Source organism: Podarcis filfolensis, assembly GCF_964270895.1.
Source record: "Podarcis filfolensis genome assembly, chromosome: 7".
Classification (NCBI taxonomy): domain Eukaryota; kingdom Metazoa; phylum Chordata; class Lepidosauria; order Squamata; family Lacertidae; genus Podarcis; species Podarcis filfolensis.
In genome coordinates this window covers 19,597,321-19,669,409 of record NC_139603.1, presented here as the reverse complement: position 1 = coordinate 19,669,409, position 72,089 = coordinate 19,597,321, and positions in this window count along the sequence as shown.

The window sequence follows — 72,089 nt, the reverse complement described above, 5'->3', positions numbered from 1 at the left end:
TGACTGGATTGTCTCTATGTTTATAGATATACTCAGAGAACTCTGAAAGGTAGAGAAGTTGCCCTTTTACATTTGCACTTCTTCAAATTCTATGATGCAGTTTTCCAACCAAAATATTACATTAGGAAAAGGAGAGAGAGAGTGTGTGTTTTGGGAGAAGTCATACTGTTGTGCTTCAGGAGATCTTCTTTGTCTATGTGCTTGGTAACTGTGTCTTTAACAATGCTTTCCACTAGCTTTCCCAGAAGAGATGTTATGCTAATCATCCTGTAATTTTGAAAATTCCCCTCAAATGTTATTTCAAAAAATGGTTCTACATTGGCCACATTCCAATCCTCAGGTATAGAGGCTTATTTTAGGAACAAGCTACGTATTTTTGTTAGAAGATTCTAAATTTCACATGCTGAGTTCTCTCCAGTTCTTGACCTCCTGATTTGGTGATTTGTTAGGGCTTTTTATTATTATTTAGACAATTAGGCATAGAATTTCATCTCATTTGCCTTAGTTCCTCAGTTTCCCTTTTGTTGAAAGTTAGTTCAAATGCAAAGAATTCATTCAGATTTTCAGCTGTCTTATTTTCCCCCTTTACCTCAGTTCTGATCATCTAAAGATCCAACTGCTTCCCAAACTGATTTCCTGCTACTAATGTACCAAAATATATTTTTGTTGCTGGTCTTTTAGCCATGCATTTCTCGAAATCTCTTTTTTGCATCCCTTATTGACTGCTTGTCATATCTTTTGCCAAAGTTTGTTTTCCTTTAGTTCTCCTTTGCGCAAGACCTCAATTTTCTGAAGGAAGTCTTCGTGCCTCTTCATTACTTCTGCTTCTTAACCACATTAACAGCCTCCAAGTTTATGCAAGAATGTACAGATTGTCTTTCTGGATCAAATTAGAAAGACATCTAGACCAGCATGCAATTTCCAATGCTGAACAGTCAGGATGCTTCTAGAAATTCTCATGCAGAGCATCTCAGTGATCACCGTCCTTGCTCTCCCCATTCCACCCCCAGCATCCAACAATTAAAGGTGTACTGTTCCTGAATAAAGAGATCCAGGTACTTATCTTGGTACTGAAACCCACAAAAAGCCACACTTCTTTATCATTTTCTTATGGGGTATAAGCACCCTCACCTGGTCAGATTTATAACACACCATTTCCCACATCCTTCAGCAGGAAGTGATCAGATGCATAGCTGCTCAAGTGGGAAAACACTAGAGATTTTTTTTAAGTGAATGAAAGAGGAAATATGCCATGCAATCACTTTCTCCCTGTAATAAGAACTGAATCCTGCTACATGTTTAAATAAACATTGCTTCGTTATGTGACATGCTGGGGGTGGCAAAAGGTGACATTGCAAGAACATGGTGTATATTTGTGTTGATGCTCAAGAAGCAAAGGAGAAGTGAAAAATCCAGAGGATCCAGATTCTAAGTACAATTACTTCGCAATAGGTTTAGCTGAAATTGATGTTTTTGCTCTTGCAGTGACTTTCATTCTTAAAATGTGTTCCCCCCTTGTATTCCCATCAATCCCTCCCTCCTTCCAGCACCAGCCTCTCATGTCCCAGCCCATAATATTCTGTAAGGCCCCCTAATCCTCAATACTGGATTTTTAGAGAAGAAGAAGAAGAAGAGTTTGGATTTGATATCCCGCCTTTCACTCCCCTTCAGGAGTCTCAAAGCGGCTAAAAATCTCCTGTCCCTTCCTCCCCCACAACAAACACTCTGTGAGGTGAGTGGGGCTGAGAGACTTCAAAGAAGTGTGACTGGCCCAAGGTCACCCAGCAGCTGCATGTGGAGGAGCGGAGACGCCAACCCGGTTCCCCAGATTACGTGACTACCACTCTTAACCACTACACCACACTGGCTCTCCAGAGGGTGCAGAAGGCTGCAATGGGGGACGGGACTGGGGGAAAAAACAAAACCCTGTTGTAAGAATGAAGTTCTACCTATGCATCTTAGGATTCAACCCAGTGTTGTTTCTTTCTATTTTTTTTTCCAAAATGATTTTTATTTGGTTTTACAAATTTAAAATTATAATCATACCACATCAAATCCACAGTTAAGAGATTCCTCTGAATCTCTGGACTTCCCACTTTCCCTTCTATGGGTTCTGTTGTTACTTCTTTTCTGCTGCATCTTTTTCTCATAAACTGAGTTTTTTATAACTCCATTATATCCACAGTTCTTGTTACTTTGCAAGTGTTATTGCAGTCCTGCTAGTGTTTTCAGCTGCTTACAGTGGTTTTCTAGGTAAATTATATTTTTTCCCCATTTCTTATTAAAGTTTTGGTCTTCCTGGTTTCTGAGCTTCCCGTTCAATCTTGCCATTTTGGCATAGTCCAACAACTAAATTTGCCATTCTTCTCTGCTAGGGACTTTATCTTATTTCCATCTCTGGGCTAACAGCATCAATGTTGTTTGTTTCTAAAGCAATGTTTAGGATCTGGCTGTCAGGCAAAAGACATCATGTAGCAGGATACCAGACGCCATCAATGCATATTTCAACTGCAGAAATATGCCAGAAGTATTCAAGTACTCAAAGCCCTTCTCTGCATCACTTACCAGAAGACATTTTTAAGTTTTACTGCCCTCAGCAAATGGATAATGCCTGGCGTGTAACTGATTTATCAGATACTGCCTTTCTTTGATCGATACCGTCTAGCCAGGTCTTTAACAAAATTATGAAAATGAAAATAGTCTCTTCAATCAGGTGAAGAATGAATCCTTTCACAATTTCCGGTAACCTCTTTGTAACAGTGGTCACATGCCGCACCTTCTCTTCAAGACTGGACTTCAGTTTAAAGTATGCAGGATAATTATGGGATATCAGGTGCATATCCCCCCCAACCCACCTTTTGCTTCTGTCCAGAGCTGCAGAAGTGAAATAATTCTTTCTTGCAAAATGTACTTAAGCCCTTGTTTGGTTTGGAGAGGTCAATTATGGCACGGTGCCAAAGTATTCATGTGGAAAATGACACGTGACAGAAGGGAAGAAAGGAACCATGCTAGGGGAATGTGCCACAAGTATTGTTTCTTTGAGATGTTTTAGATCAGCCTTCACCCAAAAAAATCCCCAGAGCAGTTGATGTAAGAAAATATAAAGAGGCCGAGCAAATCATAAACATAGCAAGAACTAAAGGGCTGCAGGAACTTAAAATCCAGATAAAATTAGTCAACAGAACTGAAATTATGTCTAAAAGGCTTGGGGGAAATAGATGGGTCTTTGCTGGCTGACAAAGATGGCGCTAGGGAGATCACTGTGGGGAAAGCATTCCATAAGCAGGCCACCACCAATGAGAAAGCCCTCTTCTCCTAGCTTTGCCTCTGACAGTGGGTGTCATGCCCAGAAGGTGGTCTACTGGAAATCAAGACACATGGATAGGAAAAAACAACTGAACAGGAATCACAACTGAACAGGTGTCTACCCTTACCAATTGTCAGTATGCTACTAGTAAGCTTGAAGAGCAATTGTTGTTGTTGTTTATTTAAACCCCACCCATCTGACTGGGTTTCCCCAGCCACTCTGGGCAGCTCCCAACAGAATAATAATAATAAAGCATCAAAACATCAATCATTAAAAACTTCCCTAAACAGGGCTGCCTTCAGATGTCTTCTAAAAGTCAGGTAGTTGTTTATTTCTTTGACATTTGATGGGAGGGCGTTCCACAGGGTGGGCGCCACTACCGAGAAGGCCCTCTGCCTGGTTCCCTGCAACCTCACTTCTCACAGTTAGGGAACTGCCAGAAGGTCCTTGGAGCTGGGCCTCATTGTCCGGGCTGAACGATGGGGTTGGAGACGCTCCTTCAGGTATACTGGGCCAAGGTTGTTTAGGACTTTAAAGGCCAGCATCAACACTTTGAATTGTGCTTGAAAGCAATCCTATGCTGACATAAGCCCCAACTAGGTATAAGGAATCCCAATTCCGGAAGAATGCAGAGCAACAGTGGACACAACATCTCTTCCTATTTTTTGTGTTCCTATTTCTCTCTCTCCATGAATGGTGAGGTGGATTTCCTATCACTTTTGCAGGGAGAGGTGAATTTGACATTTTTCGGGAGGAAGTGAGGGCTTACCTGTATGGGGATTGCAAATGATTTGCTGAGGCCTGAAGTGGCAGAGAAACTCCATGTGTTAACTTGTTGCCTCTTTTTAATTGATGGAATCTGAATAGGAATGGCCACTACCCCATGAGACGGCTTGTTTCTGTAGGAAATGTCAGTTCTCCTGCGCCTACCACCCCTCAAATGATAAAAAAAATGATAAATGAATGATTCATCCCATCTCTAATAGGGTGAATGATTCATTCCATCTCTAAAACACAGGGGTGCAGCTCTGTCATTCCTCTGACCACGTTCAGACATGTGTGGTCCCCTGAATAGGGGTAATATCACACTCACTGAATTCCCTCCCTTTAACCCCTTTAACCCCAGAATAGATAGATATTTTGCTGCCGGGGAGTTACTTTACTGCTGCCAGGAATCTCTTACTTCTTTGTTTCTTTAACCCACTTGAAGCATGACTTCTCAGATGTAGTCAGATGGGAGCAAAGTGGAAGCGGAACAAAGAGCTAGGAAGAAACAAGGCAATGTCAGCAACGAAGGCTGACTCAACAGGAGTGAGAAAGGGGTGGGAAGCTACATTGGGCCACTGTATTTGCCAAGACCTTGTCTTGTACTCATAATGTCAGAGGAAGGGCGCCAGCACTTTTTCTGTTGGAACTCACTGGCTTTTTATGGGCTTCTCAAGGCATCCATTTTCTTCCAGCACCCATGACATTTATATCATTTATATGACATTTATATCAAGATATGATGCGGGTGGTGCTGTGGTCTAAACCACAGACCCTAGGGCTTGCCAATCAGAAGGTCGGCGGTTTGAATCCCTTCAATGGGGTGAGCTCCCATTGCTCGGTCCCTGCTCCTGCCAACGTAGCAGTTTGAAAGCACTTCAAAGTGCAAGTAGATAAATAGGTAACACTCAGGTGGGAAGGTAAACGGCGTTTCTGTGCGCTGCTCTGGTTTGCCAGAAGCGACTTAGTCATGCTGGCCACATGACCCAGAAGCTGTACGCTGGCTCCCTTGGCCAGTAAAGTGAATGAGCGCCGCAACCCCAGAGTCATCCATGACTGGACCTAACGGTCAGGCGTCCCTTTACCTTTATGAGTATTGACACCTCATTGTTTTTAAAAACAAACAAACAAAAAAGGCCCTGAGAGACACACCTTCAGTTACAAGCTCTTCTTTCACCCTCCATAAAAGTAAATGGTACAAGAGGATTCTCAGCCAGGAGAACCATCAACAGGATGTTAGGAGAATTACAGCTTGTCCACAAGACCCTGCTCAAGTTTACTTGAAAGTAAATCCCACTCAGCTCAGAGGGATTTAATCCTATGTAAGTGTGCCTAGGTGACCAATCTAAAGTAAGCAGTCCAGAAACAGAATAGAGATGACTTATGAACCGTGGTTTTTTCTGGGGTACGCAGGGGTACGCATACCCCTAAACATTTTGTGAATCTAAGTTTGGCTTCATTGAGGGGCACTATTTCAATATGAGTAGGAAAATGAGAGTACCCCTAAACATTCTTTTTATATATAGAAAAAAACACTGCTTATGAATAAACATGCATAAAACCAGATTATAAACATTTGAAATGACTCATCTGAAAAGCATGGCATTTGAAATACTGAGAGGTGATTTAAAAAGTTATCACTATGTTGTCTGATTCTTGGTGGATCATTCTGCATATTCAAGGCAGTCCTTTATGTTCCAACCATTGGAAGCTGGCCACATATCTGTGGATCGGTTTCCACTTATCTGCATGCTTCTCTTTATAGAACAGAACAAATGTTTTGTGGCTTGCAATCCTTAGAAATGAAAATTAAAAAGTTTCTTCGATCTAGGGTGAAATGACTTCTGGACATCATATGCATCCCCACCAACTTGGACTAAAGGAGCAATTTGCTGTTTTGTGCCATTACGTTTATTTATACTTCTCTTAAACAATTTTTTACAGTTATTTTAAACCACAGCATATACTTTCTACGATCTACACTAGGAAACAAATCCCAATATTGCGAGCCTTTCTGGCATTTCCCTTCCACCTAAAGACCAAGCTTTGACAGAGCATAAGATGGAATGCTAAGCATTAGACGACGGCATGCTATTCCGTCAATTCATAATGGTAGCTTTTTATCCAATGACCCAAGGTCAATTGCATTGTCTTTGGTGAAATATATAGAATTTTTTCCCCAAGCCACATTTTACTGGGCAGCAACTTGAGATCCATTTCCTCTGATAAATGTCAATACCTTTTTGGGCTTCGACATATATCTTTTTTTAAAAATAAAAAAATAAAAAAGGGAATGTAGTTGAAATTGCTTTTAAAGAAAAAGCCACTTAAGACATCCCTACAAATCATCTACCTGTATTACAAGTCTTCCAGAGCGGGGGGGAAATGTCATGCAAATTACTATAGGAGAGATAATGTCCTGTGTTCATGATTCCCACCTAATCCAGTGAATCAAGAGCAGGGCAAAATCATCAGGAATCTACAATTATTATTATTATTATTATTATTATTATTATTATTATTATTATGTTTCCCATTCATAGAACCATGCCTCTCAAAATGTATGCATGATGAAACAGGGAGTGGGGCAGGGATGGGACAGAATGAAAGGAAACAATATATATAGAAACCTTTTTCTTTTTTTTTTTAAGGCATTTTTCTTTCCTTTCTATTATATGGATGGAATCACAGGCATATGACTTTTTTTCCAGAAATGATTCTGGATTGTTTTATTGATGTTTTAATATGCTGTTTACCGCTTTGAGATTTTTCTTAAAAATATAAAATGGTATAGAAATGAAAATGAAAATGAAAATGAAAATAATAATAATAATAATAATAATAATAATAATAATAATAATAATAATATATGAAGCCAGGGCCAGTTTGGATCATCTCTTGGAGCACTTAGAATGGTTGCAAAGAGGGACATGAGGTATCAAATGAAAGTGAGGACTAAATTTTCAGTGGTTTAGTCAATTTGCCCCCCGTCTCAAGTCAAATAAATTCACCAAAGTAAGGCACACACATGTTACTTTTGCATACCAGTTGAAACTTTCATTGCTATTCCTTGTAGGAGCTCAAACTTCAGCATTGTTGTTGTTGTTTAGTCGTTTAGTCGTGTCCGACTCTTCGTGACCCCATGGACCAGAGCACACCAGGCACTTCTGTCTTCCACTGCCTCCCGCAGTTTGTTCAGACTCATGTTTGTAGCTTCAAAGACACTATCCAACCATCTCATCCTCTGTCGTCCCCTTCTCCTTGTGCCCTCCATCTTTCCCAGCATCAGGGTCTTTTCCAGGGAGTCTTCTCTTCCCATGAGGTGGCCAAAGTATTGGAGCCTCAGCTTCATGATCTGTCCTTCCAGTGAGCACTCAGGGCTGATTTCCTTAAGAATGGAGAGGTTTGATCTTCTTGCAGTCCATGGGACACTCAAGAGTCTCCTCCAGCACCATAATTCAAAAGCATCAATTCTTCGGCGATCAGCCTTCTTTATGGTCCAGCTCTCACTTCCATAAATCACTACTGGGAAAACCATAGCTTTAACTATACGGACCTTTGTTGGCAAGGTGATGTCTCTACTTTACTTTTTAAGATGCTGAAAACTTCAGCATACTGAAATGTAATTTCCCTAGTGCTTACATTACAGCTGTTAAAAAATTCCACTCACCTTTTCCGGTGGGCGGCATTGTGGCCAAGCATTAGAGCCCTGCAGTGATCCGGCAGGGGGTGGAAATTGACGCCCCCTTTGTGCCGACCCGGCCACATCACCAGTGGGTGGGTTAGGAGATCTGCTGAAGAGCAAGAGAGGAAGGCCCCCCCGGCCGCGCCATGGTTTACATATCCTGTGGCCAAGCCCCCTAATGGCACTAATTGGACAGGGGGCCACCTCTAGGCATGGCCCCACCCAGCACTGGTGACGTGGCTGGGTCAGCACAAGGGGGGTATCAATCTCTACCCCCCGCTGGATCACTGCAGGGGCCAGAATGCCTGGCCGCAATGCTGCCCACTAGAAAAGGAGAACAGACTTAAGTGCCAAGGCCCCATGACCTGCAGTTTCCTAGTGGATAATAAACACACAGACATGAGTATTTAGGCTTATGGGTTCAAATAAGCCACAACTTTATTGGTTACAGATGTGAACGGTTTGGCTTAGGCACTGGGGTGAAGCCAGGCTATATCTCGACTCCTGCCTGTCTCCAGGGAGTCCATCTAAAGGTTAAACCACCAGTAGGGGGAGCCCTGTGACTTAAATCAAATAGGGGCATCCTGAGCGGTCCCCATTGGGGTCATGGCAAGGCCATAGCCCACATCTGAGCATTGGAAAGGATCCACACACCCGGATCCCTTTAACAAGATATCTTTAATGAGGAAGGGCAGGCGGAGGCTACAACCTCCCTCTCCATTCCAACTAGAAATAGTAAACCTAATAGCACATTAGCATTAGGAACGAAATGGAGCAGTTGGCTGCAAAGGTGTTAGTTAAAAGGAATGTTAAGAGATTAGGATTTGCTGGATAATCATTTTGAACTAGAAAACAAGAAGGGGAGGTATGAGGAAGTCAAAGAAATATGTTATTGAAAAATTGATATTGAAATTGATTTGTTTTTAATATTTTTCTTTTTCTTTTTCTTTTTTTTGTTTGTATAAAATTGAAAAATTGAATAAATATTTATATATAAAAAAACAAAGCGTACAGACAGTGAAGGGAGCAGCACTGTCACAATAGCAACCAACTGTGTTAAATGTGTGTGTGGAAAAAGTGTGGGGGGGAGCCTGAGGCAGTGTGTGAATGGTTTGTAAGTGTGAATTGTGTTGTTTGTGTAAGTTCATACCGTGAAACAGACTCAGAAGGTAATATAAACACACAAAAATGCGTGTGAGAATTTTGTCAGCTCCGTCAGTATGTAGCACTATGCTTCCTTGTAATGAAAAAGATTGCTTAAGGGAAGACCAAGTTGTGATGGAAATGCCAAATAATTTGATAATGCATTGTCATGGATCTCATTGAGTTCCCTCAGTATTGTCAAAACCACATTGTCATTTCAAGGAACTGAAGGAATATATTTTACCAAGGTAGTTGTTCTTCCTATTGCTACAGACAGGAAGGTAAATGGCATTTCCGTGCACTCTGGTTTCCGTCAAGGTGTTCTGTTGTGCCAGAAGCAGTTTAGTCATGCTGGCCACATGACCCAGAAAGCTGTCTGTGGACAAACACCGGGCTCCCTCGGCCTAAAAGCAAAATGAGCACCACAACCCATAGTCGCCTTTGACTGGACTTAATCATCCAGGGGTCCTTGACTTTTTTTTTTTTTTTTACCTTTACAGACATGAGGCAGAATTTGCCAAAATATAAGACTTAATTTCTGACCGGCTGAAAAATAAAAAAAAATACACAATAACAGGAAAGTTAAAGGTTTGCTTTGGAACTTTGTCTTTTAAGTATTAACTTCAACTTTAAATTTGGCGAATGGATTTTAAGGCAATGGTATTAGGTATGAAAATGTACTGGTCCATGTACTGGACTCCAGTGACAATTTGCAATCCAGAAGTACCTCCAGACTATGAACAGGTTTCCTTGAGGGACTGCAACCCATCCTAGAACACATCATATACCTAATTCCCTGACATAGGAATCACTTACCCACAGCAGTTCTAGCCGAGGCTTATCAGTCCCATCCAGTCCATCACTGCCTCCAAACACCTGCCCAACATTCACACACACAAGTTATCACTTGATGCTGCAGTTGTTGCTGGAGATAGATACACAACCCATAATTTTGTGGAGGGAGTGGATGTAGTTTTGAGATTTTTATTGCAAATTTGAGTTCGATTTGTAATTTTACCTGCAATATTCCCTTTAGATGTTCAGAAGTATGACAACAAAAATACCCATACAATTTTCATTGAGACTGTCAGTTGCTGATCTCCCCCCCCGCCTTCTCCTTTCCTCTGATAATTTGTCTAAAGCATCTTGCAGTCTATGATATTCTTCTTTGATGTTACCTCAAGTGAGGAAAAGATTAAAGGCAAGCTAGAATTTATTACAGGTGACACTTCCGTGACTCTGGGCCATCCATCCTTTATGAAGACTCGATGTCAGAACAAAGTCATCACAAATTATATAATGCCATTCCATCCAAAGAAGGAATGCCAAATGAGGTGATGAAATGTACTGCTGTACAGTCTATATCCTTCTATATAGGGTAAGGTAAGAGGAACTGGTTATTTAATCTAGGAGGTAGATCCGATTAAGAAAGCACAAACCTATTTGTTGTCTAACCATTTATCCACACTATAGGGGATATGTGATGAGGAAGTGCTCAGATTCCATAACTCCACCAGATCCTTATGGACCATTTGGTTCAGTTTAATCATAGAATCATGGAGTTGGAAGGGACCCAGAGGGTCATTGAGCCCAACCCTCCGTAATGTAGGGATCTCAACACATAGTTCCCCATCCAATTTGAAATCACACCGGACCCTGCTTAGCTTTGCAAATATGCTAGCAGTTCATTGCTGTGCACTATCAAGTTGTAGCTTGCAGCAGAGAGACACCAAGATTGGTCCAACCATGAACAAAGGAACTTTACTCTCAAACAAACCTCTATTGAGAGACCAGGTGCTGCATATTTTAACATGAATATCCAACAAAGCTAATATAAGCTGATGAGATGAGATTCAGAGGAAAAGGAAGCAATATGTTTGGCACCAGCTTGGCTGAACGTGTTGCTAGAAGGAGGTGTAGCAGATGCTATCGAACCATCTTAGGTATCCCACTCTGGATTTGTGTAGGGTTTACTCCTTAGTCTTCTCTTCTCTTGAAGATATCCCTCAAGGCAGCGGAGGTTTAGGATCAGAGTTTTTCCTAGATGAACTACCTTCCCAAGTTGGTGAGATCCATCTGCCACTCACTTTCCTCTACAGCACATGCAGAAACCACCTCCTTGACCATTGGACCCACTCTTGGTCTGGTCTGCTTAGTCTGCTGAATCCTGTCTCCACATGCAAGGAAGTCCCTAACTCACCGAGGGTACCCTCACCTGGTTTAGCCAACCAGTTGATGCCATTCCCTGGGAGTGGCCACTGTCACATGCTGACAGCTTCTAGGAGCCACAGGTGAGAGCTGAGCACAGGGTGGGGACCGAAGGTAGACAAACTACAACAGAAGGAGCACAGCATGTTCCCTGCCAGAGGTACTGCCCCTCCCCTAACACCCCATTCACACACACACACACATATATATTGACACCCTTTCCCAGGAAAAAAATATTTCCCGTTCCACTTTTGTTCGTTTGCCATCTGTGCTGAGCAATGCCACATTGTGCTGTATGATTGCCAGTGCTTTTTTAAAATCCAGAAATCAAGTGTCGCTTCCCCAGTGCTGTTCATGGAGAATCACATCTTTGTCACTGTTAGGAAGCAGAGGGAAGTGGGTTGATAAAGGAATCCTCCATGCTGTTGAAACGCACCTGCTTTGTTTGCATTTTAGTTATACGGATTCAACAAGTGCCACATTATTTTAACGGCAAGTACAAAAGTGAACAGCTGATTTAAAACTGGCAGATTGATAAAGAAAACAGGACATGGGCCCTACCTTACAGACAACAGTCCTCTGTCTGAAGTGTTGTATGGTCCAAGTCCAGCTTGATGCCAAAGACCCATAAAAGGGAGATCAGAAGGGACTTTGAAGTTGTCCATCAACAGTTTGACTGGTCACATGTTGACAGACTCCCCCCTGGGGTGAGATTGTATTGTATTTACAGTAAAATTATAGCAAGGATTTCTAAATTTGCATCTCCACATCATGCAAACGTTATACAAATCTCCATCCTGAGATATCTGCCCCAAATGCCTGCTTTGTGGTAGTCACAAAATAATCCACAAGGTTCATTGCTGTTAGGCACAAATGCAAATAATCAGGGTGCTTACAAATGATTGTTTTATTCAGCGACCAGGACTTTTCATGCATAGGAAGGTGTGTTTTTTTTCTTCCTGTGACCACACAACATTGTTGGGATCATAGTGCCAACTTGCATCCTCCCTCTACCATTTAATTCAGACATACCCTTTCCACAGAAAATCCAAGAAGCTTTTGTAAAAAAAATCTTTTTTTAAAAAAAACACCCCTCGCCCATGACCCATCTGCGATATCTCAACCACCCATTTAAAACATCAATTCCCATGTAGAAGCTCCTGAAGAGAATCAAAGACCTTGAGATTTCATGTACAGTGGTACCTCAGGTTACAGATGCTTCATTTTACAGACGTTTCAGGTTACAGACTCCGCTAACCCAGAAATAGACCACAGGTTAAGAACTTTGCTTCAGGATGAGAACAGAAATTGTGCAGCGGCAGCGTGACAGCAGTGGGAGGCCCCATTAGATAAGTGGTACCTCAGGTTAAGAACAGTTTCAGGTTAAGAACGGACCTCCAGAATGAATTAAGTCCTTAACCCGAGGTACCACTGTAATTTATTCCACTGGTCCTCACGATGAATCAAACAAGGCTGATGTAAAGAGGTGCTGGGAGTATGGTGAATGGGAAGAGTCCAGGAAGCCTGAAACAGAAATATTTAGGAGCACTTCATGTTCTTCCTGCCACATGAAGAATAGAGCAGGCATTAGAAGGAAGCAGCAACATAAAATAAAGTCTCTTAGCTACAGCTTGCTTGACTGCTATGAATCCTCTCTTAACAGGAAGACACCCACAGCCATAACTCCAGACCTAGAGGAGAGACTTAACAGTGCAAACCATGAAAGCCTGCCCATAAATAAATCCAACTGAGTTCAATGAGGCTCACCCTCAGGCAAGCATGCATAGGATTATAGCCTTAGGCTGCAGTTCCAAACATACATACTTAGGAACAAGCCACATTGATTAAAGGGAGAATTATTTCTAAGAGGCATAGGGTGGTTAGGCTTGGTTGTAGCATCAGCGGAGAATTGAGGAACAACAAAAAAAGAGTACAGCTGCAGCGCAACAGCTATTATAAAATTCTCTTCTAAATGTGTGTCGTGGGGACATACATACTTTTGTAATTCAGCTCTCAGGAACTCTCGCCTGAAACCAGAAAAATCATCTAAAATAGGGTTGCCGTATTTCAAAAAGAAGAACCAGGACACCAGCTGCTGAGCTTTTGTTTTAGAAGGATCCCAAAATTTTGGAAGAGCTTGAAGCAACCTTGATGACTTCTGGGGACTCAGATGAACTAATAACAAACTGAAATATTGTTTCCTTCACAGTTTTTCAGCCTTCCTCTAGCAGGGTTGCCATATTTCAAGAAGTAAAAACCCACTCCGAAAATTGTTGAACTTTTTCCTTTGACTTGCCACCTTTTGGGACCCTCCCCCCCCCCCAGGTAATCCAGTAATGTATGGGGAAATGCACAAGAGAGATGGGTCCTGGGACATGGATTCTGCCACAAAGTTACAGCTCTTTCCCTGACCAAGTATCTATGTAAGGGATGGTCGGAAGTGATGATAGTGGTCTTCTGCATAGGCCCTACTAAATTTGACCTGAAACCAAAAATATAAATACCTTTAGAAACATGTTCAAGGGAGTTTCAATGTTTCAGTCATGCTAGCAGCTATGTTATGCTGCTGTAGATTGCCACTAAATTGTTACTCAAAGTGGGATTCGGGGAAGAGGTTTGTTTTGAGCTTCCTACTAAGGCAAAGCTTTTGAGTACAGTGGTACCTTGACTCTCAAACGCCTTGGTTCTCAAACGCAGAAAACTTGGAAGTAAGTGTTCCAGTTTATGAACAATTTTCGGAAGCCGAACATCCGATGCGGCTGTTGGCTATTGTTTCTGGGCCACCTGCACCAATCAGAAGCCACACCTTTGTTTTCGAACATTTCACAAGTCAAACAGACTTCTGGAATGGATTAAGTTTGGTGCTTTTGTTTTTGATATTTATTTTGCGTTTTTTGTTTTTGAGGCTTTTCTGGTTTTTGTGACTGTGTGGAACCCAGTTCAGCTACTGATTGATTGATTGTGTGCCTGCAGAAGTGGATAAAAGCCCCATATCCAAACAATGACTATCATCAGTGCAGGTAGGAAAAAGAATTAATTTTAATTTTTATCATCTACAATACCGTCTTATTGATTTTATAGTACAGTACATTGATTACTGCTTTCATTTTATGGATCAGTGGTCTCGTTAGATAGTAAAATTCATGTTAAATTGCTGTTTTAGGGGTTGTTTTTAAAAGTCTGGAATGGATTAATCCGTTGTGCATTACTTTCTATGGCAAAGTGCACCTTGGTTTTGGAACACTTTGGTTTTGGAATGGACTTCTGGAACGGATTAAGTTTGAGAACCAAGGTACCACTGTAGTTTCAAGGGAAGTTAGAGGAGTTTGGGTAAGGCCAACAACATTTCTTGGGGTGTTTCACATTTTTGGCTTATGCAGCTTCTTGAGACTACATCTGAGAGCCCAACCACCCCCAGTCCGAGGCCTGAAATTAACTCAGGTGAAGCACACTGAGCTCCTTCTTCCTTGCTTTCTGAGTGTCCTGCAGGTATGCAGGTTTGGGCTTCTAATTCTCTGGATGACTATAGGGGAGACTGGAAACATGGCAAGCCTGACAAGGAGGCTTCTGTGAGTCATTATTCATTTCCTTCCTGTGAAACCAACTACCTATCAAAGCTGCCACAGAAAAGAAAAACCTTCCAGGGACAGAGGGAGAAATTCTATTTCAAAATGAGCAATCAAATTATCAGAGTCTCTCCACTGGAAATCTGCAGCGGATGACTAACGGCTGCCTGCTGCTCGTTACTTCTATCAAAAGATGAATGGAGGCTCTTTGTGTTCTGCAATAACTGTTGAAGTTTCCATTTTGCCTTTTTCTATTTTTAAGAAGTAGTTACAGATCAAGAGAAAATGTTCTACATTAATAGAGCCGCATCAGGATATATCCTCCCTCAGCTGCCTTTCGGAAGCAAATGAAAAAGCCACGCATTAGCATTGCTGCTTCTCCCGTAACATTTCTAAGTGACTCTGCTTCCCATTCCAAGTTCTTCATTATTCTGAATTGCATTACATTCCGTCAATGCTGAGCTGAGCATGAAGCACCCAGCCCCCCTAAACAATTTGCTGCAGAAATAAGATAATGCGGCTTGATGGTGTGCATCCATTAGTTAATACCTGAATAATAATAAAAAAGCCTTATAAACATATTTCACTTTGGCTACTACTTAATGATTCAGATGTTGCAACTCCAATTGGATCCAGCCAAGTAGAAGAGAGAAGGAAACTTTATTATTTTGATTACTAGAGCAAATATGATGGGAACTGAGAAATTTATCAAACAAGGAGTTGTGCGGGTAACAGGCATTCAGTGATATTCTGCCTTGCTACCTAAAGCAAAGCTTCAACATGAGTTCACTTTGGATAACAGAATGTATTACTTATAATTTTGGTAGACACTCATCGGTTACGGCAGTTTTAAGCTTTTTCTCTTTGGGGCAGAGAAGAGCATTCATGTCCAAAGTCTGCTGGGCATTTAAAATTGGCATTGCACCATTGCTAAGACTAAATTGTTTAGTCAAAGCACTGATAGTAAAATAAGACAAAATATCCAGCCCAGTGCCAGTACAGTTCACATGGATTACATTTTCTTTGCTTCATTTAAACTATCTTTATGCTACGGTTGACCCATCTACAACAGAAGCCTCATATACTGCATATAAAATTTAAAGATTCCGACCTCTGATGAACCAGGGTATCGTGTTTTTGATGGCAGGATTCCAGAAAACCTTGCTTGCAGGTTTGTCTGTTCCAGGTATTTTACAGGCAGGGCAAGCCCTTTGTCCTCTCAGCTGATGCTTCATAAAAGTGTCAAGTAAAAGGAGAGGTGCTCCATTCTGCCCTGCCTGGCCTGCAAGAAAGCAGAGAGATTAAAACAATTCGCTCCACTTTTCCAGGTAAAAGATTCAAGCCTCTGGGTTATATCCAAGGTTAATCATACTTGGAGTAAGCCCATTGATATTAATGGGCATGTTTAACTTAGGTTCATCAGTTTTCAGCATACAGAACTGAAAAGACCATGCAGAAGACAGGAAGGAAAAATCTCCAATAGCACAGACCAGAAACAGGTTTACTGCTATGTGACAAGCTATTTCAGTGTTACTTTCAGGTTTTGAATGAAATGTACAGAATGCATTGGTCACTGGAAGCTGCCCACAGAGTGACTGGGGAAACCCAGCCAGATAGGAGGAGTATAAATAATAAAATTATTATTAAAATAATAATTATTATCACTAAGCAAACCAAGGACAAGCAAATTATTTTATGGTATCTTTAAAAGAGCGCTCATATAAAGTTGCATGTTGTGTAAAATCTAAATTCTTAGCCAGTATTTAACTTTCTTAAAAGATGAGCTTTTGCGAAAAAGCAAAACTTGGGTATACTTGGAAGCCATGCCTCAAAAATGTATCCTGGACCATCAGGAACACATCAGCTCAGTGCCCACAAATCTGTGCTATGTACCAATTGGACAAGTACTCCAAACGGTTGGAGAGCTAAACAGGTGCTTAAATTTCTGGCAGTGAAAAGCAAAATGGCTTGAAGGCGCTTAACATTGGCTGGATCACGTGCAGAGTTGGCATCAGTCTGGAAAGAAAAATACACTGCCAGGAACAACTGGTGCCCAATATTGTTGCCATGAATTAACACTTGTAAAAATAATAAATAAATAAATTTTAATTTAAATCCCGCCCATCTGGCTGGGTTTCCCCAGACACTCTGGGCAGCTTGCAACATATACATTGGTACCTCGGTTTTCGAACGACTCCGTTGATGAACATTTTGGCTTTCAAATGCTGTAAATCTGGAAGTAAATGCTTTGGTTTTCAAACATGACTTGAAAGTTGAACAGGAAACGCAGCTTCCATATTGAGTTTTCCATATTGAGTTTTTGGTTTTTGAACGTTTCGGAACTCGAACTGTCTTCCAGAACGGATTACGTTTGAAAACTGAGGTACCATTGTTTAATAAAACCAAACATCAAACATTAAAAACAAAAGATTCTATACAAGCAACAAACCAATAAATCAATAGAAACCAATAACAACAACAACAATAACAGTAACAACAACAACAACAACAACAACAAGCAGTTTACAGTTGCAGTGGTACTTCAGGTTACAAACGCTTCAGATTATGCATTTTTGGGTTGCGCACCGCGCCGAACTCAGAAGTACTGAAACGGGTTACTTCTGGGTTCTGGCACTCGCACATGTGCAGAAACACTAAATCACACTTTGAGCATGCGCAGAAGCGCAGAATCGCAACCTGCGCGTGCACAGACGCAGCGTTGCGGGTTGCAAACGTGCCTCCTGCACAGATCACGTTCGCAACCCAAGGTTCCACTGTATACCCCAATTAAAGTAACCGCCAACCCCAAATAAACATTTAACCAACACTAGCCTGACAAAAAGGAAATAGAGGAACCCAAATTAGAACCATTTAAAACATTTTAAAACATTTGTAACATAATTGTAACTTAAAAGCAGAAGAAGAGCGTGCTGGATCAAGCCATTGTCCCAGCTATTCCAGCATATTTACTATATTTCATAAAACCCAGCTACTGAAGCACAGCTTCTTTATGACTACAGTTTATGAATTCAATGCTTGATATGTGCAATTCAACCCGTCTTCAACTACCACAATATACAATTATATCTAGAAGCCCTAGGGGAAGTGCTGATTAATTAAGAGCCTAAACCTGCATATTGTTGAGAGTTATTTCCAATGTCCCATGAATCCTTAATGCCCAACAAAAATCAATGAAGATTTTGCCCACATACTCTTCATGGGTGGATCTCAGCATGACAAAACATCTTTCCAATACAAGTGCCTACCGAGCCACACCACCAGGTAGACAATCCAAAAGCGATTAACGTACTAATTTCAAGCCACTTCTGGACATTTTATTTTGTGGAGGAGCAACTGGCAATTTGGAGAACATGGAACGAGACATTTTTAAATCTACCTCCTTTGAGATGGCTTTAATTAGACGCCAACACTGTGCACAGATATCTACATATTGCACAACGCTGGTACTACCGTAAATTCTGGAAAGCAAATGGGTGAATCGATTAGAATACAAGCAGAATGCAAAAACTGAACCACACTGGCTATTTACAGTTTGACAATGCTGTTAATGAGGGGGGAAATTCGCCGCCAAAATTGTGGGGCTGAGGAAAAATTGGCAGGTTCTGTGATTGGGCACAGAGACAACCAACTGGCTCTGTTATGTTTTTAGCTTGTAGATATTGAGTATGTTTCTTCTCTAGGGCAACTTGTGCACCAAAGTATGTTGAAATAGAGTATGTAGCTATCTTCATTACAAACGTCCTAGCATGAACATCTGTACAGTTTTTATAACTCACGCATTGAGACTGACCTGTACATGAAGCTGTCTGATTCTGAATGCACCTGGATCTAGGATGCATACTCTGACCAGCAACAGTTCTTCACTGCCTCAGATAGTTGACTCTCTCAGCCTTGTTATATGCACCAAAGGAGCCAAGAAATGAACCTTTGATTTTCTTCCTGCAAAACCTGGCATCTACCACTCTGTCACAGCCCTTCCTAAAGATGACAGGATTAGAAAAAAAAACCCTCTCTGGGACATAGCATCCTATTTTTAATCACAAAACCACATTTTCCTTGCTTCGATGTACATATTAAGTGAGGGGGAAATAGATAAGTGAGCTTAGAATGGGATTTCTGCTGCCCTTAAATCAGACAGAGATAAATGCCATACAGTGCAATCCTGGACGCGAGTACTCAGAAATAAAACTCATTGAGTTCAATTGGGCTTACTCTGAAGTATATGATTGCAGGCTCAAAGGCTGAATCTGAGGCACCACTTCTCAGCTGCAAACCCTCCTTCCGAGAAAATTATGATGAATTGAGCAGATAGAAAAGTAGGAAAGGGTTCTGAACACCCCAGTAATTCAGTAATTAAAACTGAATACAATCTAACTTTCCCCCAATCTTTCTCCTTCCTCCCCTTTTTTCTGAGCTTCACTTTTCAGTTCAGATTTTTTCCCCTTCTCAGCCACAAAACTGTTATTATCACCTCTCCATGCTAATCCTTTCTCTAGCTGACTAAGATTATCACTTCTTTCTTCAAGGTTTGGCTTTTCACCCTTGGATTCTCTAATTGGCTTTCCAGCCCTCTGATCCTACATTATTTCTTCTCCATAAAACCTCACCCTGTTAATGAATATCTTGGCCGTACATCTCCCTTTTCAATAAAAGCTTCGTTTTGCCAGGCCATTTCCACTTTTTTTTAGAAGTTCTCAGATTTCACTTTGGTGAGTAATACCTTGAATTTATAGCTCACAAAGTAATTTTAAAATTCTATCCTCCCCCTGAAATATAGATGAACATAGTGGCTAGATCACAGTTGGCTTACAATGTCAACTTTTCATCCGGACCTCAGGATGCCCATGGCATTAGTTAATTCCACTATTTACAAGAGGCCATGACATTTCTGATTGGAAACAACCCAGCTGAACAGAGTTACAAAAATCAAATGAAATTACATGATTTGTCAGGGAAGGATCCGGTTCTGGCAGAGCAAATGCACATTTCTCCATCCAGTCTTTGACGTTTCCAATTAAAATGATCTTCGGTAGAAAGGCTAGAACTGTTCTCTGCTGTCAGTCAGTACAGCTAGCAATGGACTAAATGAACCAATGTTCCAACTCATACAATGTTCCAACTCATGTTCATACAGAGCTGCACTCAGGCATTTACCCTATGCAAATAGAAGGTGTGAGCAAGAATGCACACTCATTAGTTCCTCCTCCCTATGTGTCAGAGACCAGGTTGAGAAGAGCTACTCTGATGAGGAATAGTGGGGGCCTACCCCTCCCCCTGCTCCTGACCAGGATCCTGAAGCTGCCCAGGAGAAGTGGAGCTGTATAGATTTGGAACAGTGGTTTGCAGGGGGGCATAGTTCAGAAGACAACAGTTGGGCAGAACTGAGTGGGGAACAGCTAGGAGAAGAACAGGGAGAGAGAGAATTAACAGGCTCCCTTTTGCTGGAAAGTGTCCAGACGCTCAGTCCAAGGTCAAGGAAAGCAGATATGGTAGCTACACAGAAGGCAAAATGGATGAGAGATCAGGTTGCCAGACGAGGAAGTGATGGGGGTGGCTCAGAGGGAAGTGGGTGGAAACCTTAATCGGAAGCACCTTTCTTCCAGTAATTGATTCTTTGTTCTTTCACTGTGAACATTAAATTCTCTTTAACTGGTAGGAGACTATTTTTGCTTTGTTCTGCTTATCCACGGCCAAAGGAAATGAGGAAGCTGCTTCCCCGATGCCTTACATGATGTCACGTTCCCATTGATCTCCTCCTCAGGTCACCTTCCATATCTTGGAGGAGCAATGTCTACAGCAGGCAGCCTGCTCATGGAGACTCCCCACACAATTCAGAAGCCCACACCATCTATACCATGGAGGAAATGTATGCAAGTGGAACAACCTACCTGCAGAAGATGTTACCCCTCTGACACCCGACAGAGGTGGTTGAGCCAAATGACAGGAATGTGATGGACGGGTTAAGGACAATGATCATATACCACTCTCATCTTCATACAACTGTAACCATGTGAAAGGTGATCACCTGAACAGACTCAGAACCTGATTATTTGTGAGCTGCTTGCTGTGTTACATTTGCGTACCAAGGCCCCGTGACCTGTGATCCCCTAGTGGATAAATAAAACACACGAACAAGCAGATTTTGGTTTATGGGTTCCAATGGGCCACAACTTTATTGGTTACAGATGTGAGCGGTTTGGCTTAGACATTGGGTGAAGCCTGGCTATATCACAACTCGTGCCCGCCTGCTGGGAGTCCAACTAAGGGTAAACCACCAATAGGAGCTGCCCAAAATCCTTACATCAAATAGGGACATGCTGAGGGGTCCCAATTAGGGTTGTGCCATGGCCCTAGCCCAAGTCCGGGCATCGGACAGGATCCAGAACCCCAGATCCCTTTAACATGATACCTTTAATGAGGAGGAGCAGGCGGAGACTACAAACTCCCCTCCATCCAAACAAAGGCTTACACAATGCCTAACCTCACAAGGTTGTGGCGATTGCTACGAGGTAGGCGAAAACCAAATGGTGGAGCCAAGTTGCCAAGGGGAAAAAATTCCTGCCCAGTCCCAGCAATATGGCAACAGACAATTAGTCCATAGAAAGGTTGTAACGCATCAAAGCAGAAAAAAGGGCAAGGAGTGTGGGACTTCTGATGAACAGTGTGAGAGGATGGCCTCCCTGCTGCACTGGAGGTTAAATTCCCTGCAGACACCCCCTCCCATTGGCGCTGATTGGTTGGCAAGGGCCCCACCCAGCACCGACGGTGCAGGGAGGCGACAGTGGGGAGCAGTGGCGTAGCGTGGGTTGTCAGCACCCGGGGCAAGGCAAGTAATTTGCGCCCCCTAACCCGTGGATTTGCGCCCCCTAACCCATGGATTTGCCCTAACCCCAGATGTTGCGCCCGGTGCGGCCCGCCCCCCCTGCACCCCCCACGCTACGCCACTGGTGGGGAGCGCGCCAGTCTCCAGCCCTCGGCTGGGTTATACAGGGCCTGGGGCCCAGTCGCAATGCCACCCACCAAATAATGTAAGCAGACTTAACACATCAGTAGAGACAGAACATAGCTTCCAGATTATAGGTCATTGGTTTCTCTCACACTTGTTTTTGTGAACACGAACACCCACTTGACATACACAAACCATGAAAATGTATGAAAAGGAGACGTGTGGATTTTATTTGCTACTCACCTTTTCATAGGTTCAGGGTCACCAACTTTAGTTTGCTGTATAACCATGACAATGGAGGTATGAGAAAGACAGGACAATAGGCAGAAAATGGCAGAGTAGGTGACGACTGTCTCAAGTTGCCATGCAAATGCTTCTGCCTCTTTAATGGGACATGCAAACATTTGCATGACAGGACTAGGAAGTGGAGCACAAACAGTGAAAGATAACAGAATATGGTCTTGCGGGCTAAGTTACCTCTTTGTGTAATTTTCGGTAGTAGATCCTGTGAAAGCCGCCAAAGGTATCAGTTTACTTTATTTCTTCTCAAGCTAACACCTGTTTTGGCACCACATTCAAGATTCTTATATTAAACTGCGTTCCACAACTGCCTATTACAAGTTGCCAATGAAATTTTGCAGACTTTACAGGTTCTTCATCAGGTGAAACATCTGAGTAATTTCAAGGGAGACTAGAAGAGTTTGGATAAAGCTTTATTGTTATGGCTAGTCATAGATATGTAAAAAAGAGGATTTAAAACACACACACGGGGGGGGGGGGACCCACCAAAAAAACTTGTGGTCCAAAATGTGCAACTCTGTTACTATAGTTCACAAATCCTTCTAATATTTCTTCACGAAATCAATTGACGTTATGTTAACATTCACCATTAAATTAATTCTTCAGTCCTTCAAGGATGGTAAACAATTACATATTGATCTCTGGATGTCTTGTGTTTTCATGACTTATACATTTGAAGGATGCCCCTGGTATTAAGCGAAATAAGTTAGAGGCATTTCTTAATGTCAAGCTGCCTACCTCAATCTAAGCTATTTAAATGGCTTTTGTTCATTTTGTAAAATCAATGAGCACTTACTTTCCCAGTCATGTTGCACCATTGAAGTGAAGGAGAAGTTGCCTTTGTATTGTTGGTTTGAGGCCTGCTTTTCAGACATACAGTATTTCCTTACATTATACAAAACCAAATCTTATATCGAAAATGTTGACTGTAATATCAGTGTACACAGGGCTCAGATGAAGCTTTAACAGGGGCCAAAAAGAAAGGAAGGAAATCAGTAGTAAATGCAACTTTGATGCCAAGTGAAATTAACATGGAAGGGGCGGTTTCAATTTCCAGCATCCACAAGTCCTGTCTTCAGCATCCTGTTGCCTGACCGTGGGCTGGTGCAGCAAACACACACACACACACACACACACACACACACATCCTAGGAGTGTAGGAATTTAAGTATTGAGTTAAAAGATAAAATAGATATGGTAAAATAAGAGAAGAATTCCCTGGATGCCTAGATCCAGTTTCGGGGGCAAGTACTCTTTGGTCAGGGAACCCCAACAGAGATTCAAAATTGCAAAATATGCAGCAAAGCAAAGCATGAAAATATAGGCTGTTAGAAGGGGACATTTTAAAAGTCTTCCAAAGTTCCCCAGTCCCCTATAAATAGTTACCTGTTTGGTAAGTTAAAATTGTTTACTTACAACCTCTTCAGAGGTCAGATTCATGTCTTTTTAGATTCATGCCCTTTTCCATACAGCAAGAAAAGATAGGCACTATAACTTAGGTTCCAAAACACATTTCTCGATTATTTGCATGGAAACACAAATATGGCTTGCTTAAACCATATGGAGCATCCAGCTTACACCTCCTCAATGGTAGAATTCACATGGTGGAAGGGAGGAGACCATGTGCTTGGTAACCCTTCTTCCCAAGCTGAGGAGAAGTGATCTAGCTAAGCCTTGGCAGGACAGCTTGCTCTATGGTCTTAACTCCTCCAGAGTGAAGTATGTTGGTTATTGGAGGCTGATTTATCTCACAAGGAACGCACAGGTGGAGAACCTGATGTGGAATGTAATCCATTGGAGCAGTCAAATACAACATTCCTTGTTTCCCTAGAGTGGGCACAGGCAGGGGCATGTTACTCCAGTCAGTATAGCTTCCTGTTCCACTGGTCTGGAGTGTCCTCCCCCTGCATGTGAACAAGGGGATGGCTGTGACCCTGGCTGAAACCATAAAAGAGTGGAGTCACACAGCCATCTTTCTCTCTTGATGCCATGCTGCTCTCCTGCGGCCATTTTGTTCTCTTGATGCTGTTCTCTTCATGTATTTTGCTTTCTGCTGGCTCTCAGCCAGCAGCACATGGGCTCAATCCCCATAAGGGATGAACTTACACTATGTTGTGTAACTACAAGCTAAAGTCTGCCTTCAGGGGTCATACTGTGAACTGAATGTGAGTAAACTTCTTGTTACTTTTAAGGAAAGACTCCTCTGTCTTTATTCTTTTAAGAGGGATCAAAGGGGACACCAGGAATAATCCAGTCTCATCAAGCCAGACTGGATTGCTTAACTAAAGAGATTCGAATGAATCTGCAAACTAGCTTCCTGCTGTATTGAGGGAAATCTGCTCTGCTACATGACTCACTAGCGTGAGTGAAGGAAGGATAATATTTAATCAATCTATCCTACTATCCTTCCCACATAACCACACCTGAGTCTCTCTAGCTGTTGCTGGGCTCCACCGTCCACCATCCTTGACCATTTCCCTAACTAGCTGGAACTGATCGAAGTTGGCATTCAACACCAATCTAGAGGGCCATATCTCCCTGTAGGAGTGGATACATGATTGCAGACTCCAGCTTCCAGGTTGTCTGGGATTTGGTAGCAGTCAGCTACCATGATGCTGATGGGTAAGGTTATGTCAGCACAGTGCACAAGTGAAAGTCAAATCTCATTATAAGGGTATCAGGGGGTTGCTCGAGAGCAATCAGGCAAATGCCTCCCTGGTCTGTTGTAAAGCCTTGTTATTGGTGCCAAAAAAACCTTCACCATGCAGAGTGCCACTATTCTGTGGCTCGCTCATTCACTTGCAGAATCTGAGAGTGGGCGGTCCTTAAACCTTCCCCAGCAGAGTAGTTTCTTGATGCCCAGTCTGCGCTTCCCCTCTCTACGCAGAAGCCTACTGTGCAAGGAGGGCGTGGGTAACGGAGGACCTCTCTCTTCCCCGCTTTGCCCAGGCAAGGTGTCCTGGCACCGCCTTGCCTCCTCCGAGCCCTGCCACTCCTCTCCACTGGAGGCGTGGTTACTCTCCTCCGCTGAGGAGGTGCTGCTTCCCACGATCTTTGGGGGCTCTCTGTAATCCATCCGGCTTTTCCCCTCTCGCTCCTGAGCTGATGGCAGTTCCCTGACACTCATGTCCTAAATTGGTGAACAGCACAGAAAAAAACACATATTAATAGAAACATGCAGTGAGGAATTATATCTTGTTTTCACTCTTTCTAAATCACTAAAGCAGTGCCGAGATATTTGCCTTTCTCCCTTAATATTTTCCAAAATTGTTCCTGACATGACAAGAATTGAGAATCTGCCAGGCTTGATTTATTGGTATATAATTAGAAGGTAAGACACATTATTCAACTCCCCAAACAAAATTCAAATATCTAATTCAAAGAACCATCACCTGAGCAGCTAGAAGCTCTGTCTGCATAACGAAATCCCTCGCTGCCTTTTAAATATCCAGGAAATGTAATGAGGACATCTCAGAATTAATAAGAAAGCCATTTCACTATTAGTTGTAATATCTACTGTAATGCCTTTAGCAAAACAGTTCTTCTTTGCAAAACAGAACACATTTTAGAAACAAAAACAACAAAAAACCCGAAACATGAGAGCAAACACTAATTTTGGCATTAGCTGGAAGGAAATCAAAATAAGACGGATTTCAAAAGAAATTGCATCTAACAGTGTTAAGCTGCATTCAAAGTTCTTCTCTATTACGCATGAGAGGCGGGGCTGGATGAGGCACACATGTCCCTCAGGCTGGACCAAAACATGTCCACCACTCTCCACCTGTAGAGGGATGCCAACATCACACCTCCTGTGAAGAACTCTCTCTTTCAGCCACAAACACAATTCTCATTGTGTTTTCCCAAATGGGGAATTTTCCCAAATGGGGTGTTCCATAGGCAGGGGAGGTGTTGAACCAACCAGAGACCCACCAGATCCCAAGCTGGCATCACTTTCATTACTTGATGGCACCAGACTCAATCCAGGCCTACTTGCTACACCAACTCTAGTTAGAGTTTTCCCTGTCCCACAGGTTTCTGCCCCATCTGGCTTGAGCATCAGGTCTACACTGCTCCAGTAAGCCCCACTGCTAACTAGCCAGAGTGAGGACTGCTGTGTCCAATAAGAACTCTGTCCCATAGTATGGCTGCAAAATATGCTGAGCGGCAGTATTAGATAAGAAACAATATGAAAATAGGTATAGACCAGGCTTCCTCAACCTCGGCCCTCCAGATGTTTTGAGACTACAATTCCCATCATCCCTGACCACTGATCCTACTAGCTAGGGATCATGGGAGTTGTAGGCCAAAAACATCTGGAGGGCTGAGGTTGAGGAAGCCTGGTATAAACAAAGTTAGTGGCTGAAGGATTGAGAGGACTCGTTTTATGTCCAATCCTGGTATATAACTTATTGTGAGTTCCAACAGATGCAATCCTTGTTCAAACATAGAAGGGCCTATAAACAACAAAAGGCGGTGAAATGTTATCCAAGGAAGAATAGAAATATTGACGTAAATAAATATCAAAAATAAATGTTGACACTATTGGGGTGGCAGATAAAAGTGCATTCATATTTCATTTTAAAAAGTTCAGAAAGCAGTAAATCAAAGAAACATTTGAATATTTAAAATCTGCTCATATAGACTTCACTGCATAATGTAGGAGGAAGGGAAATCCTGTTTTCTGTCATGGGTGTATTTATATTGTTCCTTAGATGATGGTGCAACGTCCATCCTAAACTTAATACTCATCATTGACAGGCATGAACAATGCTAAGCTGAACCCTAAACTTGGGCCTAATTCATGCATAAAAAAGAATTAATGTGGTCAAGACAGAAAAGGCTATCAGTGGCTCCCATCCATGATGGTTAGGCTCATAATGCTTCTGAAGACCAGCCGCTGAAAACTACAAAAGGGAGAAAATGATCTTGTGCTCAGATCCTGCTTTCAAGTTTCCCGCAGACATTTGGTTGGCCACTGTGAAAAGTGGATCCTCATTTGGATGGGCCTTTGGCCTGATCCAACAGGCTCTTCTTATGTTTTTAGACTGTCCATAACAGTTAGTGTTGGACAATGAGGTATTAAAATGAAATTTAGTACAGGAGACTTAGGGAAGCTGATTAAATTTGATGCCCCTTTCTTCCAAGTGGAACATGTAGGGAAGATCCACTTGCCTGAACTAATTTTATCGGGACGGAGTCTGAGGAACTGAGGCAAATAGTGATGACAAGAGACCCAAGCTCTAGGCCTTGTTGTTGTTATTGTTAATTTTTTTAAAAATAATTTTTATTAACAGGCCAATCACATCACATTATCCATATCACATTAATTCCAAATTATACAGCCAATTTTTTTTTTTTTGGGGGGGAATACCCATACATGAAGCTCAGCTCGAGTCCAAAACTATCACTTGTCTTACTGCATTAATTAGACAGTTCTGTCCAGTTTGATCCGGATAGTCCTTTGTTACTTACTTTCTCTTCTTGTTGTTATCATAAATTCCTTTCTTTGCGATCTCTGATGGTTTTCACAAGCAGGTTAGAAGCTGGCATTCTATGTGGGTTTTGTACTCTTCCAAAAATCATATCAATCCAGGACAGCCTCTGTACAACGCTTCCATAAACAAAATTAATCTCCGATCTGTCCTTTATTTTTCTCAGGCTTACCGAATAATCAAATGATTCTGGGGGTTCTGTCAGGTCAAACTTACATTCCAACATTCCTTCTCATTCAAACAATCCTGAATCTCCTCCCCCAGTCCTTCTTCCTCCGGCAGACCTGTCATGGCGAGACGCCATTTTTTAACTGCGTCATAAGTAATTTTCCTCTTTTCTCACTGTTCTCCAGTCTTCTTTCCTGTTATGCTCCATCCCACATAGTTCTTAAAATCCTGCCTGTGATTCATAGAAACGCGACGATCTTGTTTCTATCTGGGGTGAAGGGTTATTGTTATTGTTAATTGTTAATTGGTGCCCGACCTTGGCAGACCCACTTATTTTGTTTAGGGGAACCATTTTCTGCAACAGTTTAATTTCCCCTTTGATAATTTTGAAATGCATTTGCTGGGGAGCTGAAGATGTGAGAGTACTGTTGCAGCCCTGTTTAGGGAAGTTTTTCATGTTTGATGTTTTATCGCTTTAATAATAATAATGATAACAACAACAACGTCATCAACAACAACAACATTCTGTTGGGAGCCACCCAGAGTGGCTGAGGAAACCCAGCAAGATGGGTGGGGTACAATATATTATTAGTAGTAGTAGTAGTAGTAATAGTAGTAGTAGTATTTACTTGTGGGCTTCCCATCACCATCTGGTTATCCACAGTAACAGAATGATTCTGACCCAAATGAAGTTTGGCAAGGCCTTTCTTATGTTTCTCCACACATTTAGGATAATAATTTTATGAAAAGGGAAGGACATGGAAAATGTACCGTATGTGGTATTTCTGTGAGGAGGGATATCAGGAATAAAATCGGAGACCTCAAAATGAACACTGCTGCACATATTTAAGATAATACTCTATCATTTGTTTGTTAGATTTTTATTTGATCTTTCTGCTGTTATGCTGAAGACAGCTTTACCCCTTCCTCTTCATTTTTGTCCTTTCTAAATTGCATTGCAACCTAATGACTATTACTAACAACCCAAAAGTGTGGTAGCAGGATTTTACATAGTACCATATAAAAAGGAAATAGGTGAAAGGTAATAAGAGGAAAAAAATGGTGGCATATCAACTTAAATAAAGAAATCCTTATTTTCTGAACTGGCATGGATGGTGAGCAATCAGCAGCAAAGTTTTTAAAAAAATGGAAATAAGACCCCACCAGATGACATAAGACCCCACCAGATGACATAAAAGCATTCTGGATCCTCTAGGTTTTCCATTGCTGGGTTATTGAAATCCTAGCTGCAGCTAACATCCATGTCCAAAGTTCATTAGGGTCAGTGCTTTTTTTGCGTGTCGAGGTCCTCCAATCCACCCCCAAATGATTCACACTTCACACATAATCTTTGTTTAAGGTTTTTGGCATAATTTTGGCCACAACTTTATTAAAATACATAAATGTGAGTGGTTGCTTAGGCATTGGTTATGACTATCTGTCCCCATGCCTAGGGACAGAACTGAATTCCAAATTCCAGCAAAAGCCAGTAAGGGAAAACAATATTGGGGAGAGCATGGAGCTGGGCACCAGACCCTCCCCCTCCCCCCCATGCTCCCTGGGGCTTGCACAGCCCTAAGCCCCCTTCAGGGGTACAGACAAAAGAATGGCAAGCCCCTGGATTCCTTTAACGGAATCCCCTTTCCGCAGCAGCATTGGAGGGGCAGGCACTGCCAATCCTTACCCCTCCACCAACCAATTTTTTAACCAATGCCTAATCACAACCTTACAAGTTGTGACGATTTGCTACGCAGTAGGCAAAAACCAAATGGCATCAGCCAAGTGGACAAAATTCCTACCAGGCCCCTGTCCCAGAAGCAGGCAACCCCATGACAGGCATAGCAAGGTCAACCAGGAGCCCTAAATTAGGGTAGGTGGGCAGGTGATCCGATGCACACAGCAAAAGTGCCTAGTCAGAGCTGGATGGCTTCATTTTATAACCTTTGGTCCAACCCCCTAAATGACAACACCAAAATTTGCCCAACAACCCAACCGCCCAATCACTGCGGATGGTCATCCAAACTAACCCGCCCAGCAACAGAGGGGTGGCCTTCCAGACCCCACCGCAACACGTGCTCTCTATTAATGCGAATACACTTTCTAAAAAAAAAAATGTTTAGGGGTACTTCATTTCTCAAGAAAAATCACCATTTTATGGTTCAAATTGGGAAAAATAAATTCACTAAATGGACAAAAGTACAAAGATTCACAAAATGTTTAGGGGTATGCGTACCCCTGCGCCCCCCCAAAGCACTGATTAGAGTGACAAGCTTTCATGTCACTAGTCCAGATATTAAGTAAGGACAGTAGTGGGGAGGTCTGAACAGGTGATATAATTATTTTAGATATTTTTTTTCACTCTTCCGATACGATTCCCCAATTTGTCTCCCATCCCCATTTTCAACAAGTGCAGGAATCTCTCTTTGAAAATTCAGATATTGGAGTTTAGGTTGGTGGACAAAAATTGATCACCACCATCCATTTCAAATATCAACCCTAGCTTAACTAGGACACCCATTTTTCAAAGGAGGGATGCAAAATAGATTGCAAGAAGTGAGACATTAAATAAAATGTCACTGTGTTGAGTCTTCCTGTTCATACCACCTTTTCCAGTATAGTACTTTCCATCCCTGCTTCCCTCAGTTTTCCATGCTCAGGCTACATTTAATTTTCTTTGGTTCCTCCACCCTAGTCACTTCTGAAAACTTTGACTTCTTTGTTGTAATGCAACATCTCTTTTGAACATGGAGATATTCAGATGGAAACTGGTGCGCACGTCCTGCTTCTGGAAAAATATATTAGTGTTGCCATATTTCAAAAAAGTGAAAATCTGGACACAAAAGCTGTTGTGTCCCCCCCCCCAAGAGAAATGAAGTTTTTGAGCTGGGGGGGGATTCGCCAAAAAAATCAACATTTCTGAGATTTTCGGAGATTCCACCATGATGCTATTTTTGGTGGATGAATCCCATTGTATGATATCCATATAATATAGAGCAGAACACAACAATTCCCTTTGGCTCTGAAACAGCACCATGGAACTTGGTCTATACATATGTATGGCAGGGATGTTGAATTCAACACTGTGAATTCCTATGCAAAAGATGTGATGAACACCTTTTGCTCTAATGCGCAGATCAGAACTTGGTTATCCACCGGATTTCTCGCTTCTCTGAAAAGTTCCAACAAAATTCTTAGCAGCTTCCATGTATCAAAATGTACACTTAAATAGTGCATTCTGCGATAAAGCAATCATTTAGACACATATTTTATGAGACGGCTTTAAAAAAGAAGAATTTGATGGTGGTGGAAATGAAATTCAGCTATGGGTGTTGTCATGAATGAGCCAGCCACCAAGGAAGGTTTGCAGCCTGCCCCTTCTGAAGGGTTGCAACCAGATCCCAGTGAAGGTTTGCAACAAGCTGAAGAAAGCTGCCAGGAACAGAGAGGGTTAATTGCCAGGCAGGATGAGCATCAGTGAGTGCCCAATCCCTTGGAATGCCAGTGGATAAGAGAATGGCTGGGAGTGAGCTGGAACCCAGCCAACACTCTACTGGTGCAAACAGAGAAGCAGTTTGTCAGAACAGGAAGAGATTGGAGTTGAGCCAATCCCTCCTTGGAATAGGCTAAGGGACGGGCTAGTAGACCGGAAACAAGGCAAAAGGCGCAAAGTGAAAAAGTTCAGTATCTTCTGTAACCGGAAGGAGTCTTCAGAAGGGTCATCATGATTGATGAGACTGGCGGCTTGTTAGAGCCGTCCGGTGAACTCTGTTTGTTTTTGCAATAAATCTTCCTTTTTAATTAACTACGCTTGCTGTGTTATCAAGACGGGAACCGGGACTTCTGACAGGTATGAGAGTGTACTTCCTTCAAGCGCTGTGCATGTGAGCTCACACGTGCATGCGCATGCGCTTATTTGTTGCAGTCATTCCGTTCAGTTTTAGTTTTAATAACAATGCATGAACAATGGGTACAGTGCTCCAGGGATATTTCTTTTGCAAAGCCAGCTGACATCGCACAATAATGTTTTGGGTCATTTGCACTGCATTGTCTTCTCAGCTGCAAAAATCACTGCTCAAATTGTGCTCCCACTATGTGAACGTTTGAGTTTGTGACATGATTTTAAAGCTGCATCGGGGGGTATATTCTGACACTCAACAATGACAATCTGTATAACGCACTACAAATTTGGAGCCAACAGCAAAGCGATCTGCCGTGTGGCCTATTTATTTACAATGTTTTGAGTGCTCTCTTACTATGAGATTTCTCATATCAAATGCTTCCATTTTCCCACTTCCAAGTGAGTTTGGATATATTCAATAAACAGCACAAGGAAATAAGTATTAAATGTAATCTTAAAACCACAGGCAGATATTTTATTATTAAAAAAGCAGCAGAGAATTTTATCAAATCTTCCACAGAAATCTTTAGTAATGAAAAAACCAAACAATAAAGTATGGGGGACATAAAAAAGTAGTATCTGTGTATGAACATAGCAAGAAGATAAAACAACATTGGAAATTTACAATATAAACCAGCTGAATGCTGCTTAGCTATACAAATCCACAACTTATTTCCTATAGGCTTTTGTTTTATTTCCTATCCCACCGGTGAGTTACGATATACAGTATTAGAAGCTCAGTCTTCTGTTGAGGTTTTTTAAAATATATAAAGAGATCCCACTTCAAGCAGGAGGTGTGTCACACCTAGAAAGAGGATTCTGAGAGTGCTTAGTCTTAATTCTTTATTGAATCAAGGACAAAATGGCCCCATTATAGATCCCTTTTCCCATGATAGACTGCTCTGCTAGATACCATGTTCTTGCCTTGCACACATGTTCTTAAAGAAACAGGATATATGAGAGAGAGAGGGAGGGAGGGAGGGAGGAAAATGAGACACACGGCGGGGGGTGCTATAAATAAGTCATAAATTAAAAAGCTCCATGTAAGAAAGCTCAATAAAAGAAAAAAACTCCATGTAAAATCACATAAAATGTTTTTTGCTCTACAGCGGCATCTGGTCTTGCATGTTTAAATGTTGTTTTTTGACTAATGTAGCTGAGTCCAGACTCAGAAATATATTAATTTCTGTCCGTCCTTCTAATGCCTATGTATAAAACATTACACCCTTCTACTCTTCTCTGAAAGTAGTTATTTTCTATTTTTGCCAGGTGAGGATCTCTATTTTGTATCTACTTGGCCTCTTCGGGAGATGCCAGGGATTAAATTTACCCATTCAGTTGTTACTCCGGGCATTTTGGCGACCATCCTTCTGGTCCTGGCTGATCATTTTGTTTTGGCCCATCATTTTGGGGCTTTATTGGTCTGGCTCTATGCCTGGTAATAGATTCCCATCTGCCAAAAGAAATAGTTGTTGCTTTTTCTTGTCTTCCTTTATTTACAATTGGCTTAGGAAAAAGTGCATTTCCCCCTCTTAATGCATCTTGCTGCAACAAAGTTTGAGACCTCTCTGCTTAAAGTCAATTTCTCTTGGATCCGTTTGTGGCGATTGTTTCCGAGTTTCTGTGCAATACGATTAATTTCATTACTCCTAGATGCACGGATCCCCTTTAGCTCTTGTTGTTTCTACCCAAGATCTCATTATCTCATGGTTTCCAACCTCCTGGATTCATAACATGCCTTTCATTGCTGCATGTATTTTACGCATAAAAATTGAACCTTTTTTTTATTATTGCTCTGGGACTGATTTCAAGAGAGATGAAATTTGAATGTTTTGAAATATGCAATAAATTATCACAAGCACAAAGGGAACGTTGGGCATGAGGAGAGAAATGTAAAGCACACAAGAAGGCAAAATATTATTATTTATTATTAGGGAGTGCATGTTTGAAACCATCCATTATCAATTCGGAGTCACTGCTAATTGCTGCCACTGTGTGGAAATCTTAAAATGCTTGGCTGGATGTCATTAAAATAGCCGGAGGGCCAGTTGAAACTAGTTGGCAGCTCATTTGCAAGTGGCTGGAATCACACAAGACTACCACCAAGTTTGCTCTTTGGCAGCACTGCTGCAGAGATGCTTCTCTGCATGAGTTTCTACCTTCCAGGTAAAGGCCACATGCGATTATCCCAGTGACATTACAATGAAGTGCATGACCATGGCTGCTTAAAACTGGGACCACGTTGACCAAATAAATCAAATGGTATCTTTGAGAGAACAGCTAAGCCACAAACTTAGAGGCAGATTCATGTGGTTCTAAGGCATTCACTTCAGCTTATGAATCTGTCTTGTGTCGAATGAAAGAAGAAGAAGAGGAGGAGGAGGAGGAGGAGGAGGAGGAGTTTGGATTTGATATTGCGCCTTTCACTCCCCTTAAGCAGTCTCAAAGCGGCTAACAATCTCCTTTCCCATCCTCCCCCAAAACAAGCACTCTGTGAGGTGAGTGAGGCTGAGAGACTTCAGAAGAAGTATGACTAGCCCAAGGTCACCCAGCAGCTGCATGTGGAGGAGCAGAGAATCAAACCCGGTTCACCAGATTACAAGTCCACCACTCTTTACCCCTACACTACACTGGCTGAATCAATGAAATCAATGAAATGAAATCGGGCAGATGGTTGTCCAAAGCCACAGACGGGGGTCTTCCTTAGCATACCCTTTGTCTTGCCAAATGGCAGGTGGTTCTTTTAAAAAGAGATTCAGAAGTAAAAAAAAAAACACAAGTGAGTGAGAAGATCAAAGATGTTATTCTAAGCAGCAAACCATTATATACATACCAAGCAAGCACTTCAATCTGCCATTTGGACAAAGGCGGAGCTACCTGCCCCAGCACCCAGAGCAGCACAGGGGTGGGGCTAGCCAGCCCGTGGGGGTGGGGCTAGCCCCCTGCTGCCTGCATGACGAGCGCTGGGAGGGGCGCTGCTATCTGTCCACATAACGAACGGCCGGGGGGGGGGGCACCGCCAGCCACTTGTGGCAGCATCGTTCCTAGCGGCCCGTCGCCCGTTGTCACTAGAAAGCATTCCAGACCCTCCATCTCCCAGAACCTGGCGAGCCTTGAAAGTAGGAGAGCAAAGAGCTCAAAGTCTTCTTTGTGGAACAGGAATTCAATAATATGAAGCACCCATCATTCCTATGCTGGACCACAAAGCCATCTTCCTAGCTCCCTCACATGTAAAGCTGAGATCCTACTCATCCAAATCTTAATCCTGGTTCCTTATCTTCTCCTTCTTGGTTATTTTTTCAAATACAAGAAAAGCCTGCTATAGAGTGGAGAAAGGAAATGTGGTTGTATGAATCAGTCCCAAAGTCACACATGAAGTTGATTCTTTGATGGGTACAGGGTTGTGAATGTATATCTTTTAGCCTCAATTTGATGGGGTACAAACTGGCAAACCAATCTAAAACTTTCCATCAATAGTAAAAGTTAATATATCCCCCAAATAAAACTATTCATCAACTGTTATGGAGATCCATCTTGACAATACTGAGATGCAGTCTGACTGTTAACTGTTTCTGGCTTTACCAAGACTTAAAGCATATCCTCTTTGTGACATCACCCATGACATCAGAATGGCCTGTTTGCATTCAGCCTAGACTATCTCCATGCCAACAGCAATGTCCAGTAAACATCTGCAACCAAGTAAACTTCAGTCTGACTACCCAGTTCTTTCTATTTAGATTACTGGATGTTTAATTTTTGTTCTCATAATCAAAGTGATGAGCATCCGGGGTTGCTGCCCATGCAGCAAGCGGGGGGTGGCGCAGCAATGTCACCCACCCTCACAGCTGACACCTGGTGCGCACTGCACCCTCTGCAACCACCTTCCTCCGCCGGTGATCTGATTTCTTTCCACAGGGCCTGTAAGACAGAGTTGTTCCACCTGGCCTTTGGCTTGGAGTCAGTTTGATTCCCTTCCCCTCTTTCTTTTTTCCTTTCTCGTCCTGTGATGAGGCTGCATTTTAATGTTTTAATGTTTTATTTTAATCTTGTTTTTAAGTTGTATTCATTCAACTTGTTTTTATTATTGGTTGTTAGCCGCCCTGAGCCTGGCCTTGGCTGGGGAGGGTGGGGTATAAATAAAATTTATTATTATGTGGAAGCCCTCAAGAAGTGGCAGACTCCTCCAGGTAGCCTGAGTTTGCACAGCCCCGCAGCCATCAGCCCATGCACAAGCTTCTCCCAATTCTGCCCCAAACCATCTGATTTATAGCTAGCTAGCCTGTGTGGCTTATCCAACTGGTTTCATGCAGATCCTTCATTACTGGCTACATGCAGATTATTCATTAGGCACCCCCTCCCAGTGCCTCACTTTCTCGAAATAATGTCCAACATCGAAGAAGGTACTCACCACTATCACTTCCTCCTAACTGATTAGGGCATTATAGGCTGTTCTCATGCCATCAAAGAACTTAAGAGACAAGGAGAGGGGGCAGGAAGAGAAGCAGGAAGAGGGCAACCATGTCAGATCACTAACTCCTCGAAATAAAATTTATCTGCTGGATAGATTGCCCATACACCATTACAGATTCTTTCTGACACATACCAGAAACTCCCTGCATGCAAAGTGTATGCACAACTACTAAATCAGGGATGGCTTACCTGTAGCTCTCTAGGTATTGCTGGCCTACGAATCCCATCCCCCCTGACCACTGGGCATGCTGGCAGATAGGTAAGTCAGATATTTTTGAGCTTCTAGTACGCCTTGCAAATGCTTTGAGTGTGGTGCACATGTACATAGCCTTCAATCTATTTTGCATTGCTTTCTCAGCAGATATTTTGCATTGTATCCAGTTTTGCTATATAATGTTCACTGCTGTATCTTTGATAACACTGGGGGGGGGGGCACATTTTTATTAATTGGTCCATGAGTTATCTACTTTTCTTTCCTCCCATTTATTTTTTCAGTACTGAACCAGATGGGGAAAATTCTCGTTCAGTATATGGTCTCTATACTTTTATAAGCACCTATAGGAGTTATGGGAAGAGGACTTTCATTCTGCACAGTTACGCTGTGAGTCTCTGACTCACACACATGAAATAAATGTGACTGTTAAAAAAGAAGATGATATCCCTGGTGAAGCAAATCATGATGCATGCCTGGATCGAGTTTTCTCCCTACTTAAGGTGAACATACAGCACAAGGAAGACTTATTATGCATAAACAGACACAGAGCTGTCAAACGATGAGGAACCTCAAGTGCCAGACTAATATTTTCAGATGCTTGGGGAATCAGGCAGAGACTTCAGACATATTCTAAGGCTGTGATAAATAATTTTCTCTATCAATCGCTCTTCAGGTGCCTTCCGATTCTCCTTTGTAAATTACTATTTTATCCGGCAGGAAATGATGCCTTGAGATTTTTCTCTCACTCTTTACAGCTGGGAGAAGAAAGATGCCTTGGAGAAGCCATGTGATCAGCAGAGGGATGCAACTAACAGCTGCAGCAATGCCCTTGGGATACTGGCAAAAACAAGCTACTTCTTCTGAAAGCTGATTGGCAGTTTTGTTCTAAATCCCAGCAGTTCAGGGCAGTCATATTTGCCCAATCACTATGATGGCTTTATTTCTCCCTACTCCAAGAAGAGTAGGAAATCTCAGGCCTGGAAATAAATACCCCAGGATCACTGAGTAGGCAGTTACAACATTGCACTGCTAGTGAACAACCTAATCCTGTATATATTTAATGTGAAGTAAGTGCCACCATTGTCGATGGAGCTTACTTTGAGGAACATGGGAGCCGGTGGCGCTGTGGTCTAAACCACTGAGCCTCTTGGGCTTGCTGATCAGAAGGGCAGCGGTTCGAATCCCCATGATGGGGTGAGCTCCCGTTGTTCTGTCCCAGCTCCTGCCAACCTAACAGTTTGAAAGCATACCAATGCAAGTAGATAAATATGTACAACTGCGGCGGGAAGGTAAACAGCGTTTCTGTGTGCTCTGGTTTCCATCACGGTGTTCCGTTGTGCCAAAAGCGGTTTAGTCATGCTGGCCACATGACACAGAAAGCTGTCTGCAGACAAACACCAGCTCCCTCGTCCTGAAAACAGAGATGAGTGTCGCATCCCATAGTCAAATTTGACTGGACTTAACCATCAGGGGTCCTTTACCTTACCACTAAATTTACTTCCACATAAGCATGTTTGAATTTGTTTAGTGAGTAAATATGTGCTACCCTCCAACAGATGAAAATAGGGACATTTGTCATTCCCCTCAACTGACCCTCTTCAAACCCCCCACTTTTTTTTCCCCACACCACCAGCACTTCACTAATGGGACCCAGCACACATGCCTTCCACTGTCTGGAGAAAACACCTTAATCCTGATTTTTTATTATTATTATTTGGTAGATTTACATAAAGAAGTACACACACTGTCAGGGGCTGGGCAGAGGATGAAGAGTGGTGAAGACTGCCTTCCCATCCTTATCCTTCCAAGGAGGAGGAGGAGGAAGACAGTATAGATTTACAACAGGGGTTTGCGGAAGGTCACAGTTCAGAGGCAGATGAGAGGAAAAGTTGGGAAATAATGGGAGAGGAGGAGCAGGCACAGCTGGAGCAGCAGCTGGCTGATACATTGTCACTAGAAAGCATTCCACACCCTCCATCTCCCAGAACCTGGCGAGCCATAAAAGTAGGAGAGCAAAGACTTCAAAGTCTTCTTTGTGGAACAGGAATTCAATAATATGAAGCACCCATCATTCCTATGCTGGACCACAAAGCCATCTTCCTAGCCCCCTCACTTGTAAAGCTTAGATCCTACTCATCCAAACCTTATTACTGGTTCCTTATCTTCTACTTCTTGGTTATTTTTTCAAATACAGAGAAAAGGCTGCTATAGAGTGGAGAAAGGAAATGTGGTTGTATGAATCAGTTCCAAAATCACACATAAAGTTGATTATTTGATGGGTACAGGGTTGTGAATGTATATCTATTAGCCTCAACTTGATGGGGTACAAACTAGCAAACCAATCTAAAACTTTTCCCCAATAGTAAAAGTTAATATATCCCCCAGATAAAACTATTCCCCACCTATTATGGAGATCCATCTTGACAGGGCTGAGATGCAGCATGACTGTTAACTGCTTTTGGTTTTCCCAAGACTTAAAGCATATCCTCTTTGTGACATCACACCTGAAATCAGAATGGCCTGTTTTCATTCAACCTAGATTATCTCCATGCCAACAGCAATGGCCAGTAAACCTCTGCAACCAAGTAAACATCAGCCTGACTACCCAGTTCTTTCTATCTAGACTATCGGATGTTTATTTTTTGCTCTCATAATCAAAGCCAGAAGAAGAGCTGCGTATAATCTGAGAACCTGCTTCCACTGCTAAATAAAACTAATTGTCAGGGACTGGGCAGAGGAGGAATGGTGGATACCTCCTCTCTATCCTGATCCTCCCAGGAAGGAGGAAGAGGAAGACAGTATAGATTTACAACAGGGGTTTGAGGGAGGTAGCAGCTCAGAGGCAGATGAGAAGGAAAGTTGGGGAATAATGAGAGAGGAGGAGCAGGCAGTGCTGGAGCAGCAGCTGGCTGACACGTTGTCACTAGAAAGCATTCCAGACCCTCCATCTCCCAGAACCCGGCAAGCCTTAAAAGTAGGAGAGCAAAGAGCTCAAAGACAGGGCATGTAGTAGTAGCACCCGTAGAGGAGATGATGAGAATGACAAATGAGGAAGGGGGTGGAGATTCACTCAGGACAACACCATTATCCAAGAGTCTGGGTTCTATAGCCTCTCTAAAGTTTGAAATAAAAAAGGACTGTAATAAACTTTTCCTTGTCTTTATACTTTTCTGGGCAACCAGCCAGGAGCTGCTGACAGCATCCTGACACACACCGATGAATAAATTTGAGAAAGGGGCAAGATTAGATGCAGACATACAAAGGTGTGTGGGGTTTTTTAATGCTCATTGCGCTCCACTCTGCTCCCCCTTTCTTCTTGCCTCAGAACAGGCGTGTCATGTGGGGCTGGACCTCAGTGGCGCCAGCCTCTCCTCTTCCTTGTCTGCTCTTCAGCAGCCACTTCGAAATGCCCAAGGGAGGAGGTTGGCAGCAGCAGCCATGGAGAGGCAATGGGATGCTCCCTCACTGCTGCTCCTGCATGAGACAAACACCGGTTCATCCTCCTCTCTGGGCTTGGCAGAAGCACTGGTGGGAGAAATAGGGACACTTCGGGATCAAATCAGAAGCTGGGATGGCTTTTGTAATTCCAGGACTATCCCTGGAAAATAGGGACACTTGGAGGGTATGATATGTTTAGATTACACTGTAGGTATCGAAGCCTTGAATCTAGCTCTCAGCATCGTAGAATATCATTATCTTTGCCAACAGTTAGAAACTGAACAGCAATGCTGATAGAATCTAAATTTTTAGCATGTCAGTCCAAAATCTCAGCTGGTCAGCTGCAAAGCAAACAATGCTATATCACAGCTGCTCATCTTTTGTCATTTCCCGCATCCCTCCTATCCCGGTTTTCAGTAACTGAATACATCATTTATTTGTGATGATACCCACTCAAAACTGCAGGCTGAAAATCAGCAAAGAGAAGATAATCAAATGAATCGTACGTTGGCATTTCTAAGCCTCGATCAGAGTTCAAATGCAACACTCATCCCTCAGCAGGTTTGAGCAAGTCGCTACCTCGGACTCAGCACCACATCTGTGAAATGGGTTTAACACTTATTTTACATTACAGGTAGGGTGGGCACATGCCAGAGAGAGCAAGGCTCTTGGATCTTTAATGGCTGTGTAGAAGAGGGGAATTTGGCATGTGACACCTTCCCTGCCCTCTTTGCATTTGGTCATCCTCACCGCTGAGTTGTGCTAGTGCTAAATTAAAGATAAGTGCACAGGAGAACACTTTGCAGAACGCACAACCTCCACTTTCAGAATGCACATCAGAGCTTTCCCAACTGTGTGTCTCGACACATTGGTGTGTTGGCTGCAGTGCACAGGTGTGTTGCACGAATGCTCCCTATTCTCCTCCTGGAGCTGGAATGGAGTTAGTTTAACCTCTGGTTTACTAATAAAAGTGAATTATTGTGTGACAAAATGATGCATGTTTAAAAAGTGTGTCACCAGCATGAAAAGTCTGGAAAGCTCTGCTTTCATTTCATTTTATTTCATTTTATTTCATTTCATTTCATTATGAAATGAAATAAAAGCATTTCATACCACAAACCAGAATCTGTAAACTCTCTGAACATATGCCAGGGAGCCACAGCAGTTCAGAAACCAGACAAACCCAGCTATGAAGTCCATTAGAACTAAACCAACATCTCCCAAAAAAGGGAGGAATTTTGCTGAATGCATATTTTCCACCATTTTTGTGGAGGCAGGCACCACCCTACTCTACCTGAAATGCCCCAAAACAATGCTCGGATTGGAGCATGGGTAGAGAGAAAATGATGGCTATGCTACCAGAGAGGAGGGGCTGAGAAAAAGCTTTTGAATGCCAGATGAGCATCCTCACTCCTAAGAAACTGCCAGAGAATTTCTCCTCCATCCAAAGAATATTGAACAAAGTGGTATTAAGCCAGTTCCGATCCTGGGGAGGAGGTGGGGTTGCGGGCTTCACACCCACCCCACGTGCGCAGGGGCTGGTTTCAGCCCCCGCGAGACTGAGGGAATCCCGGCCGCGTCGTCCACCCAGCCAGCCAATCGGGTGGCTGGGTGTGTGTGGCCTGCCCTATTTAGGGCCGGCGCGGCTGGGGCTCGCCATGTGGAGATTCTACTTGATGCTACGGATAGATGAAACTGTTTTGGTTTCTCACATATTTAAAAACAACCTGAAGTTTTGTTTGCCACAGTTCCACATTGGTTTGCATTTATTTTATTTTTTTAGTGATTTGCCAGTATTTTAGTGTGCATTTCTCCTAATGCAAATTTCATCATCAGGTGTCCCTAATACATTTTTATATTTTTCCTTCAGTGATATACCTCCTTTCTCCTGATATATGCATTTTTGTGTTTCTTTCTGTTGTTGGATAACCACAATTTACAAGAACTGTGAATTTCACAGAACAACAACATTTCAATTTGTGTATTACTTCAGGAACTATGTAGGCATTCTAATCTCTCCGTCCCCGAAAAAAATGTATGTGAATCTGCCAAATAATTTTGGGAGCTCTGAAATTACTTATCCAAAATAAGCTCAAGAACAATTCTCTGAGTGGTTTTCCCTTGTTACGTTGATGGGTAGAATTATAACAGGTTCATATGGGCTAAATGAGTGTGATAGTGTCAGGGAGTGGGCAGAGCAAGTATGGTGGAGACCACTTCTCCAACCTGACCCTTCCAGGGAAGAGGAAGAGGAAGAGGAAGACAGTATAGATTTACAACAGGGGTTTGAGGGAGGTAGCAGCTCAGAGGCAGATGAGAGGAAAAGTTGGGAAATAATGGGAGAGGAGGAGCAGGCAGAGCCGGAGCAGCAGCTGGCTGATACGTTGTCACTAGAAAGCATTCCACACCCTCCATCTCCCAGAACCTGGCGAGCCATAAAAGTAGGAGAGCAAAGACTTCAAAGTCTTCTTTGTGGAACAGGAATTCAATAATATGAAGCACCCATCATTCCTATGCTGGACCACAAAGCCATCTTCCTAGCCCCCTCACATACTCATCCAGATCTTATTCCTGGTTCCTTATCTTCTCCTTCTTGGTTATTTTTTCAAATACAGAGAAGAGGCTGCTATAGAGTGAATAAATGAGATGTGGTTGTATGAATCAGTCCCAAAGTCACAAATAAAGTTGATTATTTGTGTATCTATTGGCCTCAACTTGATGGGGTACAAACTGGCAAAGCAATCTAAAAGCTTTCCTGAATAGCAAAAGTTAATATATCCCCCAAACAAAACTATTTATCACTTATTATGGAGATTCATCTTGACAGGGCTGAGATGCAGTCTGTTAACTGTTTCTGGCTTTTCCAAGACTTAAAGCATATCCTCTTTGTGACATCACACCTGAAATCAGAATGGCCTGTTTGCATTCAACCTAGACTATCTCCGTGCCAACAGCAATGGCCACTAAACCTCTGCAACCAAGTAACCATCAGCCTGACTACCCAGTTCTTTCTATCTAGACTATGGGATGTTTATTTGTTGCTCTCATAATCAAAGCCTGAAGAAGAGCTGTGTATCATCTGAAAATCTGCTTCCACTGTTAAAGAAAAGTAATTGTCAGGGACTGGGCAGAGGAGGAACGATGACCCAGGAAAGAGGAAGACAGTATAGATTTACAACAGGGGTTTGAGCAGCTCAGAGGCAGATGAGAAGGAAAGTTGGGGAATCATGGGAGAGCCAGAGAAACACCCAGCTGACACATTGTCATTAGAAAGCATTCCAGAAGGGGGTGTGTGGAGATTCATTCAGGACAATGCCATTATCCAAGAGGCTGTGCTCTATAGTCTCTCTCTGAGAAGACTGACATAAAAAAAGGACGGTAAGAAACTTTTCCTTGTCTTTATACTTTCCTGGGCAACCAGCCAGGAGCCACTGACAGCATCCTGACAGATAGGTTCTCTCATTGTCCATCGTGATGTTTTAACAGTATCTATCGATGCAAAATGAACACTGGCGGCCAATAATTGCATGAACCACTTTTGTTTCCTTTGGCAGCAGTGGGTACATCTGCAGCAACATAACCAGACACCTTCATTGACCCCAGGTGCAACAAAACATGTTCCTCCTCTGTTGGTCTCTACAGAACAGGTGGAAGGCTTGGTGGTTTAGACCAAGTGCCACCCGCAAAGTTACGTGGACCATTATCTGACCAAATGGGTTTACAAAGCTTATGCCACAATAAATCTGCTATCATTTTAGGTGCTCCAGGGCTCTCCTGAAACCCATAATGCTTGTGAATGCCTTTGTCTTTTCCTGGCTAACCAGGTATATTGATTTGTAACAGCCAGTTTGCATTTTTCATGCCTACCTACCTGTCTCTAGCACTGGATCTGCTTTAGGAATTTTGTACAGCAACTTGGCAGCTTTGTAGAAGCTCTATTCTTGCCTCTGCTTTCTACTTTCAAACAGAAGGAAGAACCTGTGCTTTACGCACTCTCACTTAATTTGTTCCTTGGAGAATGTTCTTAGAGGTAACACTGTCTTTTATGGTGGCTTGTGCAATATCTTACACACAGCACGAGCTTGCTCAGAGTCCCCAGGACCTGCAATAACCCCAAAATAAGTCAAGAATGTAAGACAGAACTGAATGATGCCATTCTAAATTTAAAGACATTGTTGATATTTGAATCAGTTACAAGGGAAAAAGAGAGAGATCTCAATGACAATGTCCGAAAGGAACAATTTATCTTCACCACTGTAGAAATTGCCTTTCACTCTATTGCCCTTTGCCCAAATAATGTTATTCTGAAGAGAGATTTTAGAGGCTCCTATTTATAAACTCATACCTACCAACTTGGAGGAAAATTATGTAAGTCCAGAAAATGTCAGGACCAAGCTGGGGCAGCATCTTGAATCCAGATCTGAAGGGTGTGCCTATACCAAGTATGGTGAACCTATGACCCTCCATATTTTGGGTGGAAATCAACTGGTGAATATTTCAACTGGGTGGAATATTTTGGGTGGCATAGCAGTTAGAGTGTTGGACTAGGAGCTGGGAGAGCAGGGTTCGAATCCCCACTCAGCTATGAAGCTCACTGGGTGACCTTGGGCCAGTCACCACCTCTCTCAACCTACCCCATCTCACTGTCAGGGACTGGGCAGAGGAGGAATGGTGAAGACTGCCTCCCCAGCCTGACCCTTCCAGAGAAGAAGAAGACAGTTGAGAATTACAACAAGGGTTGGAGGGAGATCACAGCTCAGAGGCAGATGAGGGGGGAAAGATGGGAAATAATGGGAGAGGAGAAGGAAGAAGCACCAGAGAAGCAGCAGCTGACGGACACAGTGTCTTTAGAAAGCATCACACACACCCCTTCCAGAACCTGGTGGGCACTGAAAGTAGGAGAGCAGAGAGCTCAGAAGCAAAGGGCACATCTCAGTACCCGTAGTGATGATGCATAATGGGAGAGAGGGAGGGGGTAGAGACTCACTCAGAGCAAGGCCATTACTCCAAGTAGCTGCATTTCTAAGCCTCTCTCTGTGAATATTGAATAAAAAGCATTGGTAAGAACTTTCCTGGTTTTATCCTTCCTGGCAACCTACCACGGGGGTTGGATCCCCTGATGCCTGACATTCACAGAGTTGTTGTTAGGATGAAATGGGGAGGAAGAGAACCATGTACAGTACCTCGAGATCATTGGAAGAAAAAGGAGGTGAAAGAAAGAAAGAAAGAAAGAAAGAAAGAAAGAAAGAAAGAAAGAAAGAAAGAAAGTTGTTGCACAAGTGGAATGAAGTCTGCTCATGCAATGGGGCTTTTCTGATCTTCAAGGGAAAACCAAGAGCAGGTTTAAGGATACAAATGAGGAGGAACCATTGAAATGAAAGCCATTCTTCTTCCTTTCTCACCCGATTCATTATTTCCATACAGCACATGTAAACAGAGCAAGGAAGCAGGATCGTGTGCATGTGTGAATAAAGCTTTGCTACTGTGTTTGTGTCATAACACAGGATTCTATTCTAGTCTCCAAATGCAGGAACTGTTTAATTTTACATTTTCTTGCCACTGAATATTAGTTATGGACACCCATGCCTCATAAATACGATAACTTCGATATCTGTGATTTCAACCATCTCGATCCTGAAATCATATGCTCTGCTGCATCTACTGTGGCTCCGAGCAAACATTATCTCTCCCCCTGCTTGTCAAAGAAGCCAAGCATTCTCCAATAAACAAGCAAACAACCAAGGATGTTTTCACATGTATTGGTCATTATAAATGTCTCGTTTGCCATCTGGTGCTTGGGATTTCCCTGCCAGTTGTTCCAATCTCCTGTGCCCTTTGGGGAGACCAGAAATTTGCCAAAGACTCACGTCACCAAGCAGATCTTACCCAACAAAGCCTGTGAAGCAGATGGAGCCCTGGTTCAAGTTTAAAGAGGACAGCTGGTGGGGGTGTTATCGTAAACTGCCAACAAGCCCTACCAGCAGTTGAAACACGATCTCTCCAAACTCAGTTATCAAGTTCTACTAATCCAAGGTTCTCTTCTCTTTAGGTTTAATCTGTGGCTCTGACTCATACAACTGCACTTGGCAGCTGCTTCCTTCACCCTCGCTTTTCCTCCTTAAGGCATATTTACTTCCCTTTGCAGTTCTTTCAGGAAGTGTGCTACTGAGTCTACACAGGACAACAGTCTTGCAACGGCATGCTAAATACTTTGGGACACCAGGAACAATTTGTACACATCAGGCAACATCCCAAGCATGTTTCCCCAGCTCGCAACTCTCTCCAGTTTATTTTCATTTTGCCTTCAGATGTCTTCTATTTTTTTAAAATAATCTTTATTAAGTTTTAAATTTTACATTTCCAAATGAACATTTTACAAACTTTTAAATATCCAATAGCTTCCCTTCTTTTCTTTCCATGGTTCATTTTGCATATCATACATCCCTGCATATTTTACTATAACCATTCAAATCAGTTTTCCACTTTTACATCCATCAAAAATTATTTACTCTGTTGAATTTATCTTAGTGCTACTGGCATTTTCAGCTGTGTACAATGATTTCCCATATATTCAATAAATGTTGTCCACTCTTCTTTAAATGTATTTTCTTCTTGCTCTCTTATTCTATGTGTTAAATCTGCAACTTAAGTTGCCAATCCTCTTTAGTTGGGACCTCACTCAATTTTCATTTTGGGGCTAACAAAATATGGAGTGCAGTTGTTGCATGCATAAATAACATTTTCTGACACCTAGGAATTTCATTCTGGGTTATTCCCAACAAAAAGGACTTTGTGGTTTTTTTTTTTGGGGGGGGAGTAGTTTTAAACATTTTTTTCAATTCATTATAAATCATTTCCCAATAGAGTGGTACCTTGGTTCTCAAACTTAATCCATTCTGGGAGTCTGTTCAACTCCCCAAACGCTTCCTGCACTTAATCGGAAGTCATAGAAGCCGCATCAGGAATTTGGCTTCCGAAAAACGTTCACAAACTGGAACACTCACGTCTGGATTTGTGATATTCAGGAGCTGAATTGTTTGGGAGTCATTCGAGTACCAAGGTACCAAGGTACCACTGTACACATTTATCTTTTTACACGTCCACCACATGTGAAAAAAAGCTCCCTGCACTTCTCCAGTTTAGGCTAGATGGCTTTGTTCTCCCTCCAATGTGGAGACAATATGCCTCTGAATAGTAATTGTGGGAATTACAAGTGGGGGAAGTAATGTTGTATTCCTTTCCTACCTTGGAGCTTCCCCATGGCATTTGCTTGGCCAACTGTGAGAATCAGATGATGGAGTAGATGGGCCTTTAGTCTGATCCAGCAAGACACTTCTTATGTTTTTAGATACCAAGTCATCAGTGCTTTCTCCAGTCATATTGCCACCTCCCATCTCTGAGAAGGGGAAGCGGGTGGCGCTGTGGGTTAAATCACAGAGCCTAGGGCTTGCCGATCAGAGTGTCAGCAGTTTGAATCCCCTCAATGGGGTGAGCTCCCATTGCTCGGTCCCTGCTCCTGCCAACCTAGCAGTTCGAAAACACGTCAAAGTGCAAGTAGATAAATAGGTACCACTCCAGCGATAAGATGAACAGCGTTTCCGTGCGCTGCTCTGGTTCTCCAGAAGCGGCTTAGTCATGCTGGCCACATGACCCGGAAGCTGTACGCCGGCTCCCTTGGCCAGTAAAGCGAGATGAGTGCTACAACCCCAGAGTTGGTCACGACTGGACCTAATGGTCAGGGGTCCCTTTACCTTTACTGTCTCTGAGAAATGTGACCAAGAACCAGGATGATGCTGGCAAACTCTGTTTCCTCTAAAGCCAAGTATTGTTATCGCCCAATTTGGAAATCAGAACTGGATTGTTAACTTTGAAATAACAACCTTGTTGCTTGTGCCAAGGTGATCAGGCCTGAGACACACACTTTCTTTGCAAGAGGATTTAAGGATGAGGACAAATAGCAAGACAAGGTTAAAAAAAATAAAACTTTATTTCCTACCCAGTTTTAGGCAGCTACAGCATCCTCTTCCTAATGGAATCTTAGCTTTGGAAATGGGAAATTGGACGTGGAGTAAAGAGTCATCTTACCTAAGCAGGCTAATTATAATCTATGAATACCAGGGATGGGGTGATATTCATATTAAGGATGCTGGCCTTGTAACAAGCAAAAAATAGAATATAGGTGGTAAAACAAGTGGGAGGGAGGGAGGGAGGAAGGAATGGGGGAAGGCATGGAAAAAGACAGAAAAATGGGGGGGACAGGTTTCCCCCCCTGTTTTTTTCCAAAGCCCTTTTGGGGGGGGGAATTGAGGGGGGTAGTGTGTGGAATATTCAAACTATAGAAAACAGTTGTTGTTTTTCATTTATTTCTGGGGGAGGGGGGAATGGAAGGGGGGGAACTGGTCTTTCCCCATTTTTTTCGGGGGTTTTCCAGGCCTTCCCATCTCTAGTCAGGAAGAAGAAGTGGAAAGGAAGAATGGGCTGGGGGTTGCTGCAGAAAGGAAATGAAAGACAGAGAAAGAGCAAATAGGTGAGAGAGTGTACACCATAAGAGCTTATTCTCAGAAATTGTTTCCTATGTAAGGATTCAATCTCGAATCATGAAAACAAATTTTAAAGAACTGTGGCCCAGAGACTGTGCAAAATACATTCCTTTTACCCCTTCGTGAGCTCCAGAGAACAGATTTGCACTAAGGCATTTGCATTAACCTCCAATTCCTGGCAGAATACAGCCCTGTTACTTGGGCATTGATCTCTGAGTGGATCGAGTACCTTGATGGCAAAAGTATATATATCCATAAAAATTCAACACCCTTTATCCCCCAGTCTTAGAGCAAGACATTTAGCAACCTGAGGCAGAATACAAAGTGGCAGAATACAAAGTGGCCGTCACATCAGGACCAGCACTTTTCAGCCTTGCCATGCTGTTCAGACATCGATTGTTGCCTTTATTTATCCCTTTGAATCCCATTAACTGAAGCATCCTACTTTAAAAACAGGGCTGACCCTGCTTTTCCCCTGCTACAAGGAGCCGAGATCACTCTTTCTCAAGTGAATGAGAAGGCTATAGCTTCTGGATGCTACCCGATCAGAAGAAGCAGAAAAGTGTCATACCCCAAGTTTTCCATTTTCAAATTCTCCCAGAGTAGACTGGCTCCACTTTTAAAACAGTAAGCATTTATTGTGCCGACGAATTCCTAACAGTTTAATATGGAGAGCACCCATCAGCCCTGGCTATTCCTCCTGAGGCTGATGGAAGTCCAACAAAATCTTGAAGGCCACAGGTTCCCCATTCTTGCACTGGAGAGCCAGTGTGGTGTAGTGGTTAAGAGCGGTAGACTCGTAATCTGGTGAACCGGGTTCGCTTCCCCACTCCTCCACATGCAGCTGCTGGGTGACCTTGGGCTAGTCACGCTTCTTTGAAGTCTCTCAGCCCCACTCACCTCACAGAGTGTTTGTTGTGGGGGAGGAAAGGAGAATGTTAGCCACTTTGAGACTCCTTTGGGTAGTGATAAAGGGGGATATCAAATCCAAACTCCTCTTCTTCTTCTTCTTTGAAAAGGCAGAGTAAAAACCGAAATTGAGTTTTTTACAGACACTTCAACAACCCGACATCATACCTGTCCAGGTTTATATATGCTCATGATTCATTTTAGTTTGGGACAATCATTGGAATGCACACTGTCATTATTTTACTTTACTTTATTGAACACTTGGAACTTTTTTTCTTTTAAGGGTTCTGTTCCAGCTGAAGTTCAAGGGACTCTCAAATAATGGTTAGAGGAGAAGGGGAATACAAAAAAGGTTCAGTTTAAGATCCCTGGAGAAGGAGGTGTTTTGTGAACTCGTCCTCTGGTGCCTTCAAGCTGCTTTTGGGTTCAACAAACTGAAGGTCAGCATGCACACTTTTGAAGTTAGTGTTATTATTTTTCATAAGGCAAAGGGAATTCAAAAGGATGGCCCCGGAAGGAGACCTCAATAGAAAAGAGAACTGCAAAATGAACCCAGTGCGAAACGGCTATTGCAGTCATTTTTGAAGAGTGTAGCAGAATTACAGTGACAAAAGCAGGAGAAGGTGCTAAAGCTAGCAGTGGATTTCAATTTTTAATTGCTTAATTGATGAATCAGTTAAACGCACAACAGTTAATTGACTCAACAGTCTATATTTAGAAAACTCTGCATGTGCGACAATGAGGGAGGGAGGGGGTTGTGCTTACATTCCACAACTTGTAAAAGATTTTCAATATCTACCGCTGCGTATGCTTATCCCATTAGTGTAAATGAAGTGCTATTAATTACTGGTGGTGGTAAGAAGTTTGGAAATAAAATACATTCACTAAATTAATTAGTTTTGTTTGATTTCCTTGTCTCATGTATCTACACAAATTCCAGGAGTTAAAATCAACACACTCACAATTTGAATTAGATAAAAGAAAAATGTGTGCATATTACTGTGCTGGATTCAGGAATGCTCTAGAAAAGGAACCTTTAAGTTTATAAATGCTGTGCCCATTTGCTTTTGTTTTAATGCCCTTCATAGTAAATGCTAGCACAATTTGTCCTGTGGGTTCAAATGTATATGTGCATGTTCTGTATGCGACAGCAGCATGGAAGCATAATGCCCCTAATCAGGGGTCAGCAACCTTTTTCAGCCATGAGCCAGTCTACCATCCCTCAGATCATGTGGTGGGCCGGACCATATTTTGAAAAATAAAAATAAAAATGAATGAATTCCTATGCCCCACAAATAACCCAGAGATGCATTTTAAATAAAAAGGACACATTCTACTCATGTAAAAACAAGCTGATTCCCGGACCGTCTGTGGGCCAGATTTAGAAGGCGGTTGGGCCGGATCCGGCCCCCAGGCCCTAGTTTGCCTACCCATGAACTAAACCATTCCTACCACTGCACTTCCATCAGATGTACTTCACCTGCTCAGAATGCTACCTAGGGAAAAGATGACTGTTCCCGCTTTTGGACCCACCTTGAGTGCACTGCATGTGTCACTATCACAGCTATGTTGCCTACATCTAGTTTCCAAAAAGACCCAGAGCCTTGGTGATATTATCTTGTGCCAATTGGCCTCTTTTGCAGGCAACATTGTGGCTGGTGTGGCAGCTTCCATCACCAGCTTCAGCTTGCCCCCCTCCACTCGTCCTGAAAAGGGTAGTACAGTGGTACCTTGGTTCTCAAACTCCTTGGTTCTCAAACGCCTTGGTTCCCAAACCCAGAAAACCCAGAAGTAAGTGTTCTGGTTTCTGAACGATTTTTGGAAGCCGAAAATTTTCAATGTTTCAGTCATGCTAGCAACTATGTTATGCTGCTGTAGATTGCCACTAAAATGTTACTCAAAGTGGGATTCGGGGAAGAGGTGAGTTTTGAGCTTCCTGCTTAGGTGAAGCTTTTGAGTACAGTGGTACCTTGGCTATCAAACGCCTTGGTACTCAAACACCTTGGTACTCAAACACCTTGGTACTCAAACACCTTGGTACTCAAACACCGAAAACCTGGAAGTAAGTGTTGCAGTTTTCGAATGATTTTCGGAAGCCGAACATGCTATGCGGCTGTCAGCTATTGTTTCTGGGGCGCCTGCACCAATCAGAAGCTTCGCCTTGGTTTTCGAGCATTTTGGAAGTCAAATGGACTTCCGGAGCGGATTAAGTTTGGATCTTTTGTTTTTGCTATTTACTTTGTGTTTTTGTTTTTGAGGCTTTTTTGGTTCATTTGTTTTTGTGACAGTTCAGCTACTGATTGACTGATTGTGTGACTGCGGAAATGGATAAAAGCCCCCCATCCAAACAATGACTATCATCAGTGCATGTAAGGAGAAAAAATCATTTTAATTTTTATCATCCACAATACTGTCTTATTTTATAGTACAGTACATTGATTATTGCTTTCATTTTATGGGTCAATGGTCTTGTTAGATAGTAAAAATCATGTTAATTTGCTGTTTTAGGGGTTGTTTTTAAGAGTCTGGAATGAATTAATCTGTTGTGCATTACTTTCTATGGGAAAGCGTGCCTTGGTTATGGAACACTTTTGTTTTGGAAAGGACTTCCGGAACGGATTAAATTTGAGAACCAAGGTACCTCTGTACAATTTATTTAGATCATGCTTTCCTCAGCCAGAAGAGTTTGGATTTGATGTCCTGCTTTATCACTACCCGAAGAAGTCTCAAAGCAGCTAACATTCTCCTTTCCCTTCCTCCCCCACAACAAACACTCTGTGAGGTGAGTGGGGCTGAGAGACTTCAAAGAAGTGTGACTAGCCCAAGGTCACCTAGCAGTTGCATGTGGAGGAGTGGAGACGCGAACCCGGTTCCCCAGATTACAAATCTACCACTCTTAACCACTACACCACACTGGCTTGACCTCATCTCAGTGTCCATCATTGATCCTGTGCCTATTGACCACAGTGAAGCAAGGCAACTGCTATGGAAGAAGCTGGGGCCTATCCCAGGCTGTGGGATAGGGCACTTTACATGCACACCTCCCTTCTTGCAGTCGGGTGTCAATGTGCAAATGGTAAGCCTATTTACTTGATAGCACTCCAATTTTTATAAGCTGTTTTATTTTCCCTCCAGATAGTTTGTTAAGAAGGAAGGATTTACGATTTAGCTGAGGCTGAAATTTCTCATTGTCCATCAGCCCGCAGATTGTTAATAGCTAGCTTTCAAATTACACTGGATAGGGACACATTTTTTTCTCCTATGATGCGCATCATATATCTGGGCTTTGTGTTTGCACTTGATAAAGCCGTGGCCAATAATGAATGTATTCATAAAATTGTCTATGCAAATACACAACAGATATAAGATAGTGCTATCTTTCATACATACATACACACACACACACACACACACATATATATATATATATATATATATATATATATATATATATATATATATGAAGCTTGGCCAAAAATATTTCATAAATTAATTCTATCAGCATGACTGATTGATCTCATGCTGATTTTTTAATATATATATATTTCAGAACAGTAAATGGGAAACCAAAAATAGTATTTGCTCCCACCCCCCTGTGTCTTAACACATACTTGCACAACCTACTGGCAGAAGATAATGGATTATGATCACTTCAACTCCGTAGTTGATATTAAACGTGAGATTATCGAAGCAGTGCTGCATTTTCTAATCTCTCGTGTGGAAATGTTATGCAAATTATTTGTAAATGTGCGAGCCTCGGGAGCAAGACCAGCTCCTATGGCAAAGGTATCCTCAGTAATTTATGTCTCAAAAGTTTAACTGGGTGGAAGTTCTTTCTACATTGTGCTGGAAATGGAAAGAGCACCATCTTGTGGGCATGAGGATGTATTTCCACGTCTTTGGTGGTTTCAAAAGAAGAAGCCATACAAGAAATTTCTTACAGTGCACAGCACTGCAAAAGGCGCTATAAGGAACTGAATTGGAGTATAGAATATAATTGCAGCAGATGATGCCACTACAGCTTCTTCCATGTTTATGGAATCTTCTCACAACCTCCAGCAGTACTTCAGTGATGCCAAAGTTCTCACACCAACTCTCTTTCCTGCACCATTCACATAACGTCAGAATCGCGAGGCCATGTTTAACAATCAGGTGACACAGATACTATCAATGATGGTGTCTCACATCCCAGAAGCTGGGGCAACCCACCGTGAGAAGGAGTTCTATAGTGGATTCCATCCACAAAACCCTGAATGCAACTAATGTGTCCTTGTAGCACAATGATTTCTACTTGCACAGTGGGATTTTCTCCCTCTCTCCTCCCAGCCCATGCTTTCCACAAATCTGCTCCAGAAGGTTGGAAGAACCCAGAGAACATATTTAGGAGGAAAATAGGTGGGGTGGGACTCCTAATGCACAAGCAGAAATCCTTGGGTTGAAGGAACCACGATTTAGAGCAAATTTGGATAAACCTAACATGCCAGAATTCACAGTTGGGCAGATCCTTCATTAGGGCCAACCAAAAATGTCCCCAAATCATGGGCAAGCACAATGATTGGGTTCTGTCTGAAAGCCCAGTTGGGGTCTGAAGCGCAATAGAACTTCCCCAAATGGCAGAGATGCTGACTTGGGCCCCAGGTTACAGGTGCCCAGTGTGTGTGCTGTGATGTCATGACATCAAGTTGCGACATGGTGTCATGACATCACGTGCCCTAAAGCCTCAGAAGCTGACTTCCAGTGCCACCAGAAGTCAGGTTCTGAGGTCTTTCAAGGCCTTGGACAGCATCTCCGAGGTCTCACAAGGCCTTGGATGTGACTTCCAGTGCTTTGTGAAGGCACTGGAAGTTGCACCAGGGGCCCTGCATTGTGGGTGCTGAGCACCCACAACTTTTTTTGTGGGTGCTTGGGCCCCCAGGGCTTCCTATAGTTGGCGCCCCTGCTGAATGGCATCCTAGTGGGATTCCACCATGAGATCTGAATCAATGGGGCTATTATTTTTTCAGGATCAACCCTGATGGAGATATCAGCCAGTAAGAGGGTTGACTCATCCAGGGTACAAACCCAATGCCTATGCCCAAATCCATCTTACATCTGTAATCTTACTGCAGCCATTTGGACCACATTGTCATTTTCCTTGCCTCTGTGGCCACCAAATATTGTCAAGTGCCAAACAAGTACCATTCCACATCAGCTTTCATATGCTGTCAGAGTCTAAATATTATGGCAAGTCAATTATCAAAAAACTGTTAAGTGTCAAATATTGAAAACATATATCAAAGTAACATCTCAAATATTTAAATCAAATATCATTGGATGCCAGTATTCAGAGAATATCCAGTAAGCAGTTGGCAGAGGATCAAATTTTGCAAGCATCATATATATTTTATTCATTTCGTTCTATTTTTTCCAGTTCTGCTACTGACGTCTGACTACATTATTATGAAAGACAAATCACTACCATAAGTAATTTGAAATTGCAGTCATGGCCTACCAAATGATCAATCTAGACATTTTAAAAATATATATATATATTAATTTCTAGCCAGGTTTCTGTGTAAACATGAAGTTCAAGGTACATGTCTGATTTTTAAAGGCAGGTAGTAGAATCACAGATGATAGCATTTTGATGAAAAACTAATCAGTGTTTCACTTCAATAAATTGCTCTCTTTGATAAATATACAACTTTGCACCTTTTTTTACACTGTGGCAGAATTTCAATTGACTTTGCTTTATTTGCTAATTCACAACATGTAATTCATCATTGATACCACTTATTCACCAGGAAGATTCATAAAATGAATCAAATGTGAACAATGCTTCAGATAAGTTTTGGCTAACTATTTTCTTTCAGAGAAACCCCAAAGGACCACCATATATTCAGGGTTGATGCAAACATTCAAGAAATTGAATATGCCCCTCCCAATCCGACAATAAGTTGGATGCAACCCCCCCCAAAAAAATTTACAAATACGAACACACACACAAACCCATGAGATTGTCCCACAGCAGTCAGTGGGAAGGGAAAAAAATCCCCATTTGTACATGAGAGATTTAGGAACTACATTCCTCCCTATAAATGGAAAAGAGAAATCCCAGTGCTTACGGCCTTTGGAACTGCAGGCATAATTGTGAAGAAATTCATTACACACCTTTAGGCGTCAGACAAAAATGTTCCTTTTTAAACAGGCCTTTGGTTGATCTGCTTTAAATCCTATGCCCTTTTAAAATGTGTTTTTTGGTTTGGGGGGTAGACTATTGGGTTGTTGTTTTTATTACGTATTTTGTTGTTTTATATCTTGATTTTATTCTGTGAATAGCCCTGAGACCCCCGGGTATAGGGCAGTATATTAATAATAATAATAATAATAATAATAATAATAATAATAATAATAATAATAATAATGCTTCTTTGCATATCAGGATGGAGGATACAGAGGTGTGTATACATGCATAGAAATCTGACCTTTTCAGGAGTGCAATGCAGTCGACTGCAAAAAAATAAGAGGCACACCCTTCGCTCCACCCACTTTTACCTCTGCCCCCCCAATTTGCAACTGTCTCCACCCACCATAAAGTTGTCTGTTAAGAAATGTAGCCCTCAGGCTGAAAGAGATTCTTGTTTTTTTAGTTTTTTATTTATACTTTTCAAATTTATACATTTCATTAATTTTACAATCCATTTAACATTTCAAAATTTGCCTTCCTTCCCCCTCTTTCTGCAGTTCCTTAAATTTATTTTTTCATACCTTTTGCATATCCAAATTCATTTAACTTGCTCGTTTAATTATCTACTGTAAATATATACTCTTACAAAACTGCAGGTTGTTACAATAATCCTGCTAATGTTTTTATCTGCTTACAATTTATCTGTAAATATTCAATAAACTATTTCCATTCTTTCAGCAACATATTATAAGAAGTTGCAGGGTTATCTTAGACAACTATTAAAGGGCATTATGAATATGGTTTTAAATACAGGCAAGGTGCCAGAATCATGGAAGAAAGAGGATCCCCGCCGTAAAAAAAAATGCCAACTTTCCCTCCCTAACGGAGAAGGTACGGAACAGCATCAGAGCGTGATGGTGAAATGATTGGGGTCAAAGGATTCGTCATTTGAATCTCTGCCAGTCAAAAGGTGGTGTGTGTTTTTTTTTAAAAAAATAAAACAGGTATTCAAAGTGCTCACTGTAAAACAAAAAGCATATTCTCAGAGAGAGGTTGATTTGTCTGAGAAAGTGTTAGATCATTTATCACAGGGATGCCTGCTTGTGCGATGAACCTAGGAACCACTCGGGAATATAATTTCAACCAAAAAGAGAGCACCTGCAACTTGCAAGTTGGGGAAAAACCAATAACATTTAACAGGCGGACAATTGCTTTTCAAAGACATTTAACACTATAGCAAGAAGAGATCCAGAAATCTGTCTCAGCTTTGAAGCAGAAGACATTTTCCCTACGTTGTCAAAGCGCCATCACTTGCTTTTTTAAGCCTTCCACATGAGTGTGTCACTCCTTGAAAGCCTATTTGCTATATTGAAAAAGTCCTAGTCTACATTCTTCCCTCACATAGTTGACTCAGTTACATAGCATTGCTTTTATTTGCAGGGCTCTTGAGACAGGATGTTGCGTTTGTAGATTTAGAGAGGTGTTTGTGTGTGTTTTTAAACAGCCCTGCTGTTTAAAAAGCAGCAGTTGCACCTTTCACTTCCACTTCCAATGTAAACTGATAATCTTTTTAGGCCAAAATTAGAGCAGAAAACAACTACAGTGGATCTCAGGACAATTGAGCATCAGTAAAAACCCACATTGCTAATACGCCCAGGAACCTCACCAAAATGCTGGAGAGGGTGCACCTCCACAGGCACATACCTCCACATGTGGTGGGAGTGCCCCAAAATCCAACTATTCTGGACAACAACCATACGAGAAATAAGTAAAATAACCAAGCAAGTATTAGAAATCACCCCAGAATTGGCCTTACTAAACATCTTCCAAGACAATAATGCCCACTTACACCACAAAGAACTCATAACCCACCTACTTTCAGCAGCCAGAAGCATCATAGCCAGACACTGGAGAGACCTGTCAGGAGTAAGCATGTGCCAATGGTACCAAATAGTATGGGAAACAGCCCTACTAGAAAAATAAACCAATAAATTGAAACTGACATGGGGACAAATAGAAGAAGACACCTTCACCCCAGTATGGCTCCCCTTTATCACATACACAGCCCAACAAGACAACGACAAAAATCCACCAAGGGCATACAAATCAATATGGCTAACCTGATCCAAAACACCCACCCACCCCACTCACACATGAAAACAAAGACCAACACAGCCAACCACAAATGAATAACCACACCCTAGGCCATCCCCAACCTCTCTCACCACCAGAGGAACACAAGTGAACAGCAAATAACCTGCACAAGCAACGCTGACACCAAACCCTACATATAGTAAGTAAAATAGAAACATCGCCACCCGACCCCACCCCCACCCATCCTTCCCCCCCCTCCACCTCTTTCCCCCTTGTCTTCCTAATGTCTCAACAAATGAAACTGATTTGTAAAAATGTTACATGGGGGGGGGGATACGAGAGAGAGACATTGCAAACACTTTTGTAAATCAATAAAATCTTCAATAATAATAATAATAATAATAATAATAATAATAATGTAAAACCCACATCAGCATGCTAGTTCTTTGTCTACCAAGCTCAGACACACAGGCAATACCCTACAGCTTGTCTCAGTGCCATGACTAGCCTGGGCACAGGTCACCATGCGACTGAGCCTCAGGTAGGGATATAAGGAGGCACTGATTTCTATTTCATCCTGTGCACATCACAAGCAGCAGAGTTTCCATTCAGCTCCCTTTACCTTCCCCTAAATCCTCTGTCATTTGTCTCGTTATCTGCTATGGCTGAAGCTAAGGTCATGAATTGTGCAATTAATTACGTAATTGATGTAACACATTTCAGTGGAAGGGAAATGTATCTACAAATACATTTCAGGATTTTTGTAAAATCGTTATTAGGAACGCTTACGGTTGCAATACTCTACATACCGAGAAAAGTCTTGTTGGTCTTAATTCTGAGTAGACATGTATTTTGTTGGGCTTTTGTTTCCATCAGCCAGAGCCAGCATGGTCAATAATCAGGCATGTAAAGTAAAGGTAAAGGACCTGTGGACGGTCACGTCCGGTCAAAGGCAACTATAGGGTTGCAGCACTCATCTCGCTTTCAGGCCAAGGGAGCCGGTGTTTTCCCACAGACAGCTTTCTGGGTCATGTGGCCAGCATGACTAAACCACTTCTGGCACAACGGGTCACAATGATGGAAGCCAGAGCGCACAGAACCATTTACCTTCCCACCGCAGTGGTGCTTGTTTATCTGCTTGCACTGGTGTGCTTTCAGACTGCTAGGTTGGCAGGAGCTGGGGCAGAGCAACAGGAGCTCACTCCGTCGCAGGGATTCAAACTGCCGACCTTCTGATTGGCAAGCCCAAGAGGCTCAGTGGTTTAGACCACAGTGCCACCCATGTGATTGGTCAATAATCAGGCATGATGTTGATCCTGCAACACAAGCTCACCGGATAGCTCAGTTGGTTAGAGAGCAGTGCTGATAATGTCAAGGTTGCAGGTTCAATCCCCGTATGGGACAGCTGCATATTCCTGCATTTTCAGGGAGATGGACAAGATGATGATCAGGATCTTTTCCAAATCTACAGTTCTATGGTGTATGTTTAAGCCTGAAATAAGTATTTAAATATGTATTTTTAAAGGATGATTCTATGATTTTTTGATCCCTGTCCTATAATCTCAGGAGAGGTGTGCCTTCTTCTCTCATGAATAGGAAATGTTACTTCTAAGGTGGTTCCTACACATTTTTCATTTAATAATAATAATAATAATAATAGTAATAATAATAATAATGGAAAATATCATTTCCTTCAGAATGAGGATTTGGTTAATATGAACATTTTAGCAGATACAATTTGATTAATTAGTCAAATAACACTCCTTAGCTGGGAGACAGCCTTACTTATTGTAAAGCGCTGCTCACTGCTTCTCTCTCATTTTTTTTTTCTTCAGAGTCTGCCTGTATGTATGAATAGTGTTGATTAGAATTGATTTCCTGCCAAATGTGACGCCTTCCATGAAGAAGAACTTGTGTATTCAAGAAATACCCTCCACTGGTTTTGCAAGTCTTGATGCTCAGGCAGATGAGCTTGGAATTTCAAAAGGTAAAAAAAAGTCATAAACCCCCAAGAGACAAGCAGGCAATGGTGCACCATGCTGAGCTCTCTCTTATTCCAGGAGAACTGTGACAAAGATAGTAGTATATTTTGGAGGTACAGATGCAGAAAAGGGCTTAAGTCCTTTACTCAGTTCTACTGAATTCAATGGGAGATGTGTGTAAGATTGCAGTTTAACTCCTTCATTTCAGGAAAACTTACCTTAGGAAATACATCTATGAGTCTCTTCATGTTTCAAACTCTGTTTGTGCAACCAGTAGGTGTTCAAGACGAGGTTTTCCTGGTTCAGTAGGCCCTATGTTCCACTCCTCTCAAATCCCAGTTCAATCAGTATAACCTTTGAAACTATCTATCTATCTATCATCTATCTATCTATCTATCCATCTATCTATCTATCTATCTATCTATCATCTATCTATCTATCTATATCTATCTATCATCTATCTATCATCTATCTATCTATCTATCTATCTATCTATCTATCTATCTATCATCTATCTATCTATCTATCTATCTATCTATCTATCTATCTATATTGTCCAGTAGCACCTTAAGGTAAAGGGTAAAGGGACCCCTGACCATTAGGCCCTGTCGTGACCGACTCTGGGGTTGTGGTGCTCATCTCGCTTTATTGGCCGAGGGAGCCGGCGTACAGCTTCCGGGTCATGTGGCCAGCATGACTAAGTCGTTTCTGGAGAACCAGAGCAGCACACGGAAACGCCGTTTACCTTTCCGCCGGAGCGGTACCTATTTATCTACTTGCACTTTGACGTGCTTTCAAAATGCTAGGTTGGCAGGAGCAGGGACCGAGCAACGGGAGCTCACCCCATCGCGGGGATTCGAACCGCCAACCTTCTGATCGGCAAGTCCTAGGCTCTGTGGTTTAACCCACAGCGCCACCCGCGTCCCAGTAAGTAAGTACTGTCCCAGTAAGTAGCACCTTAGAGACCAACTAAGTTTGTTCTTGGTAAGTTTGTTCTTGGTAAAAACTTATTCAGTAATTGGAGCCCCAAAATTAAGTTTTTGTGTGCTCACTTTTCCCTCCCCCCCGCCTTTATTTTTATTTCATTTTTTTAACATTGCTGATATGGACATGTGAATTAGATAATTCAGCCCAGTAAACATAAAGGGTTGTCTCCACCCCCATCGTTCAGCCTGGACACTGAGGTCCAGCTCCAAGGGCCTTCTGGCGGTTCCCTCACTGCGAGAAGCAAAGCTACAGGGAACCAGGCAGAGGGCCTTCTCGGTATATTTTATCATATGTGGTGGTCTTGCAGCAAGGTTAAAGCTTACTGGGAAATGATACATACTGAAACAAAAAAGATGTTTAAAATAATATTTTTTTAAAAATACCCATAAGCTTTCCTTTTGGGAATTATAGGGACAGAATTACCCAAACTGTATAGAAATCTATTCATGTATGCAACTAAAGTTGCAAGAATGTTATTTGCCCAAAAATGGAAAGAAGAAGGAATTCCAACAAAAGAAGAATTGATACAAAACCTTATGGAATATGCAGAAATGGTGAAACTTACCGGAAAAATAAGAAATCAAGATAACAAACTTTTTATAAAAGAATGGAAATGGTTTATTGAATATTTACAAACAAACTGTAAACAGATAAGAACATTGGCAGGATTATTGCAACAACCTGCAGTTTTATATTTAAAGTAGATGAATAAATGATTAAATTAAGTTAATTTGGAATATGCAGAAAATATAAAAGATAAATTTAAGGCAGCGCAGAAAGAGCGGGAAGGAGGTTGAGTTTTGAAATGTTAAAATGATTGCAAATTATTGAAATGTATAAAATCGAAAGTCAAAAATTAAAAGAAGAAGAAGACTGGAGATAAAAGATTCCTCTGCCTGCTCTTCAGTGGGATTTTATCACCGCTCTGTCTTCTCCTTAGAGACCAGGAGATAAACCTTTGGAGGCTGGCAGGCAAACTATTTTCTCTGGTTTGGTGAGCCAGAACTGGCTCTCAGCGTAGCTGCCCCTACTGGTAGCTCCTTCGAGAAAAAGGTAAGTTGGAAAAAATGGGACAAGGAGCATACTTCCCCTATAAACCTACCTTAATGCCGTCTGGCTTTGCACCAGTATTTAACAAAGCGCATTAAGGATGAAAATGCCTGTGTGTAAATATTCTGTGCTAAAGCAATGCTAAAAATATCCTGTGGCAAAACAGTGCTACAACGAAACCACTATAATTATGACGGAAAGCTATCCTAATTAAAGGCAAATGGAAAGGTCTTCCATGGCAGCTGGAAGACCATTGAGAAGGCAGCAGCGGAGCCTCTCTTAACGTTGCATCGAGGCAACGAGTAAGTGATCCTGATACTTTTCCCATTTTGTGTGTAAGCTACTGTGCTCTGTCATTTCAATTAACAAAATAATGAATCTCAAATGTGGAGAATGCAGCGAAGCAAGAACGCATTTAGCAAAATATACATGCGTACAGATCCTTGTTTCCTGCGAAAGGTTATTTGAGTGTAAATGTGACATTTACAAATGTGAGACTTGTGAAAACTAAATCAATCAAAAGTCATTTATCACTTTGGTAATGAAATTTCATGTTTATCTTCTTTCTCATTATCATTTAAAGAGGTCTTGTCCCTATGATTATTAGCCTTGCATCTGACCTTTCTATGCAATTAACTTTCTCCCCCCCCCCCAACCGCCCACCCACTTACACATGACCTAGATAAGGATCTGCTCTTTGGGAACCAAATTTGTGTAGTTATATAATTGCTCTCCCTTTTACAAAAAGGAACAAGAAATGTGATATGATAAACACAACACATTCTAGCGTAATTCATTCTAAATAGTCTGCTCATGCAAATTGACTACCCCCTTTTTAATTTCAGAAATTCTTTACGTTACAAGTTGAGTGGTATTAACCCTGGGTGGAACTAAATTCATGCAAGACATCCAAGGTCTACTCTGAGGTAGGGATGTATGAAGGTACAGTGGTACCTCAGTTTTTGAATGTCTCAGAAGTCAAACGTTTCAGCTTTAGAACACTGAAAACCCAGAAGTAGTTACTTCGGTTTTTGAACGTTTTTCAGAAGCCGAACATGCCACGCAGCTTCCATATTAAGTTTTCCGGATGTAAATGCTTCCAGAAATGCATGCTTCAGTTTTCAAACGTTTTGGAAGTCGAACGGTCTTCTGGAACAGGTTGTTTGAAAACAGAGTTACTACTGTATCGTTTTTTCATTCTACCCTGCATTTGTCACATGCAACAAAGCTTCCATCTCACTGCAATGCATCTTCCCCCAGTGATCCCCAATTCATTTCTCCCTCCGCTGTGACAGCATTACATAACTTACATAATATACAGAAATTGCCTTGCCATTATCTCATTCTACCCCATTCATTTCAATGAGAAGGAAATGGCATGCAAATGCAGAGAGGAGTAGGGACATAATCAATCATGTGTCATCCTTGTACTGGAAGCAACAGCAGCAAATACCAATTGTAGTCACTGGATTGATTTCTTTTCTGGACATGGAATGAGTATGTGAACATTAGCCATCTGCTTCCATTTCAGTTTCTGTTGGGATTCTCTGACACTCCTACTTAGAGGTAAATTCAGGGGCGGGGGTTCAGCCAGAACTCGCCAGAACTCTCAGATGGGCACCATTGCCATTATAAGAGAACAAGGGAAGCGTTCATGGTGAGATCCGGCACCTCTTTTTCTAGAAAAATAGCACTGGGTAACTGATATAATAATGAAAAGGTACCAGATGTGGGTGGTGCTGTGGTCTAAACCACTGAGCCTCTTGGACTTGCCAATCAGAAAGTCAGCAGTGTGAATCCCCATCACAGGGTGAGCTCCCGTTGCTCTGTCCCAGCTCCTGCCAACCTAGCAGTTAGAAAGTAAATCAGTGTGAGTAGATAAATAGGTACCACTGTGGTGGTAAGGTAAACAGCGTTTCCGTGCACTCTGCTTTCGATCACGGTGTCCCGTTGTGCCAGAAGCGGTTTAGTCATGCTGGCCACATGACCCAGAAAGCTATCTGTGGACAAACACCAGCTCCCTTGTCCTGAAGCGAGATGAGCGCTGCAGCCCCATAGTCTTAAGCATCCAGGGGTCCTTTACCTATTTTTTTACTTTTTTACTTGGCTCACCTACATAAGAAACTGCCCTATGCCAAGTCAGTTCACTGTTCTATTTAGCCCTGTTCTATCAGAATTGTTGCCTGGTGATTTTTAATTTCTGAGCATGCTTCTTAGGCAGCCCCATGTAGAGCTCATTACACCAAGCCAATCCCAAGTGTTATCAGAAAACCGGTGATTTACTGTGGCCAGGTCATGTTTCTTAAAGAAGCGTACCAACTGGCATAGAATCAGACTCTTGTTAGAGGCGTTGCATGCTACAAATGGCACTTAATTGAAGTATACCAAGGAGCCCTGCTGGTTCAAACCAAAGGTCCATCTCATCTAATATACACCAAAATATTTGCAAAGCTGAAGCTGATTCAGGACCCCCCATTTGCTGACTTCCTCCTGAATGGCCACTGGCTAGAAAACCAGTGTCATTTTTTCAGCAGAAGCTAGAAAAGGGCAGAAGTTCATGAACCAAGGCAATACACTTTTGAGCAGGGGTGAACAACTCTGTTGGTTTCAGTTTCTCTCCACTTATTATTTTTCAGATCTTCACATCTGAAGAGAGTGCATATTTTCAGTTCTACACATTTCCAGGTGAGAATTATCCTTTTCTTTTTAAGTTCTCATGACAACTGGTCACCATGTTGGGGCTCCTAATATACACCTCTGCATGGCATTTTCCTTAACACTATTTTGTATACGGTGGTACCACGAGTTAAGTACTTAATTCGTTCCGGAGGTCCATACTTAACCTGAAACTGTTCTTAACCTGAAGCACCACTTTAGCTAATGGGGCCTCCTGCTACTGCCGCGCCGCTGGAGCACAATTTTTGTTCTCATCTTGAAGCAAAGTTCTTAACCTGAGGTAATATTTCTGGGTTAGCGGAGTCTGTAACCTGAAGCGTATGTAACCTGAAGCTTATGTAACCCGAGGTACCACTGTACATTTAAAACCTATGCATTTTAACACACACTTTTTCTTAATATACATGTTTTTCATATAATAATAATAATAATAATAATAATAATAATAATAATAATAATAAATTTTATTTATATCCCACCCTCCCCAGCCGAAGCCAGGCTCAGGGTGGCTAACAACAATAAAACAGTACAACATTCTAAATTATTTAGAATTATTTGGATACAGGGCTGAATTGCAAAATTCAGAAAAGTGGGAATTTATGGCTGCAGTTCATATTGTTTTGAGAAATGCAGATAGGGCAGTTTCATGTTAAAATGCAAACGGAACCAAATTTCTTCCCCATCCCTACTTCTGATTGTCAGATCTGGGAGAGAAACAACCCGGAATGCCATCATCTTGTTCTGTTTGGAAGATTTCCAGAGGCATCTGGCTGGCTGCTGTCAGAAACAGAAAATTGGACTAGACAGGCCTTGATGAAGTCATATCTTGTATCCCAGGACTCAGGATGCATTCTCTATCTTTTAATCTCACCTTATAAAACAGATTTCCCCTGGCTCCCCACATCTATATATGGCCAAGCAATTCAATGTGCACTTCATACAGCTGATGAAGTATGTTATTACCTATGAAAGCTCATGTCACTCTGCATTTCTTGGTCTTTAAACTGTTATTTATTAACATGGACACTGGTACCAGAGCCTGCAATAAACCCAGATGCCAACTTTGCTGCTACATACACCCAGACAACACCATCACTGGACCCAACAACATCAAACATACCATCTCAGGACTATTTAATTGCTCATCTTCTAACATTGTATATGCGATCAAATGCCAACAGTGCCCTTCAGCTCTCTATATTGGACAAACAGGCCAAACCCTACACCAAAGTATAAATTGACATAAATCTGACATCAGGAATCACAAGACAGAGAAACCAGTAGGAGAACACTTCAATCTCCCAGTACATTCTATACAAGATCTCAAAGTAGCTGTGATATTACAAAAGAATTTCAGAAATAGACTGGAAAGATAAGTTGCTGAATTACAACTTATTACCAAACTTAAAACCACGGAGAAACCTGGTCTGAATAGAGACATTGGATTTTTATCTCATTATACATGATAAAGCTATTTTTTGCCATCTCATCCTTTGCTTTTTCCTGTAAGACCAATTGCAGTCGTTAACAGTCGTCAACTAGCTTACCACACCTATCAGCCAATCACCCATTCCCACCACCCTTCTGAATAATACCCCTCCCCACTGTGATGGCTTGTGGGTGCTCTCCACAAGAAATGCCTCTGCTCACTCAGAGATACATATATACATCCTTTATTTTACATATGTACAAGCAGCACACATAATCATGCATCTGAATCCTCTGGCTCAGATTCTTGGAGTGACTTACGTCCGCCCCTTTTCCAGCAAAAGAGGTGAGGCATTCTCATGTGATGTTTCTGCTCCCTCCTCTTTAACACCCTCCTTTCCTGAGCAGATGGAACCGGCACTGCTTCGCTGTCCGTGCCAGAGCTTCCTGGTGGTGTTGAGGCTCTGTTCTAACATCTGTGAGCTGTCCCTCCTCTTGACTTTCCCTCCTTTCCTCCACTGTCACTTCGTGCCCCCCTTCCTCTACTTGTCTCTCCTCTTCCCCTTCGTCCTCCGTCAATACCATGACACCCACCCTCTCACTATATATAAGGGTCTGGTGACTTCTGTTTCAGTGTATCTGAAGAAGTGTGCATGCGCATGAAAGCTCATACCAATAACAAACTTAGTTGGTCTCTAAGGTGCTACAGGAAGGATTTTTTTTATTTTGTTTCAACTACGGCAGACCAACACTGCTACCTACCTATATTTATTTACTTGTTTACTTATTTACTTATATTTAATATTGCCCTTCAACTGAAGATCACAGAGTGCTTTATAATACAAAAGGACCAAAATACATACCACAATAAGAAACCAAAACGATAACCCCCTTTGCACAGTTTAAAAGACCATAGATTGTTTTATTAGCCAAAGGCCTGTGGAAAGAAGAATGGTGTTGCCTGGCGCCTCAAGATATGTCATGAAGGCATCAGGTGAGCCTCCCAGAGGAGAGCATTTCACAAGCAGGGAGTCACCATGGAAAAGGTATGTTCTTGTGTTGCCACCCTCCAGCCTCTCACGAAGGAAGCGCACAGAGTACGGCCTCAGATGATGATCGAAGGGTCCAGGTTGGTTCATATGGAGAGCAGCAGTCCTTGAGGTATTTGTGGTCCTGAGTCATTTATAGATCAAAGCCAGCAATTTGAATTGGGCCTAGAAACTGATTGGCAGTCAGGGCAGTTGGATTTGAGGAACCTGGTCACCGAACTCTGCACCAGCTGAAGTTTCCAAACCACCTTCTAAGAAAGCTCCACATATAAAATGTTGCAGCAATCTAACCTAGATAGATACTATTGGCCTGTCCCTACATAGGATTATTATTTTTGTTGTTGTTGTTACAAAAATGGAAGCCAGAAAAAGAGAGAGGTACTCAAAATGATGCTTGAAGATGATGGACTATGTCAAAATGGCAAAAATGGCTGGGAAAATCAGAAACCAGGAAGAGAAGAATTTTAAGAAGGAATGGGGAAAATTCAAAATGTACTTAAGAGAACATTGTAAACAACTAAAAACTTTGGCAGGATTTGAGTAATGCTTGTAACGTACAAAAAAGAGGGAGAAATCGACACTATTCTTTTAACAACTTAGAGGAAATAAAATAAGCAGATGGAAAATTGGATTGATAATGGTAACCATGGAGGGGTGGAGGGAAGTCAAGAGATTCAGAGAATCCTAAAGGAAGAGGTGGGTTGTTGTTGTTGTTTTTAAAAAATATAGTTGAATATAAGAATAACATATAATCAAATACAAGCAATCAAATACAGTTTTCCCCTACCCCACCCCCCAAACAGCCCCAACTACGTCCAGGTAATTACATTAGTAATATAATCAAATTAAAAATTATTTCTAGAGTTGCTGGTTTAAAAATTAGGAGGAGGTGATTGATGTGTTTGAATTGAAATTTGTTATGTAAAACTTAATTTAAAAAATTATAAAAAACAAAAAAACAAAATGATGTTTGAAGTTAAATACAAAATCAGCAGCACCTTGTTTTGCAACATAGTATGCCCACTGCACTCCAGCATGCCACCTTTTTCGGGTACAAGAAGTTGAACTGAGGTAACAATCTCCTGGAACGAACAATTTAGGAGGCAGCGGATTGCTGGCTCAGCTGGCTACTTCCTGGGTTAGCCGGGCTCAGCCCCAGCTCAGTTGAAGATATACTGTGATAGCTTCCTCTTCTCAGCTTAGCTGCATGAACCAAGGCCTATGCAAGCCCCCCCCCATAAAGTTAAGGCAGTGGGACCAGAGAAGAAGGCTTATGCTCATTCAGTTCAGTCACATGACCTGGGAACCCAGCATAGAATACAATTTTAAAGGTTTGCTCTCCCTCTGCTAGGCTTAGGCAAAGCAGCAGCAGCAGTCTGCTGATAGATCTGATGTAATTTTAGGAGGCCATAACCTACACTGGCTTGCTATACACCAGCTTCTCCTATTTGCATGACAAGTCTCGGAGACAAAATACTGTAATTACTCAGCAAGTTAAGCACTGTGGTAAGCGGTGCAAATGGATCTGGAATCCTTCCTGGCGTGACCATAAATCAAAAGCGATTAATGAAGCAGCAGCAGTCAAGTTTCTTGGACAGAGTTCGATATGTGGAGAAGTTCCAGCAGTCTAAGAAGGCTACAATAAAAGATATTTGGCAACAATTCTAAGCCATGAAAATGGGGTGTTTAAAACCTAGGGGCGACACCAATGAACAAAAAATCTCCCCGACCCAAAAACATTCCTATACTAAGAATGTTGAAGAATTGCAATGAAAAAGGAATCGGGAGAGGAAATTGTTGGTGGTTGCATATTTGTCCCATGCCTGGAAGAGAAATCTATCCATGAAGTGCAACCAGGCTGGATCTACATTGATCTGTAAAACGTTATTAAATGTAACGCTTTTCCATTGCTCACAACTCTACAGCACCCTCTGCTGTCACATTTTAATAACACATTTTTAACGTTCTAAATGGCCAGTGTTGACCACTTACTCTTTATTTATTTATTTATTTATTTAAAAAATAATATTTACTAGAGTTTCAAACAAATCACAAAAATGAAAAAAATAACAAAACAAAAAAGATTAAAAAAATACAAAATACAAAGAAGTAAAACCAATTAAAAACAAATCAATCCTTCCATGTCTTATCTTTCATTTTCTTGTTTCCCTGACCTCCTCACACCTCCTTTTTTTGTATTCTAGTTCAATAGTTGTTTCAGCAAATCCTTACCATTTTTTCCTTTATCTTAATAGTTTATCTTAATATATTGTAACTTTACATTCTCAGCTGTTAACAATCCATTTTTACATACCCCTTTGTAACATTACTGCTAAAACCACATAACTTCATTCCAACATCCTTCTAACATTACTTAATTTTACAGTATTTCTGTAGATAATCTTTAAATTTCTTCCCATCTTCTTCTACCGACTCTTCTCCCTGGTCTCGGATTCTGCCAGTCATTTCCGCCAGTTCCATATAGTCCATCAGCTTCATCTGCTATTCTTCCCGGGTGGGTAAATCTTGTGTCTTCCAATACTTTGCGATGAGTATTCTTGTTGCTGTTGTTGCATACATAAAGAAAGTTCTATCCTTCTTTGGCACCAATTGGCCGACTATGCCCAGGAGAAAGGCCTCTGGTTTCTTCAGGAAGGTATATTTAAATACCTTTTTCATTTCATTATAAATCATCTCCCAGAAAGCCTTAATCCTTGGGCACGTCCACCAAAGGTGAAAGAATGTACCTTCATTTTCTTTACATTTCCAACATTTATTATCGGGCAAATGATATATTTTTTGCAAGCTTGACTGGGGTCATGTACCACCTGTATATCATTTTCATAATATTCTCTCTTAAGGCATTACATGCCATAAACTTCATACCTGTGGTCCATAACTGTTCCCAGTCAGCCAACATAATGTTATGTCCGACATTTATTTATTTTTTCTTATTTGCATTGCATTTCCTTCACACTGAAATGAAGGGGGGTGGAGTAACATAATGACGATGTAACTGACATAAATTCATGTAACTCTGCCACAGTGGACAGTGAGAAAAAAATGGTGTCGTTTTTTGTGGAAGGCAAACTGAAACAGTGGGGCAAAAATTCAGGGCAAGAGGGGGGAAGGGTTCATTTTTAAATCCCTATCCTACACACAGAAAACAACCATGACCAAAAAAGAAGGCTAAGCTAGAACGCTTTCTCCTGGTTTGCTATGTGCAGGATTTTTAAAATTTTTATTTTTTGCAAGGAAGCACGTTTTTGTTCACTTGAGCTGTTACACCTGCGGTATGAAGTGCCACAGCCCAGACAACTAGATCAAGGAGGGAGAAACCAAAGAGCCACTTTTGAAACTGAGATTGTGCCGTGCTTCAAATCCCAGCAAGATGCAGATGGTTCAGAGAGTAAAAGAACTTTGATTAGGAAAGGACAAAGTGGAAATCTTGCTTAGATGAGAACTCACACACTCTGATAAGTCTTCAGTCCAGTTTCTAATTGATGCTGAACATACCTGGCAACTCTAGTGGGAATAGACTTTCCTCCTGAGTTCAAAGTCCGTTCCCGTGTCCTTAAAGACTTTAATGGAGCCAGTAAGTCTTAACCTCATTTGTACACTTAATCCTCTATAGGAAGGCAACATGCTGTGGGTTGAATCATATTTTTTTCATTGAACACCTCTGTGGTGCTACTCTCATGGAGAACGAAGGAACATCTCTTCAAAACTCCACATACCCCCTCCCCAAAATCAATGGCTTTAATCCTTTTTCCTTACTGCAGCTAAACAAAACCTATGCACAGGAACCTATGCAGCTAAACAAAACCTATGCACAGTGTGTGCAATAATTTTTTATTAGTTTTCAGTTACAATAACCCAGTAAAAGCCTCATTGTCACAATACCAAATTATAATACAATTAATAATGCCAATTGTTCACATGCCAAATTACAGTGGTACCTCGGTTTATGAACTTAATCCATTCCTGAAGTCCGTTCTTAAACCAAATCTGTCTCTCCTGCACCTTCCGTTCGGCTTCCTCCTGCCCTTCCACCGTTCAGCTTCCGTTCGTAGACCGAGGTAAAGTTCGCAAACCGGGACAGTACTTCCGGTTTTGTGGAGTTTGTAAACCAAACAGTTGGTAAACAGGACTGTTCGTAAACCGAGGTACCACTGTTTGTTGTTTTGTTGGGCCCCATGTGCTAGAATTGATGATTTGATAATTTACTTCCAATCTGCATTCCAAAAACTTACAAATTCCAATTACACACCAGTCAGAATACTGCTGTGATCATTGAAGTTTCTAACTGGTAAGAAGACTCCTTTTCCTTTGTTCTGCTTATCTACTTCCAATTCCCTGAAGCCTGGCAAATGAGTGCAATGGGCCCCAGCCAATTACACAGTGCGAAAAGGGAAAAACCGGAGCACTGGACTGATCTATTGGTATAAAATCATGTTCAAATTCCAAATACGGGTTGAAATAATTTAGGCTTGAAAAACACCCCCGTTTCCTTATCCCCCTTTAATCACACAGAGCAGATACATCTTGCAAGGTAAATATTTAAATAGAATTAATGAGGGTCTCTATTACTCATCTTTAGCTCAAACCAGCGCCACTTGCAAATTCCACGAAAAGCACACAGGACTGAATGTCTCAACCACAGACAAGGTCAGCCGAATAAATTATTTCAGAGTAGTTTTATTCATTTCCCACCCTTTAATGCCTTTTACATACATACTTGTCTCAGTCTACCAATTACTTTCATTCCACCCCACCCCACCTCCCAATCCCTCTTAATTGTGTTATGGAATCATTCCAGGAGCCATAACTGGCAAGGGGGGAAATTACAGCAAAAAATATTAGACAAAGTGCATTAATTTAATGTCTCATGAATAAACGTTAATATTCAGTGAGGAGCGATATCGCTTTTAAATTAACACTAAAGACACAGTTGCTCTTGGCCTTAGGAATTCAAATGCCTGTTGCTTGAGCTTTCCTGGGTCTGTTGATTAATTTATTATCAGTTTACTACAAGCTCTAAGCATAATTGGGATTTCCCTTGTGTCTCAACGGTGAATGCTAATAGTTTAGTGCATACCTCATATAACCCACAGAGACAAAACCTCTCATTTAGAAGTTTATTTAAATGTTAGGCGTATACTGCTCAGATTGTCAGAAAGGGATTAGGTTAATTAGATATTATGCTGCCACGCAGCGGCTTTTTTTTTTTAAACAAATCTTCTTTTTGTCTTTTTTACACACACATAGGATTTGTATCAGGATCAATCATGCATCGGTAGGAAATTCTGAATAAAGCACGCAGAACACAGCCATATCAAACAGCTTTGCTAATGCTGGAGTGGCTATGGCTGAATACAATTTCTGGCAAATGGGTAAGACTTAATATATTTCTCCACTAGGGAGCCATCACACCTATTTCCTTATTATATAATGCTCGTAAAATGCCCAGTAAGGATAACAGGTAGGGGAAAGAGGCAGAAGGATTGCCCATATATTTCAGGGATTCCCAGTTAGCAAAGAATCTGAGACAGAGAGTATATTTCATGCCCACATTTGACTCAGATTG